The sequence below is a fragment of the Ailuropoda melanoleuca genome, chromosome 1 (genome assembly GCF_002007445.2).
Source record: "Ailuropoda melanoleuca isolate Jingjing chromosome 1, ASM200744v2, whole genome shotgun sequence".
In the NCBI taxonomy this organism is placed as follows: Eukaryota; Metazoa; Chordata; class Mammalia; order Carnivora; family Ursidae; genus Ailuropoda; species Ailuropoda melanoleuca.
The window spans coordinates 43,523,049-43,595,137 of NC_048218.1; the positions used below are offsets into that span (position 1 = coordinate 43,523,049).

At 39.5% G+C, this 72,089-nt stretch overlaps 1 protein-coding gene across 1 annotated transcript; it reads right to left on the reverse strand.

Annotated features, from left to right (window-relative positions):
* Window positions 1-8,935: 8,935 nt before the first annotated feature.
* Window positions 8,936-59,411, reverse strand: GABRR3 (gamma-aminobutyric acid type A receptor subunit rho3). Its single transcript, XM_002920035.3, is given in 9 exon segments — window positions 8,936-9,238; window positions 13,816-14,012; window positions 30,073-30,225; window positions 36,810-36,950; window positions 37,964-38,046; window positions 42,217-42,440; window positions 45,054-45,121; window positions 50,944-51,056; window positions 59,287-59,411. Coding segments are annotated over 9 exon segments (1,407 nt in total).
* Window positions 59,412-72,089: the final 12,678 nt, after the last annotated feature.

Consider the following 72,089-nt stretch of genomic DNA (forward strand, 5'->3'; position numbering starts at 1 on the left):
CTCGCTCGCCCTTGTGCTTTCCCTCACTCTCTCTCTCTAAAAATAAATTAATAAATCTTAAATAAATAGATAAACTCTTTGGAGCTAGGAAATTGCTTTCATTTGTTCTGAAAACTAGGACATATCTTTGCACAGTGTAGTTACTCAATGTTTACAGAATTGGATTGGGTTAGTGTTCCCATTTTCTTGTCTTGCTTACAATCTAATTTCTTTTACAGGCTGCACCTATAGGAAAGTCAGTGATAGGCTGTTTAACTTTTTAAATTAAATGATACTCCAGACCTCCGTTCTTCAATAGCCAAGCACTTGCAGATTAAAATACACCCTGGGTTTTGGCCAGTGACTCTTTTCCTCAGAGATGTTTTGTTGCTTAATATGTTACCCATAAACCCTGAAACAAACTTGTCCATGATTCTTATAAAAATAAGATATACTCCTGCACAGGTGTTTTGTGTTCATACTCCTTGGATTGCTTTGTTAAAAAAGAAACAGGCTCCTACTGAAAGTGTTTCCCAGGAGACTAGCACAACATGTATAGAAGGGTGAGAGGACCTCACATTGTGATGGCACATTCTTTTACTTATCTTCCTTTAAAATTTTTATCATAATGACCTAATAATGACCAATCGATTGATCTCTAAGGTGGCAGTAGTTGGGAACTGACAGATCTACTAATGAATCTTCTTCAACTTTCAAGGAAGAGGAAAATATACCTTACATAAACTGCTTCTGAATGTAGAAAAGGAAAATAACCCTTTTAAAAAACAGAAAATTAGAGACTCCTGTTATTTATAAAAATAGACGCGTAAACTTTGGCATGGATGGAAAAGGAGCATGAACTCACATGAGGCCATTCAGAGATCCCAGGGTTAACTTGAATGAACCACAGTGTGTAGACCTCCGAAGAACCTTCACCAGAATCCCTTGAAAGCTTCAATATGTGAACACCTGGCACTAGGGACGGCCACATAATTGGTGGGGCCGAGTGCAAAATGAACTCCTTGTTCCAAAATCAGGGGTAAGTGCCGTTAAAGATACTAAAATATAGAATGATTTATTTCCTTTGCAGTTTCCCTCTTCACTATAATGGTGGTGTTTTTTATTTGCAATTCCATGTCATGTTGTAGGAAACACAGGGATACTGGAAAGGTGAGTGCACACATTCACAGGCACGGTGCGGGGGGGCCCTGCAGCGCCACTCAGCATCCACAGACGCACAGAAACATATGGCTCACAGGCTACTGAGTACCCCTCCTGCTAACCACTGGACCAACACCGCTGTGCCCAGGCCAGGGGTGGGGAAATCAATCTTCCTAATGCACTGATCAGGGCCCCAACCCAAAGCAGACTGGCCAAACTCAGGAGACTGCAACCTTCCAGCCAGGGCTTCTACCTTCCCTTCAGAGGGGGTGGGTGAGAGGCTTGCACCAGTCTGGGCACTCTTCAAACACAGCATGGCAGGGCCTCCAGGCCAGGGCAGGGAAATGCTTGGGATGTGTGGATATGCAGGGGGCAGCGTGGGTCTCAGGTGGGGCTGGAAGAGGGAAGCAGGAAAGTGAGGTCCAGAGCGTATCCCACAGGACAGGAAGCAGAACTGCTCATGCCAGGCCCTGGTATGTGCACCATTGTTCCGACAGACTTCACTTACAAAACACATTCAAAGATTACATTACGAAGAATTTCAAAATGGCAACTGCAGAACATTAACCCCCACAGATGAGGCCTTGTGTGAGGATACTGATTTCATGCCCACGAAACCAGGCCTACCTGCCCACCCAGAGGACATCAACCAACCAAAAGAACTAACATAAGTATCATTTAAGTTAAAAGACGTTTGCCAGCTCTTTCCCTGATCCTCCCCACCCATTCGTTGCCCCTGAACCTGGTGGAATGGAGGGGGTAGGAGAGAGGCATGTACTAGAGCAGATTTTACCTTCTTCCTGGTACAATTTCCACAGTTCAGGGGTTAAGCCCTAAGGTGGAAAAAGTGAAAACACACTTAAATCAGGTTTATACCTGAAAATGAATCTCCATCATCAAAGTGAATGGTTTGTCTGTATGTATGTATGTGTATCTATATGTGGTTGTTGATTGATTGGCTGATTGATCAATAACTCAAAGTATCCAAAAAGCTGAGGGATCTACCTGAGATGCCAGCAAGGGGCAGAGAAGCAGTAGCCAATAAAGCATATTAAACGGGCGCCTGGGTGGCTCAGTCGTTAAGCGTCTGCCTTCGGCTCAGGGCGTAATCCCACGGTCCTGGGATTGAGCCCTGCACCAGGCTCCTCCACTGGGAGCCTGCTTCTTCCTCTCGCACTCCCCCTGCTTGTGTTCCCTCTCTCACTGGCTGTCTCTATCTCTGTCAAATGAATAAATAAAATCTTTTTTTAAAAAAGCGCATTAAACAGCCATTGATTAATAATGAATTCATAGTCTATCTGTACAAGTTCAGATTATTCCATATAAAATATGGTTCAGCTATATAATAAATGGTTAATCCACATGAATCAAGCAGAAATTCCGCCACTAAATTTACTGCATAAAAGAGGTAAGTGATAATGTCATGAGAGAATCAAATGATCCTAATAACTTAAATAACTTGATTATTTCGGTAAGGATAGCATATTACATTGATTATGTGGTGACCAACATGCAATTAATTACTTTGATTGCTCAAAGACACACCATCTTTTGTACAAATGAGCAATAATCATCTGATTGCATTAATCTAGACCAGGATATTATCCAAAATAATGAAATATAATTAATTCTACCTTCAAATCCAAATCTTCCCTCTAAGACACACTATGGAACTCCACATTTTATGAATCAACCGCATTTTTAGCTCCTACCATTCTCTTTCTTTTGCCTTATTTTTCTCTCCTGCTTCAAATTCCCATTATCTTTTTAAGTCACATTAAATTATTAGAGCTCATTTTCACAAAACCATCTCTCTCTTCACTGCATACCTGAACTGCATATTCATTTAAAAGCTCTTTAGCAGGTCCTGGGGCTTCTTTCCCATTGATTTGCCATTTAGTTTAAATATAACGTCATCTAAGATACAACCTAATTAACAAAATCTATTTTAAGTTATTCTGGGGTGGTGTGATTGCTCTAAAAATTTATTTGATGTGTAGGTTTGTGTTCATAACACTTCTTTAAAGTGTAAAACACTTGAAACACCTGCATTAATGTTCTCTCGAGAAGAGACGAATGTGTGTAAGCACTTTCTTCCTTAGGGTGCCTGGTTCAGGAGCGAGTCTTCTTGGAAATATTGAAAACTCTCTGTCACTTTTAAAGGACTTATTGCTTCCCAATAGGTTTCAGAATATTTGCTAATGATATTATAACTTCATCTCCTTTTGATGACCTAAGGCAAGGAGTGAGCAACCAGCCCCACAATTCTGTCTAAAGCCTTTGAAGCACCCTTGTAGAAAATAAATTTCTGTAATGAACTGTATCGATCCTGGGATCAAAGTAATAGCTCATCCATCAAGTGACCTAATTGATAATAAAATGTAGTTCAGTGTTTCCTACATCACATTAAGTATCAATATATTGAAAAGAAAACTATGGCAATTTTTCTCAGTGACTGAAATCTCTTTTCCGCACTTGGCCCCATTATTGATCAAAAAAATTATGACTCAGCAGTAGATTAGAATTGGAAAAACAGGTGACTACGTTGAACTTTATCTGAAGCCCCTGTGTTCCTGGAAAGCAGCAAGAGTCAAAAAATCTGCCCCCCGCAATCATTCCATCTTCTGAGAAATGATGAGCTTACTGTCATATATTCTTTTTTTTTTTTTTAAGATTTTTTATTTATTTATTTATTTATCTGACAGAGATAGAGACAGTCAGGGAGAGAGGGAACACAAGCAGGGGGAGTGGGAGAGGAAGAAGCAGGCTCATAGCAGAGGAGCCTGATGTGGGGCTCGATCCCATAACGCTGGGATCATGCCCTGAGCCGAAGGCAGACGCTTAACCGCTGTGCCACCCAGGCGCCCCTACTGTCATATATTCTGAGGTAAGAACTGCGTCTCCCACCTCCATCTCTGAACAAGACTCCCTCGTTTTTCTGTCTGTTTGGACTTCTGGGCCCCCTTCCTTGATTTTGAGATGTTCCTCATTAGTGAATATCCTCCCCCTTGAGATTACCTGATAAAACCGTCTCCATTAACCAGTGCATTTTATCTTTCACAGTTTCTTCACAAGAGAAAACAAAATGTTCACGTTCTTTGTTAAGTTCAGGGAAGTCAGACTGCAGTTGGAAAGTGATACGATATTAAAATGACCAGAACATTACAGTTTGACTGTTTTAAAGCAATGTTTAAAGGAAAGAATAGGTATAAGGTAGATGGGATGTAACACCGACTGTTGCCTAAGGCCCTGCCAGGAAATAACAGCCACACCAGGTCTGGAATTGCAGTTGAAATAACAATTTCCTTACCACTTTTTTCTCTTACTTCTTCGAGGGTGTTGTTAATCTCATTGGAATTTTGACCTCAGTAATGACTATAGAATTAGGTATAATTCCTTTCCTCATTAATTTCCAGGTTAAAAAATTGTATGGGTGTGAGTGATTTGAATAGGCTTATGAGTGGCACAATACAAAATGATAGACCTTATTCATGAAAACTAATCCACCTGCAAGGATTAAGAAAATGTAACCATAAATTATGGTTGTGTAGCAACTCATACTCAAATATTTGCAATCTCAGTTACTCTCCTACCTACAAAAAGGGCTGGTGATGGCAATCACAGTCATGAAAGAAAGCAGAATTTCAATAAATAGGACTGCTTTAATATAGGTATCTTATACAATGTCTAAACTTCTTTTATAAAGGGAATGCCAATGGATATATATCCATTTAAACAGACAGATAAGTGAGCCTGACATGACAGATTCTAGTGGCAAAAAGGAATTCTTATAAAGGAAATAAATGCTTAACTTTGGATTTGGCTAAAAATTGTATTTGTTTCTAAAATAATTTTACTTCTAAATATTCTTTTTTTTTAAAGATTTTATCTATTTATTCGAGACAGAGAGAGAGAGCACGAGGGGTGCGGAGGGGCAGAGGGAGAGGGAGAAGCAGACTCCCCGCTGAGCAAGGAGCTCAAGGTGCCTTCGCTGAATCCCAGGACAACGAGATCATGACCTGAGCCAAGGCAGATGCTTACTCGCTTAACCGACTAAGCCACCCAGGCACCCCTACTTCTAAATATTCTTTCTGTTGCTAATTGTAGCCCATTATAATCACACACAATAGGAAATAAAGCAAATGTTCCACAAGAGGAGATGGGTTAAATAAACTATGGTATACTCACTCAGTGGACTGCTCTGCAGCATATAAAAGTTATTTTGCAGGAAAAAATGGCATAGAGAGTTGTTTATGAAAAATAAATAAATTAAAAGAAATGTTGTTTAAGATCCAAAGAAGAAAATCTGCCTACAAATTGCATAAGTCAGACTCATTCCCGATTAGAATGTAAGTTCAATAAGTAAGGGAGTGTCCATATTTACTGTATCCCCAACACAGTGCTTGGTATGATGTGTTTAAATTAATAAATGCAAGTGTATACAAAATGATTCCATTAGAAAAATGTATGTTATGCATAGGAAAACTCTAAGAATATGCGTTAAAATGTTAACTATTTAATTCTGAGTGGATTTTTTTCCAATTTGTATTTTTAATTTTTATAATGCAATTGTATTTCTTTTGTAATCAGAAAACAATAAAAGTAAGTTAAAAATATTATCTTTTCATAGATTTTCCAGAGCAGTCCCTATAAAATATCCCGTTTCTATATTTAGGCAGTTTACAGAGCTGTCTGGCCTTTTCTTAAATCTTGGAAAGCAGCTTATTTTTGAAATCCTTACATTTTATCCAAGCTTATCCCTCAGGGAACAATCACACGCCGTCTGTTTTGGATTGTGATCAGTAAATGAAGTGAAAATCAAAATGAGGTAACTATTATATGCTGTCACTTATACATTTCTCAGGTAACTGTGATTTCATTCTTTTTGAAATAACGGAGACAGAATTGTCGGTGCTCCCCTGTAGAAATCTAGTTCACAGAAGAGTTCTGTCCTCATAATCTTCACAAGCCACCGATTTGAGGAGATGAAAACTGGCCAAAATCCCAGGGGCTCATTCTGAATGCTCTAGTAATTCTCTCGAGCAGCAAACATATTTTAGACATTACTGAAGAATGCAAAGACCATTTCTAGACATTAACAAAAGTTACGTTTGATTGGCCAACAACTGGGCATTAACACTCCTCAGGAGGAATGCCAAGCATATGAGTAGTGTGGTGGAGACCCATTCTTCTAGCCTAGACTGCCAAATGTACTTGGGGATACGTTTGACTTGAAATTGGGAAGTAAATATGCCCAGGGGAAGCTTTAGACATCCTGAATTGTATAGTTCAAAGCACAAGAAAAACAGTCCTATTTGAAAAACCAAAGAGTTAGAAGGGAATGGTGTAGATTTGTTCTGTTCATTTGTAGATTTGCCTGTTTGTTTGTTTTTTATTTTATTTTATTTTTTTAAATGATTTTTTATTATATTATGTTAGTCACCATACAGTACATCCCCGGATTCCGATGTAAAGTTCGATGCTCCATTAGTTGCGTATAACACCCAGTGCACCATGCAATACGTGCCCTCCTTACCACCCATCACCAGCCTATCCCATTCCCCCACCCCCCTCCCCTCTGAAGTCCTCAGTTTGTTTCTCATAGTCCATAGTCTCTTATGTTTCATTCCCCCTTCTGATTACCCCCCTTTCTTTATCCCTTTCTTCCCCTACTGTTCATCCTAGTTCTTATGTTCCATAGATGAGAGAAATCATATGATAATTGTCTTTCTCTGCTTGACTTATACAGAACAAGTTAATATCCTAGGTGGTTCTTTGAGAATTGGTAGCTATTATTTGAGCAGAGTACGACAGTTGGGTTAATATTTCTGGTTCTAACATATTCTGTATATAAGTGATGTTAAAAAACAAACATAGACATATGTTTGTATTTCGAAAATATATTCCTACAAAATTACTATTCCTCTTAAGTCAAGTAAAAACTATTAAGTAAATAGTTTAAAAATGTATGTATGGTCTATCTACAATTATATGGAGAAGGGTTTTAATAAATTATATTAGCTCAAATTTGAAGAGTTTCCTAGAAAAATATAATCCTTGAAAAGTTTTGAAAAAATTGCCAAAGTTGTATTAAGAAAATAGAATGAAGTATCCCAGATACTTTGCCTGCCTACGAGAGAAGTTATAATAGAGATGGAATTTACCTTTAAACCTTTTGCACCAAAAAGGAAAATAAGTTTCTAGAACCCTCTGTTATTCACAGCAGAGAACCAAAATCAATGTTGCTGGTAAATAAGCAGGAAGTTACTTATCTCTTCACCTGGCTTGAAATAATTCAAATGATTTTGGTTTACTTTATGGTGAAATAAATGGCAATACACTGAAAGTAACACACTGTTTAATTTATTTTCCTTAATTCAATGGCAGAAATCAAAATAGGAAGGGGATTTTTCGTACTTCCTACTGAGGGCTGATCGCTAAATGGAATCTTTTTGGCAAAATTCTTTTTTTTTTTTTAAAGATTTTATTTATTTATTTGACAGAGAGAGAGACAGCCAGCGAGAGAGGGAACACAAGCAGGGGGAGTGGGAGAGGAAGAAGCAGGCTCCCAGTGGAGGAGCCTGATGTGGGGCTCGATCCCACAACGCCGGGATCACGCCCTGAGCCGAAGGCAGATGCCTAACGACTGAGCCACCGAGGCACCCCTTATTCGCAAAATTCTTAACACAAAAGCATGCACGCTGCCAGTCTACGAAGTGAATGCTGATCATTGGAGGTTTTTCTACTTAACGTTTATTTAATACCCACTTGACCTGATGTACTTGGTTCAACCAAAGTTACTATGGGATTACTATGGAATTTCATTCAATTTTTCACTCAATGCCATGTCTGGAAGCATCTTTCGTTGCTCATAAATTGAGAGTCCACATCCTTTCATAGATGTTCTTTTCCTTCTTTTGGTATCCCCTTTTCAGAACTCAGACAGCACCACGTACAAACCTCTATTTTTATAGCTATTGCGTTTTGTGATTCACTGATCCTGATAGGCTTCGTACTCACTGACAGCAGGAATGTCATTTTGTATTCTTCCTTTTTTTTTTTTTTACATAACACCTAATAAAGTGCATGGCACACATAGGAGGTCAATAAACATTTGGTGAATATAGTAACTAATTAATTAAATGCCTCCCAAGAGCTATAAAAGCTATAACTTAACTACAAAATACGAGATACTGTCATTGAAGATTGATGTATTAATTTAACATTAGGATAGGAACAAAGTTTAGATTTTCTGCTTTTGGAGTCAATAATACACGAAACATAACAGTGAAATAAGAGAACAGACTTGGCTGGAGTTGGGCAGGAAGCACATCTCAGCTGCATGAGTATCCACGGTACCACCTTGATGCTGATGTTCTTCCTTACAAGGGTTCAACTCTATTAGGTAATCTGGTACTTGACTAGCACTAAGGAATAAATGTTTCTTGAATTACTGTCATAGCTTTATTCCTCAGGTAAATACAAAAACTTTACATTTAGAAAGCAAGGAGGGTCTAGGAGAGGTAGTTACAAAGCCGTCCCTATGGAAATTGTTTTTCTGTCATATGCATGCCTGTGACTCTTATGTATGGAGTCAAATTCTCCTGGGTCCTTAGACTCTCTCCCAGAGGTAAATCCATCAACTTTCAAATCTTCTGTAGTCCAGGAGAGGTGACTGGCTGACTCCCAGTTTAATCTATTTCCGTCCAACTGACAGTCAGGAGTTGTTTGTTGCTGTTGTTGTTTTTAACATAATCTGATTCCAAGACAAGTGTTATACGTTGGGAATTTCTCCTCACACATATATACCCCAGTAAAACAAATTAAATATAATATACACAATGGGAAAGAAAATCCTTGAATAGGTGTCAATGACATGGTTATTCTCCAGAATGATTCTACCAACATGCCCTCTTAAGTATTGCCTTCTCTTTATCTGAGATGAGTCTGTGCTGGGGCTGCCTGTGGATCTTTCTCGAACAGAGTCCTCTTCTGAGTGTAGAGAAAAGGAAGTCTGGTCCATTTCAGTCTTGCTGTCATGATAACAACCATCGAAGGCCATGGCTTGAACTCTATCAATATTATACATTCCAGAAAGCTGACAAAAAGACTTTTGTTAGTAGGTCATGAATACGGTTCTGTATGTAGGAATCACAGTAGAAGTCTAAACAATCAGATTTTTAAAATAGATAGTTTCAAGAAATGCTAAGAACGCTTTGCTTATTTTAAAGAATAGAATTCTTTTAGTAACAAATGGAAAACATCATCATAGAGATTTGTTTTTAATAGAGATTTAGCAAGGTTTATTATTGTCTCCATAGAGATATTTGAACATTATACAAATAAATGTCTCACAATTATAATGTCAATGTCTTCTAATTTAGTTCTGACCTGATAGATTGGAATGCTCAAATGCGTCTTTCCTCCAGAATGGAGCAGTTTCAGGTTTTGCCTTTGTTTCTGAGTAGTATGAATTGTTTGCCATAAGTTTGAGTTGAAATTGAATATGATTTATCAGAAGAGCAATATAAGCCAATTGGATCTGCTTTTCAACATATTTTCCTCTTTAGAGAAAACATAGCAATACACCCAGTCAGTGTGGGGTTTTTTGTCCAAAACCAGAAAAATATCATCTGGTGATCCATTTATGCTTAAATTTGGAGTAGGGGTAGGAAAAGATTTTAGCTGCTCTTTTTAAATGTGAATTGGCCAAGCCTTCCCATTTTTGCTGGAAAGTACCTATAAATGAAAACCAACATAGCCCAATTAAACAACCTGAAATTGGCTTATTTTTCAGAAGGAGAGAATTATCAATACTTTCTGGCTCCAGCACCTGATTGAATCTAAACTACCATTTTTCTTTAAGGTTTTACTTTGAGGAAGATAGTGGTTCTCACTGATACAGAACAGTGTCTATGAAGCAGCTGTTGCTAATTTCTTTCTGAGAAAACAAAATCACTTCTTGATCTATAGTGAAGTTAAAAAACAAATATGAACAGGCTACTACTGGATGAAATTATTCAGAATTCAAATTGGAGGCTACAGAGTAAATTCTGCCAAAACACATATTTGGTTCATAGCAATTAAAAAACCTAATATTCTACTGAATTCAAGAGACATAGAGAATATCTTATGTAGTCATACTCATAGTATGACTATACTCAAGTTATGTTGTCCTTTTTTGTTTTAGCCGTAGAAACTTTTCATAATAGAATGAAAACGGATCATATAAAGATGAAATGGATCAAGACTAAAAAACTAACCTCAGATAGCCAAAAATAACATTAATAATATATTCAACTCTGGATCTGAGGATAGAATAACTAATATAGTCTCTTCAGTGGTTTCATTATAGCCATCCAGAACACTACTGGTTAACCTACTGGACATCATGATAATTTAAAACCGTTTATATAATTGATTAAATCTTGCAGTATACATTTTACCAGTAGGGTACTAATCTCCACAAATGTGTAAGTTTGTTGTTCTAGGAGAAAGAGTTTTAGCACGGGTCTTTAATTTTTCATACTCATCTACAACTAAGCACATACCCAAGGCATATTATATCTAAAGTAGGGATTTGACTGTTTTATATTAAGTTCTAAGTCCTGGAAGTAGGAATACATTTGGATGAAGGTATAAGAAAGAAAATAACTTCCTTTCTTCTTTCTGGGCAAACGTTAACACTACGGATGATTTTTCCATGGCCCTTGATGTTCTCCCAGCTCTTGGCATCTGGGGGAGGTGGGGACAGGAGTGTGATGGTGACGGTGGTAGTTAATGAGCTTGCTTAACTTCATGATTTCATAGGGAGGAGCTCTAAACCCTCATGTTCCTGGTCTTTCTCACTATCCCTCCATCATCCTACCTTAGAGATTTGGGAGAAGGAACTAGCATGTGTGGTTCAGTTCTTTTTGAGTCCTCACTTTGGGATCTGCATTGGTATCCAAGTTTGTTCTCTGAGATGAGGTAAAAGGGGACCATCTTCACAGGGAGAGTCCTGAATTGTCTAGCTTTACTAGTGACCAAAAGGGTAAGTATGTTTAGTACAGTGATGAAACATTAGTGAGAACTCCTGCTCACATATCTAAGACACTTATTCCCAACTGCTTTATCAACAACAAAGTGACATCATCCTATCTCTCTGTCTGGTCCCCACATCTATCTCTCTCTAAAACTCAGGTATAGAGGAAAGACGTATCACTGGTTATCCCCCAAACCTTTGGACATGCCTTTCTGCCCTACACCTCACCATGGCATCCTACCCTTTTAACCATTTCTCATCTCAGACAGCCTGTCCCACTATCCTCATTGAAACTGCTATTCTTTCAGAGCCTCTGCTCTGGGCACTAATCGCAATAAGAACTTAACATTTGTGGAGCATTTTACAGCTTGCAGAAGTTTCAGACCCATTTACTACACCATTTACAACAGCCCTGTGAGATAAGTAGGAAGAAATGCCAACATTCTGAAAATGAAGAGTGACGTTTAGGAGACAACCCAAAAAGCAGAGCTAGGAAGTTGTGGACTTAGGTTTGGCATCACTTCTTTGGACTCCAAATCTTGTGCTTTTTCATTTTGCCCCACAAATCTAGGAATGGCAGGTAGGACATTTCTTTGAGATAATTGTGCCTTTGAAGGAGGTGGTTTCCAGAGACTGGGGAAAGGGGAAAATGGGGAGTTGTGTAATGGGCACAGTGTTTCAGTTTTGTAAGATGAAGCTCTGGAGGTTGCTTGCACAACCAGGTAAATATTCTTAACACTACTGAACTGCACACTTACAAATAGTTAAGATGGTAAGTTCTACGTTATATGGATTTTACCCCAATAAAAAAATTTTTTTAAATGTATGATGCTTATTAACTCAAAAGATTCTCTCCTTAGTGGTACATAAGAAGACTGTACAACCCCATCCAGTGAAAAAGAAAATTCAGTAGTGTGAACACATTTGTTGTGTGGCCGGTGGGGGTGGGGAGATGTAGACAAGTTTGGAATCAAAAGACTAGAGAGAGGTGGGCCTGGATTACGACAATGCCTCTTTCTTGGGTTAACTACTTTCCACATAAAAACAAAACAGAGAAACATCAAAATTCTTTTCCTCATCACACATTTTTTCCCTGTCATCTTTCACTTCACAGATTATCTAAATCATTACTATTCCCAGTGTGGGTAATGGACCAACAGCATCTGGGGTGTGTTAGAAATGCAGACTCACCGATCTCTCACCCCAGATTTACTGAAGGAAAACCTGAACAAATCCCAGGTGATGTGTGCACATCTATTACCGCATACTTGTCTAAAAGCTCCTGGTTTCCTCACACCTGCCTACGGTCACTGTGGGTATGTATGTGGTGAGGACACACACTCACACACTGTCAACAAAAGAAATGGAAGCATCAGCAAAAAAGCAAAATCAGCTCCTATTACAGCATTGACTCAAAGGCTCTATAATAGAGGCATGAAGGAGCATTTCAGGAGATCTGAATTGCAACTGCATCTCTGTTGGCCGTGAATCTTTTGGCAAATCACTTTCCTTCATAATCTGCTGCTTCATTTTAAAAATAGAGATAATAATCTCTGTAAGGCCGACCTCATGGAGCTGATATGAAGTTTCGATTTGAAAAGAGGATATAAAACACTCTGAAAAGTAAGGAATGCTCTCACTACAAGTGTAACAAATACTAAATAATGTTTTGGGCATGTATAAGAATTTCTTAAGAATTTCTTAAACCAATGTGAATATATTACATTAAAATTATGTGCATATCTGTGTATATATATTCACACACATATACACACACAGATAGTCTCAAGTGTAGGCTAGCAAACAAATCGATATGATGAATTAGGTTTCTGAAGTACAATGTCTTATGTCAGTTCTCATAATAACAGTGAACTGGCGCCCCAGTCCTTTGTGAAATGAAGCTGGTAGATATCAATCTATCCATTTTTATTAAATAATGGCACAAGAAACATGTGAGGACATTTAGAACCCAGAAGGCACCTTTTATTCCCAGTATACTGCAGAGAGAAGAATCTCTCTTTATGTTCTTCCACTCCCCCAAGTGACAAGAAGAGAAACATAAATCCTAGCTCTGGTGGAGAGAAATATATCATTTATGGATTGAGAGCACAGCCATTGGAGTCAGGGAGGGTCAGAATCAAATCCTGATTCCTCTTGGGCTGTGTGACCTTGGCCAAGTTACTCCCTATCTGCTCCTATGTCACCTCTGTAAAAGGAAGGCGATAAAGAACCGACCTCTTGGGGTCATTCAGCATGAAGTGACATACTGTATGGTAGTGGTAGTATAATACCAATACATAGCAAACACACGTTAAATGTTAGCTAATCTCACCATTCCCATCATCATCATCACCTGCTTGAAAGGATATAGTTTGTACATCAACCCTTCCTTTTCAAAGGATAGAATCAGTGGAGAGGGCACACTGAGTGAAGTGCCTCACACAAAAAAACTCCTGGCAAAGGTGAATAAGAATGCTGAGGAAACCAGCGGACACAGACAGAATACGGTTCAATAATAAATCCTGTAAACCTGCATCTGGCCAAGGTATAGAGACTTAACACAAGGGCTTACGACACCATCAGGAGAGGATTATAGGTAAGGATAGCCTTTTTCACATTCCAAAGGGATCCGCTAGTTAAACAAGCAGTACCTTCCCTATCTTGTTGAATTGCTCCCGGTCTTCCACGGTGGTGAGGGAGTTCACAGCTGCATACTCGATGACTCACAGGAACACAAACAGGGAGCTAACCCACAGGTACACGTCCACGGCCTTGATGTAGGACACCTGGGGCATGGAGGCGCTCATGCCAGAGAGGATGGTGGACATGGTCAGCACCGTGGTGATTCCTGCCATTGGAGAGTAGTGACAAGCTCAGCGACATAACCTTCCATTCTAGGATCTGGTGCTGGATTACACAGGGGATGTATTTGCTCACAATATCTGGTGAGCAAAGTTGGGAGTGGGGGAGGAATCCCTGCCCGTTACCTGCGTACACATCATGAGCCTAAGCAAGCAGCTCTCCTTGGATTTGTCTTTACATCTTCTTGCCCTTACCCCAACTGTCTACGGCGTTTCCTTCCCTCCATGGAAAGACTTCACAGGCTCATACATATCTCTACGGATGAATTCCTTTGTCCTCCATTGGGCCTCTTTAAACCATCCCAGAAAGGTAAAAATGTGTTTAATTCAAAAAATCCTCTGGGAAATAAATTCTAAAACCATTCCTACTACCTTTTCCCATCATCTTACACTTTTCCTGTTAAAGAAATTGTCTTTGAGTCAGTCTTTTATCTTTCATTCATCAGGGAGTGATCTTGTCATTTTCCATATTTTTCTTTCTTATCAAATACTTACGAGCCATCACTATTGCTATTACTTTGTCCCTTGTTACTGAAACTATAGTTCAAGTGAGATTTAGAATGGAAGTGTTGCTGATGGAGGCTCAGTTCAGTGTAAATACTTGCTATGCACCTGTGAAATGCCAGTTACTCTCCCCTTCCCTCTTCCCTCCTCTCCCCTCTCCCCTCCTTCTTTTGTTCCTTTCCTTTATTCTCTGGCATAAGCATCAGAGGTGATGAGATCAGGGTTCTAGGGGACAATGGAGAAAGACTGACTCTGAGATTTCCTTAATAAAATGCTGGCCTGGGGGAGGTCTAGTCTGTGTCTGCACTAATTTCTCAGAGGGATGCTGCGAGAGTGCTGCCTGGAGAGAAAGTACAGTATTGTAAATATTTGAAATGTACACTAGCTGGCATGGCTTTATTTCCTAACTTCCCACCAGGGAGGCACAAATGGAGTCCTTAATGATTTTTATAAGTTGTGAGGACATTTTAATGTCAACAGACAGAGTCCTGAACAGCAGGAAGAGCACCGTGATTTACTCCTAAATGTACAGACGCAGCATGTGGACACTTTCACCAACACATTTCTACCCTTTCTACAATAATTCTTCAAGGTTCTCATCGAGGGAGCCCATATCAAAGACAATGACAAATCTACAGAGCTATTCAATTTCAAATTAAGTTTTTCCATTTCTATGATCAAGACCAACAGGACTAGGCAATTTGGCAGACACCACAGGAGGCCCTGGGATCTCACCTTCACACTGAGCTGAACTCCAGGAGAAGTCACCTGAGTGCTATTCTAGCTCTTACCGGTGAATGCAGGCCATGGCCTCACTGAGTCCCGGGTTTCCCCAACAACGGTAATATTGACAGTCCGTGTATCAGAGGATGCTGTTTGCAGTCCTTGCTACATAAGCATGGAGATGTGAATTTTTTATTCCATTACAGGTGTACACGTAGCCGAAGCCAAGATTATTAAATAAAGCTTGCTTGCTTTCACTGAATGTTTACCCACCACAAACCTAGGTAAATATTATTAGCCATACATTGCTGAAAAGAAATATGAGCTGAGAGTGGCTAAGTAACTGGCCTGAGTTTTGTCAGGAACAGGATCAGAACCTTTCTGTTTGAGTGTAGAACCCATGCCTTTTAAATGCAAGCCTGCTGCCTCTCATTCTAGACCTATAAAGGGATTCTCGTTTTGTTCTCAAGATTATAAACCAATCTCGGGGCACCTGGGTGGCTCCACCGTTGGTTGAGCGTCCCGCTCTTGATTTCTGCTGAGGTTATGATCTCAGGGTTGTGGGATCAAGCCCCATCTCAGGCTCCACACTCAGCACACAGTCTGCTTGAGATTCTTTCCTTCTCCCTCTGCCCCTCCCCCTACTTGCTCTCATTCTCTCTTTCTCTAAAATAAATTAATAAAAACTTGAAAAAAAGATTATAAACCATTTTCTGTACATGAAGCATCTCTGAGAGAAGACACTACAAAACTGAGAGTATAGGGGCGCCTGGGTGGTTCAGTCAGTTAAGTGTCTGACTCTTGCTTTTGGCTTAAGTCCTGATCTCAGGGTCATGAGATTGAGCCCGTGTTGGGCGTTGCACTCAGTGGGGAATCTGCTTGAGATTCTCTCCCTCTCCCTCTCTCCCTCCCCCTGCTCATGCTCTCTCTCTCTCTCAAAATAAATAAATAAAATCTTTAAAAAAACTGAGGGTAGAATTATGTCAGGAAGCATGAAGGTACTTTGCGTTTTTCAAAAAGCTAAAAGTCTCATTCTTTTCAGGACTTCACTGGTAAAACTAAATGAATCCTACACTAACATTCGTATTTAATAGCTTTCCTTATTTAAAAAATTTTAAATGTCTTTTCTTACTGGTCTTCTAAGATAAAACTTGCTTTTTTTTCAATGGACAGTAACATGGGGCTTAATGGGCAAAATAAGGATTTAGAACAAACACATGAATATATATGCCAGGCAGGTCTGGTCATGCATTCTAAATTGACGACAATGGGACCAGTAAAGGAAACTGCATTATCTGTTTTTTACCAAAGAGCAAGAAACTATCAGTCATTTTCCTTCGAAGTGTACTTAGTGCAGGTAATTTACTATAGCTTTATTTTTTTTTTGAAACCAGCATTTTAGATTTTCCTTGTTTAAAATAAGCAATAAAAAAAAATAGAGAGTGGGGAGGAGGGATCGTTTAAGTTTGCAAGTAAAGGATGGGAAAGCTGATATATAAATTCTTAATGCAAAAGAACTTGAGTCAGGAGTATTACAGCCACTAATTAAACACACTTATGTCTTGAGCTACTCCTTAGATATACATTTATCTTGACAAATTGTATTCCTTCCAAATCCATTAAAGTTAACATCCCAATAAAGACATTTTAAATATATGAAGTGACCATTTAGTCAAAGAAAGGTTCTATGCTGGGATTAGAAAATTATTTTTTTACCTACCGATATTGCTGTGCATGGTCAGGAAAGTGTTAGGACACAATATTTAGTCTGTTGCTATGGGACTCAACTCCCTTGAGCCCATGACGTTACACTATATTAACTCTTAAGGACATGTCTAGGGCCTACAAAACCCTTTGGTCTGGAAAGAGTTACTCAGCTTTGTGTTTCATTGGCCGTTTTCACCATATATGAACGGGAGGTTCATGTGCTGGTGTGATGGCAGTAGGGCATGTGGGCATCACTTATAGAACTACTGAGTCAGTTCATCCCTTCCGTAGCTGTGGTGTGGGCAGCTCTTTTGAAGGGATAGGTATCTGCATTCACCTTTAAATGAGTAAAAACACTTTCCCTGTAAGCCTAAGCAGAAAGAAAATATTAAGTGATGGGAGGGAAAGGAAGGTAGGCTGGATATCCTAACACCACCACTCTACGGCCAGAAACCAACAACGGTTATCCCACAAAGATGGTGCCAGAGTCCAGTGCTTAGAACTTCTGGGAACCTCGATGATGGTTAAATGAATTGCTCCTAAGTACTTACTTTTCCAGTTATATGTCATATTCTCTGTTAGGAGACATTTTTCTTTGTCAGCGATGACATGCCTGAAAACTTTAGTTGTCTGTTTCCTGGTAAATGACCCCATGACTTAATATGTTATACATGAATGACATACCCCATGTAGAGGGGCCAAATGAGAAAGATGGAGGCGAGAAAAGCAAGGACATAGAAGGAAGAAATGAAAGTATAATAATACTCATCCTCCAGTGAGGTTTAGGACACTCTTGAATGGCTTTATCATAGTCTCACTCCCTCTCCACACCAAATCAAATGGAAAGATAGATTAGTACTTTTAAGGTATCCCACATTCCAAGTTACGGTAGCTATTATCTTTTATGAGAATTGCCTAGTCACAATTGATACTTCCGTGCTGTTCAGCCTCAATCGTTTTTCACTTGAAACATGACAAATGTGAAAAGATCTTTACCAGCAAATGATTCATCCTTAATTAGAAAATGAATCCAAATGTGGAAAGGTCTTCGTCAGCAATGAATCATCATTGTTTTCAATTAGTAACTAAAATACAGTTATTAAAAACATAGTGGGCTAAACATTGGCAATTTAACAGCTATGTATTGAGCACAAAATATGTGCAGGGTACTGTGCTAGTTACTACAGGAACAAAAAAGGTGGTCCAATGATCCTTGTCCTAAAGGAACTCACCTTTTAATAGAGAAGACAAGATAAGCTACCAAGGCGCCCCACAGCTACATACAAAATAGAGGAAGTAAGGTAGAAGAGATACCTTAGGAGAGATATGAAGGACCATGTGGCTCAAATATGGGAGACACCATGTCTGCCTGGGGCCATTAGTAAAAGCTTGTGGCCATTGAGAAATGGCAAGACTTTGACAGAGAAGGATAGGTAGAGAGGGCATCCTAGGTAGAGTAAGAACAAGAACAAAGGTACAGAAGTACTGTAGAGAAGATAAGCAGTTAGGCATGGGTGGCTGTTTGAGAACACTGAATATTCAAATTGGTTGAAGCTTAGGGCAACTGTAGTTGGGCAGGAATATGGTTGAAGATTTACCAAATAAAAATACAGGACACTCAGTTATATCTGAATTTCAAATAAACAACAAGTAATGTTTTAGGATAAGCATATCCCATGCAATATTTAGGATGTACTTATACCAAAACATTATTTGGTGCTTGTCTAAAACTCAAACTCAACCAAGTGTCCTCTATTTCATTTGGCAACCCTCAAGTGACACCTTAGATTCCAAGCTGAGAGTATTTATTCCAATGGCATTTGAGATGAGAGTATTGTGATCACAGCTGAGTTTTGTGATCACAGAGAGCATTGTGATCACAGTTGAGTTCAGAGTATTGTGATCACAGAGAATTGTGATCACAGGGTTGAATTGTGGTAAGAAGATTAGGGAGTGAAATAACCAATTATAAGGCCTGTACAAGCCCATACTACAGCTAAATTTCCTGGAGGATGTCACTCCTTTTTTCTGGAGGATGTCACCCCAAACCATGTCCCATGGAGCTTGGGCTGGATTTCTGCTCCCTACTCACAACTGGGTCAGATTTCACAGCCTTGCAAAATGACCCTGGGCAGGTAGGGGTCTGTTAGAGCAATCCAGGGAAAATTAACAAGGGTCCCAGTTCTGGTCAAGGCAACAAAAATGGAAGAGAAAGGATAAACATATTACAGAGAAGGCTGACTCTGAAGATTTAGATACCTTATAAGCCATAGTTCTCGAAGTCTGGTCAGTGGGTCCTTTGGGCTCTCCAAGACATTTTCAGAGGGTCTGTGTAGTGAAGATGTGTTTCACAATACTAAGACATTGTTTACCTTTTTCGTTATGTTGATATTTGCAGTGGTGGGAAAAGCTGCTGTTGCCTAAGCATGAATTAAGGCAGCAGCACCCAACTGATCTAACAGTCACTCGTTCTTCAGCTTTTAGCATCACAATAAAAAAAATCTGTAAAAGTTGTTAATTTTATTAAATTATAGCCCTTGTGTATATGCCTTCTTAATATTCTGGTTGGTGAAATGAGTGGTATATAGGATAGACTGGTGATGGGTAGTAAGGAGGGCACGTATTGCATGGTGCACTGGGTGTTACATGCAACTAATGAAGCATCGAACTTTGCATAGGAATCCGGGGATGTACTGTATGGTGACTAACATAATATAATAATAAAATTAAAAAAAAAAGCACTTCTGCATACCAAAGAACAATGGCTATCTGGAGGAAAAGCACTCAGGCAATTGAATTATAAGCTGAACACCAGACGTTTTGAAAAATGGAACACCATTTTCACTTCAAAGAACAACTCACGGGCAAACTATGGTTGTTCAGATTTGGTTATCTGGCAGACATTTCTCAAAACTGAGTAAAGTAAGCCTCTCACTTGAAGTAAGACAACTCATGGTATTTGTTGTCTAATGATAAAATTTGAGCTTTCAAGTCAAAACTAGAAGGATGTTAAATATGTATCCATCACTATGAGCTTGATAACTTCCCACTACTCAAACACTTTTTGATGAGATTAATGGTGACATTAATGGATGTGATTTTCAAAAAGACTTTTTATTTATTTATTTATTTATTTATTTATTTATTTATTTATTTATTTATTATTTACTTATTTTGAGTGAGAGCAGGGGTGGGGGGCAGAGGGAGAGGGAGAGAGAGAATCTCAAGCAGACTGCCCACTGAGCACAGAGCCCAATACGGGGCTCAATTCCACAACTGTGAGATCATGACCTAAGCCAAAATCAAGGGTCAGACACTTAACTGACTGACCCACCCAGATGCCCCGAATGGGATTTTTTTTGACATTGTATAGTGAATTAAATGAGCGTTGAGAAGATAGAGCTCAGTGTACCAACAGTTTTCAAATCACTGATGCCTGGATAAAAAGACCTAGTCAAAATGCAAAATGGATCAATGCATTTCAATCTAATAGAATAGAAAAAGTTCATTGATGTGGTTTCAGATTCCACATTGCAACTAACTGTTGAGAAACTGTCACTCGCTGAGTTTTGGTGCAATGTCAAGGAGGACTATGCACAATTATCTGAAAACACTATTGAAATACGACTCTTTTCTCCAACCACATATCTGAGCAAGGCCAGTTTTCTTTCTATATTTCAGCTAAAACTTATCACAACAGATTGAACGAAGAAGCAGAGATGAAAATCCAGCTGCCCTCCAGAAGGCCGGATAGTAAAGGTTTGCAAAAATATACAACAAGCCACTCTTCTCACTTGTTTTTTTGTTTTAGAAAAAAGGTTATTTTTCATAGAATGTGTTTTTTTTTTCTCAGATTGTCATTTTATTTTTTTTTAATTTTATTTTATTATATTGTGTTAATCACCATACAGTACATCCCCAGATTTCGATGTAAAGTTTGATGCTTCATTGGTTGCGTATAACACCCAGTGCACCATGCAATACGTGCCCTCCCTACTACCCATCACCAGGCTATCCCCTTCCCCCACCCCCTCCCCTCTGAAGTCCTCAGTTTGCCTCTCACAGTCCATAGTCTCTCATGTTTCATTCCCCCCTCTGATTACCCCCCTTTTCTTTATCCCTTTCTTCCCCTACCGATCCTCCTAGTTCTTATGTTCCATAGATGAGAGAAATCATATGATAATTGTCTTTCTCTGCTTGACTTATTTCACTTAGCATTATCTCCTCCAGTGCCGTCCATGTTGCAGCAAATGTTGAGAATTCGTTCTTTCTGATAGCTGAGTAATATTCCATTGTATATATGGACCACAGCTTCTTAATCCAGTCATCTGTTGAAGGGCATCTCGGCTCCTTCCATGATTTGGCTATTGTGGACAATGCAGCTATGAACATTGGGGTGCATATGGCCCTTCTCTTTACTACGTCTGTATCTTTGGGGTAAACACCCAGTAGTGCAATGGCTGGGTCATAGGGTAGTTCAATTTTTAACTTTTTAAGGGACCTCCACACTGTTTTCCAGAGTGGCTGTACCAACTTGCATTCCCACCAACAATGTAGGAGGGATCCCCTTTCTCCACATCCTCTCCAACAATTGTTGTTTCTTGCCTTGTCTATCTTTGCCATTCTAACTGGCGTAAGGTGGTATCTCAGTGTGGTTTTGATTTGAATTTCCCTGATGGCTAATGATTTTGAACATTTTTTCATGTGTCTGTTAGCCATTTGTATGTCTTCATTGGAAAAGTGTCTGTTCATATCTTCTGCCCATTTTATGATTTGTTTATTTGTTTCTCGTGTATTGAGTTTGAGAAGTTCTTTGTAGATCTTGGATACCAGTCCTTTATCTGTGGTGTCCTTTGCAAATATATTCTCCCATTCCGTGGGCTGTCTCTTAGTTTTTTTGACTGTTTCCTTGGCTGTGCAGAAGCTCTTTATCCTGATAAAGTCCCATAAGTTCATTTTATCTTTTATTTCTCTTGCCTTTGGAGATGTGTCGTGAAAAAGGTTGCTCTGGCCGATGTCATAGAAGTTGTTGCCTATGTTCTCCTCTAGAATTTTGATGGATTCCTGTCTCACATTGAGGTCTTTCATCCATTTGGAGTTTATTTTTGTGTATGGTGTGAGAGAGTGGTCAAGTTTCATTCTTTTGCATGTAGCTGTCCAATTTTCCCAGCACCATTTATTGAAGAGACTGTCTTTTTTCCACCGGATGTTTTTTCCTGCTTTATCAAAGATTAGTTGCCCAAAGAGCCGAGGGTCCATTTCTGGGTTCTCTATTCTGTTCCATTGGTCGATGTGTCTGTTTTTGTGCCAGTACCATGCTGTCTTTGTGATCACAGCTTTGTAGTACAGCTCGAAATCCGGCATTGTGATGCCCCCAGCTTTGTTTTTCCTTTTCAACAGTTCCTTGGAGATTCGGGGCCTTTTCTGGTTCCATACAAATTTAAGGACTATTTGTTCCAGTTCTTTGAAAAATGTCCTCGGTATTTTGATCGGGATAGCATTGAAAGTGTAGATTGCTCTGGGTAGTATGGACATTTTAACTATGTTAATTCTTCCAATCCATGAGCATGGAATATTTTTCCATCTTTTTATGTCTTCCTCAATATCTTTCAAAAGTGATCTATAGTTTCTAGCATATAGGTCCTTTACGTCTCTGGTTAAGTTAATTCCAAGGTAACGCATGGTTTTTGGTGTTATTGTAAATGGGATGGATTCCCTAATTTCTCTTTCTTCAGTCTCGTTATTCGTGTATAGAAATGCAACTGATTTCTGGGCATTGATTTTGTATCCTGCCACCTTACTGAATTGTTCTATAACTTCTAATAGTTTGGGAGTGGATTCCTTTGGGTTTTCCATATAGAGTATCATGTCATCTGCAAAGAGAGACAGTTTGACTTCTTCTTTGCCGATTTGGATACCTTTGATCCCTTTTTGTCTTCTGATTGCTGTTGCAAGGACTTCTAGTACTATGTTGAATAATAGTGGCGAGAGTGGGCATCCTTGTCGTGTTCCTGATCTTAAGGGAAAGGCTTCCAGCTTTTCCCCATTGAGAATAATGCTTGCAGTAGGCTTTTCATAGATGGCTTTTATGAGATTGAGAAATGTACCCTCTATTCCTACACTCTGAAGGGTTTTAATCAGGAAAGGATGCTGTATTTTGTCAAATGCTTTTTCTGCATCAATTGAGAGGATCATATGGTTCTTGAGTCTTTTCTTGTTGATATGATGTATCACATTGATTGATTTGCGAGTGTTGAACCATGCTTGCATCCCAGGTATGAATCCCACTTGGTCATGATGGATAATCCTTTTAATGTACTGTTGGATTCTATTAGCAAGGATCTTGTTGAGGATTTTGGCATCCATATTCATTAGAGAAATCGGTCTGTAATTCTCCTTTTTGAGGGGGTCTTTGCCTGGTTTGGGGATCAAGGTAATATTAGCCTCATAGAATGAGTTTGGTAGCTTTCCTTCTGTTTCTATTTTTTGAAATAGCTTTAGGAGAATAGGTATTATTTCTTCTTTGAATGTTTGGTAGAATTCCCCAGGAAAACCGTCTGGGCCTGGAGTTTTATTATTTGGAAGGTTGTTTATCACTGACTCAATTTCTTCATAGTTAATTGGCCTATTTAAGAAATCTATTTCTTCCTGTTTCAGTCTTGGTAGTTTATAGGTTTCCAGGAAGGCCTCCATCTCTTCCAGATTGTTTAGTTTTTTGGCATATAGCTGTTGATAAAAGTTTCTAATAATCCTTGCAATTTCAATGGTGCTGGTCGTGACCTCTCCCTTTTCAGTCATAATTTTAATAATCTCAGTCCTTTCTCTTTGTTTTTGGACAAGTTTTGCCAGTGGTCTATCAATTTTATGGATTCTCTCAAAGAACCAGCTTCTAGTCCTGTTGATCTGCTCTACTGTGGTTCTGGTCTCTAATTCATTGATTTCTGCTCTAATCTTGGTCAACTCCTTCCTTGTCAGTGGGTTAGGCCTGTCCCTCTGTTGCTGTTCCAGTTTCTTGAGGTGAGAATATAGAAACTGCATTTTAGATTTTTCTATTCTTTTGAGTGAGGCTTGGATGGCTATGTATTTCCCCCTTAGGACTGCCTTTGCAGTATCCCATAGGTTTTGGACCGTTGTGTATTCATTCTCGTTGGTCTCCATAAATTGTTTAATTTGTTTTTTGATTTCCTGGTTTATCGAGTCATTCTTGAGCAGGATGGTTCTTAGCCTCCAAGTGTTTGAGTTTCTTCCAGGTTTTTCCTTGTGGTTGAGTTCCAATTTCAGAGCGTTGTGGTCTGAGAATATGCAGGGGATAATTTCAATCTTTTGGTATTGGCTGAGACCTGTTTTGTGTCCCAGAGCATGATCTATTCTTGAGAATGTTCCATGGGCATTTGAATAGAATGAGTATTCTTTGGTTCTGGGGTGTAGTGTTCTATATATATCTATGAGGTCCAACTCGTCGAGTATGGCATTCAAAGCCTTTGATTCTTTGCTTAGTTTTTGCCAGGGTGTTCTGTCTATTTCTGATAGTGGGGTGTTGAGGTCCCCTACTATTACTGTGTTCTTATCTATATGTCTCTTTATTTTGGTTAAGAGTTGGCTTGTGTATCTTGCTGCTCCCCTGTTGGGGGCATATATATTAATAATTGTCATATCCACTTGTTGAATACTTCCTTTAAGAATAATATAGTGCCCTTCTGTATCTCTCTCTATGGCCTCTAGTTTAAAATCCAGTCTATCTGATATGAGAATTGCTACTCCAGCTTTCTTTTGAGGTCCATTTGCGTGGAAGATGGTACTCCATCCCCTTACTCTAAGTCTGAATGCATCTTTGGGTTCAAAATGAGTCTCTTGTAGACAGCAAATGGATGGGTCATGTCTTTTTATCCAATCTGCAACCCTGTGGCGTTTTATGGGAGAGTTTAAGCCATTTAGATTGATAGAGATTATTGACAGATATGATTTTAATGATGCCATTTCTCTTTAAAGTCTTTGTATCGGTTGTGACTTGCTGCTCTGTATCACTCTTGGGGCCTTTTTACCTTTATAGAGCCCCCCTTAATATCTCCTGTAGGGCTGGTTTCGTGGTTACGAAATTGGTTAATGATTGGCGATTTTGGAACGTCTTTATTTCTCCATCAATTCTGAATGACAGCTTTGCTGGATAAAGGATCCTTGGCTGCATGTTTTTCTCTGAAAGAGCTTTAAAAATGCCCCCCCAAGCCTTTCTCTCATTCCAGGTCTCTGTAGACAGGTCTGACGTAATCCTGATACCTTTGCCTTGGTACGTGAGAAATTTCTTTGCCCTGGCCGCTTTCAATACTGTATCCTTGGATCTAATATTTGCGAATTGCACTATGACATGCCGTGGCGTAGGTTTGTCCTGGTTGAGCTTGGATGGGGTCCTCTCTGCCTCTTGGACACGAATGCTTGTTTCCCTTGCTAGATTAGGGAAGTTTTCAGCTACAATTTGTTCAAATATCTCTTCTAGACCTCTGTTTTTCTCCACCCCTTCAGGGATGCCGATGATTCTGACATTGGATCGTTTCATAGAGTCAGTAATCTCCCGTAATCTACATTCGTGGGCGTGGATTTTTTTAAGACCAGCTTCTATTTTCGTTTTTTCTTCTACTAACCCATCCTCCAATTCGCTAACGCGTTCCTCTGCCTCGGTGACCCTGGCCGTCAGAGCCTCTAGTTTTGACTGTATTTGGCCCATAGAATTTTTAATTTCTGTCAGATTCGCTCTCATTTCTGCCCTTAGGGATTCTATATTCTCAGCAACGCTTTCTCTGATGCTTTTTTCAAGTTTACTCATCATCTTGACCATTGTTGCTCTGAATTCCATTTCTGATAATTGGGATACATCCATATGTATTAATTCTGTGGCCGAGGCCAATTCTGTGGCAGAGGCCACAGACTCATTATCTTTTCTTTGCTGGGGGGGACTTCTCCTTCTCGTCATTCTGATGAAGAGAGATTGCAGGGTTGTCCAGAGCCCAAGTGTTGACTGGGACCCAGGCCGTGCGCCCTTGTTTTATAGAGATCTTAGGGATGTGGGCTTCTTCCTTAAAGAGTTTATTTATTTATTTGAGAGAGAGAGAGACAGTCAGCAAGAAAGGGAACCCAAGCAGAGGAGTGGGAGAGGAAGAAGCAGGTTCCCGGTGGAGAAGCCCGATGAGGGACTCCTTTCCGGAACGTTGTAAACACACCCTAATCCGAAGACAGGTGCTTGGTGACTGCGCCACTCAGGCGCTCCGGGTTGTGGGCTTCTTGATTTTTCAGCCTGCCTTCTGGGGGAGGGGCCTGCCTGCCGGTACTCAGAAAACCCTGTTTGGGTAGAGTCTCTGTGTCCCTTGCGAGGGGGGATGGGGATGGGCACCCTGTGAGCCGGTATTTCCGGGCTTTTGTTCTCTGGCGGCTTTCCCTGGCGGTTTGCTATGCCTCTTCTGAGAGAGCAGCAGCGGCTGAAATTCAGCCTCTGTCTCAGAACAGAGGGATCGCGGATCGTTCTCCACTGATGTTCTGGCCACTTTAACTCTGTTTCTGTTGGTGCTGCTCAACCCTGCAGCATCCCGGGCTGTGCGCCCCACACCCGGCGTCCCAGCCCTCACTTCCAGGGCCGGCACGTCTCTGTCCTTTGTGTTTCCAACCCCGCCCGCCGCCAGCCGCCCCGCGCGGGCTCCCGGAGCTCCCCGTCTCAGTCCTGGTGTCTCACGGGTGCTGACCGCGAGTCCGGCTGCTCCCCCGTGCAGGTGGCCCTCTAGCCGCCAGCCGTCCCGCGGACGCTCCCGGAGCTCCCGGTCTCAGCCTCGATCCAGTGAGCACACCGGAGCTCCGGAGCTCCGTGAGATGCTTGGTGGTGCACGCTCCCGGCTCTCAGACTCAGTCTGCCGTTTCCAGAGTGTGGGTCCGCGGTCCGCCCGCTCCCCGGTGCAGGTGGCCCGCCAGCCGCCCTGCGCGCGCGCTCCTGGAGCTCGCGTTCTAAGTCTGTTGTCTCGCGGGTGCCGTCCGCGAGTCCGCCTGCTCCCCCGTGCAGGTGGCCCGCCAACCGCCAGCCGTCCTGCGTGCGCTCCCGGAGCTCCCTTCTCAGCCTGCTGTCTCAAGCGTGCGGGTCCGCGGTCTGTCCGCTCCCCCTTGCAGGTGGCTACCGCTTCCCAGCACCCTGACACGGCGGCTCCCTCCCCCTTCTGTTTAGCTTCCGATATCTGTGCGCGGTTTCATGGCTCCCCGCTTCGTACCTCGATACTCAGCGCTGGAGATGTTCATTTGTAGAGATCCAGATGTATCTTCCTGCGTCTCAGGCTGATTCCGTGGATATTCCTGCTGGTCTGGTACCTATCCAGCTCAACTCAGGGGACCGGCTGAAAAAGGGGTCCCCTACTCCTCCGCCATCTTAACCTCCCCCCCATAGAATGTGTTAACTTGTAATGAGTTTATTATTGCTAATTTTAAATGGACTAATACAAATTTTTAAAAATTCTGTTTTAATATCCAACATGGCTAATAGTGATAGTTATAACCCACAAAAAACAAAAGCTCTCTGGGGTTCCTGATAATTTTTAAGGTGTAATTGGGTCCTAAGAACCTAAGAATGACTGCAAAAGACTAAGAAGGAAGTTGAGGATCCAAATATGAAAGATTCAACACATTGGGGGCTCTTAAAAGAACAAGAAAAGTCAAGAGAAAAAGTAGAGTTTGGGCAGGGATTGTGGAGGGGGATAGTAGTCTGTGGGGTGTCAAACATGTGGAATGCCTGCAGTACGTGCAGATGAAGTCCAGCACGCAGCTGGGAATACCATCTGGAGCTTGAGAGAAGGATCTGACATAAGGACTTAGATTTGGGCTTTATTTTCATAAGGACAGTAGTCAGAAGTGAGAGGTTTGCTCTATTTGATGAGAGAATCAAAAGTGAGCAAAACCTTTGGAGGGAGTTACCCAGACTCAAGGAGTAAAAGGAAGACAAATGAAAGAAAAGTTTAAAAGAGGAGAGAGCCTAGACTAGTGCAGAGTACTGCAAACACATTTATTTTTTGTTTGTTTAGTTTTATCCAACACTATGGGCCAGGCATCAGCCCAGGCAATTGACGTGAATGCTCCCATTCATTTCATACAGTGACCTTAGAAGGCGGTATTAATCATTTCATTTTGCAGATGAGGAAGAGGAAGCTGGGCTTTTGACCACTACACTTGGTTCTGAATTTGGAGATGATGCTTAATAGTGTCAAATATTTCAGAGTGTGATGAAGGGGAAACAACTGAGAAAAGGCAAATGGGATAAACAGACAGGATCTTCTGGAGAATCAGGTAGCCCAGGATTTGGAAACAGCCAGTAAAGCAGAGTGCAAAATATCTTTATTTTATTTTATTATTTTTTTTTAAGAGACAGAGAGAGAGCGTGCTGGGAGGAGGGGAAGGGAGAGAGAGAACCTTAAGCGGGCTCCAGGCCCAGCATGGAGTTCGATGCAGGGCTCGATCTCAGGACCCTGAGATCATGACATGAGCTGAAATCAAGAGTCAGATGCTTAACTGCCTAAACCACACAGGGGCCCCCAGAGCACAGAGTATCTTTGAAAAAAGTTGAGGGTGTTAGGAAGCAAAAGCCTGAGAGGATAGCAGTGGTATAGGACTACTACAGCTCCCTTTATTAAGATAAGAGGGAGAGGGACACTTCTGATTTACATATTATTTTTCATAAATCTGCATAGCAATTTCCCAATCCCCTAGGGAATCAGATGTAGATACAAGAAGCATAGAATTTCAGGGGTGACTTAAAGTCATTCCAGTGTTCTCTATTCTCCCCAACCCGCCCTGGAACCAGCTTTTATTACTTGTCATTTTCTAAGTGTAGGAGCTGAACAGTTGGCTTCAGGAATCTGATTGAAAATCATGTTAATAAACCTTTAGAGACTGAACGTCTTTCTCATTCTGTCTTGAGGGTGGGGAATGTGCCTCTCGTCTCCTGTTCAGCTCTACCCTGCCCCACTGCCGTACTGAGGTGTCAGGGCGCAACTGCTCTGATGTGAAGTCATGGCCTCAATCATTCAATTACTCATTCAGATGGTATTTTTTCCCATGAGATAGTCAAGCCTCAAATGCTTATAGATTGAAGCTTTTAATAGGGGAAAGAGGTGAACAAATTATTAATATTAATGACAATTTATGTCTTTCAAATGATCTTTTGAAGTGTGCATATAACTCGTGAACATTAGCTTAGAAATCATCCTTTCTGGAATGAATTGTGTGATAATTACAGTGATTGTGAAGCACTCATAACAATCTTCTCTCTAGGTAGAGCATTGCAGGTCAAAGAACAAAATCAGCTGAAATGAGGGAGTTCTGCCCTGAAACACCCAGGAAGGCAAGTGGGATTGACTCTTAGGTTTTCATGAAGTAACAGGTTATCCAAGTGCTTAGCTGGGCACCTTCCACTTTGCAAGAACTCAGTCACTGCTAAGCGGGTCTGAAATCGTTCGCATAAATCAGTGTGTGTGACAGTGGCATGTGGCATGCTAGACGGAGTAGGTAATCATACCTGTGTGAGGACTTGAAGCTGGTGATGCCTCCCCCGTGAAATCTCTTGCCTAACTAAAGAGCCACAGTAACTGAAATTTCACTGTGCTTGGTTCTGATTGTGGTGTTCAGGTTAAGCCCCAATTTCTAATTAGCATTGCCCCCATCCCAAGAAGTAATGTATTAAGATACCAGTAGTACAGTGTGAATTATTTTGAAGGTTCTTTTATCTATAATGCAAAGGTTTGTCACACAAATTGAAGTGGGTTGGCGCAAGGGATTGGGGAGGTTTCCCCGAAAGTGAGGAGATAAGTTTGTAAAGTGAGGCTGTTTATGCTTCATAGTTTCATAATTTCTCCTTATTATTCTGCCTTTGGTCAGCTGGAGCAGGCTTCCTACTTAATGCCTCAGCTCCCAAGGAAAGAGTCCAAGTACAGTTTGCCCCTGAGGCTGTCAAGATAAATGTTGTAACCTGAGTGCATAACTCTAACTACCCCTACTAAACCATGACTCTTTTCCTCTCCACTTATCACCCCTTTTTATTTACCTTCTTGAACTTTCGCTGATATTAACATTTCACAAAGGTACAGAAAGACTTACCCAGGGAAACTCTTGTAGGAACAGCTCTCCGGTCAATCCAAAATGAAACCCACGAAAGCATTACCATCAGCATAGCTGGGAAATAGGTTTGCAGCACGAAGAAGAAGATATGCTTCCTTAGCACAAAGTTGATGAAAAGCCTATTGTACCAACCTGTGAGAAAAAGCCAAAGTTTTCCTTAGAACAGCCTTCCTCAGGAAATCATCACACTTATTGAAATCACCAGCTTCTTTAAACTCTAAGCTCTAAGGGAACATGGAACGGAACACACTCACCCTTATTTAGCCAGCAGGAGGACAGGGCCTTTGCCTGGCACTCCATCAATATTTGTTGAACTAACTGACTTTAGTCTGTTTAGTTATGTGATTCAAAGATTCTCCTTAAATTTCATAGCTGCTGTTCAGGAAGGACTGGTAATTATATTTTGTGGAATGGCCTTTAAAGACCTTGCTCCAAAATATATTGTGTTTGCATTGTTTCTGCAAGTGGGCAGGTCTTCAATACATGACTAATGACTGGGTGCAATAGCCAATAAACCATTTATTAGCTTTAACAAATGAAAGGGAACATTTTATCTGAAGGAAAAGATTCACAACAGCTACGGAGTCATTGGATTCCAAGTTGGAATCCAGACAGTGAGGGATTCATAAAGGGAGTGGGTGAAAGGAATATCTGTAAACTGTTTGTATTATTTTAAAGTCTGGTGGGTACCATTAATTTACCTATAATAAATCTGAAAAAAGTAATCAAATGATGATGTGTCTTTGCTTCGGTTGGAATTATATGAACTCATGTTGGTAATATTGATTGATGCATGCTGATCAGAAGCAACAATTGCGGTCACATCCACACAATTTTGTTCAGGTTTCCCTTTTCACATTGGCTGAAAGGAAGTTTAAAGCCAAAAAATAAGGAACTATAGATTAAAAATTATAAAACAAAATCATAAACATTGCAAAAGGGCTTAGAGAACATTTCTACTATACTCAGTTGTAATTTCTTAGGTAACTCAAGATGGCACACTTATTAGATGGATCAGGTTAATATTTAGGCATTTGGCCTAAAACATAAACCTAGTAAACCCACCCTGAATTGGCAGACTCTCCTCTTAGTATTCTATTCTCAATTACGTGCTGATGACCCTTCTCGTCCCTATCTGTCCTGAGGTTCTCTCTCACCATCAGTTGATATGTGTTTCAGGAATATCAAACAATTTCATTCCCAAGGGAAATAAAAGACACATTACATAGTGCACTGTAAAGTCAGAATACACATTAGTTTTTGAGCTACTCATTGTCTCGTATTACCCATGTTACAGCCCCACTTCATTATTGTATGCAGTTGAGAATTTTGATTATAGCTGTAGAGTGGAATAACAGCCTCTCTGAAGTTATAGTTCATATAATTATTGTGAGATTAATAGAGATAAGGAAAAGTCGTGGAAGAATTTTTTAAAGACACTGTTAGTATATATGGTTTTAACTATGAACTAAATTTTGGTAACAGGGTCCTTTCTTTACTCAGAATTTTCTGAATAATTTTCTGAACACTTTGTTTTTGGCAATCGAGCAGGAGAAATGCTGCTCTGTTGTGTGGTTCTTCAGGGCAGGGATGTCTAGGGATAGTACTGTGGTTGAAGCTATAGGCCAGGAAAAGCTCTCTCCACTACCAGGAAAGGAGGTGCTGCCTTGGAAAGATGTGGAACCCTCATTTTGGAAAGTATGATAAAGAGTCTGACTCCACTTTTGACATTTGACATCTCGTAGCTCCCAAGCCCCACTTTCCCTCCCTTTCTCTCCCACATCTGGGAAAGCTAAAAAGAAAGCTGGGTGCTCCCTCTTTTGGCACCCATGGGAAGTTCAAATCATGCCAGGGAGCCCTCACCCTAGCCCCACTCTCTAACCACCATAAAACCCCAAGCCAGTCACTCCTCCCTGTTTTCTCAAGCTATTTCAGACCTACTTGGGAGCCTACCCCACTCTCTAGAAAACCTCATTATGTGTGTAATAAATCTCTTTATACCCTGGTGCTATGTGTGAGGCCTCATCAATGTTGAACCACATTCTGGGTGGAAGGGCCCATCAGCCTCCATCAGGTTGCTGCATGATAGAAAGAAGGGGGAATTTATGAAAGGGAGAATGTGGCTAGAGAGTGGGCAGCCAGGAAAATGCAAGAGAGGGGAAATGATTGAGGAGTCAGTCCCAAGACAAGGTTCAAGAAGGTTTTTATACCTGGAGACTGTCACCTTCAATGGCCTGTGACACTAAAGGCCTCATTCTGTGTTGAAAGGATCCAGGTGATGTTGTTGATGAAAATAGTGACGATGATAGCTACTAGCTAATATTTCCTGAGCACTTACCATATGGCAGACAGTACTTGAGTTATTTATGGAAGACAGTATTCTAAATTATTTAAATGTATTCAATCATGTATCCTCACAACCCTATGAGGTAGAGAGTGTTATACAATCAACTTAAAGATGAAGATATTGAGGCTTAGAGAGATTAAGCAACTTGCCTACATCTCTAATAGATGGCAGGGCCAGGATTTGAACTCATGGAATCTGTTTCCAAAACTTGTACTTTTAGCCACTACATCATGCTGCAATAAATAATAATTATCAATGCATTCTTGAGGGGCAGGAGTCATTTTTTTTTTCCTTTGTAAATTTACAGTGCATGATTGTGAGGGACATTGAAAGGCATGAGAGGGCAGAAGCCCTCACCTGCTTCTTAATATTGCCGGGGAGTAGTGAAGAAGTTGCCAAGGAAAAGTGGGAACCTGATGGTTCAGCTATCATATGGAAACTAAAGTTGTATAGTTATAATTTTATTTCTGGCTCTTCTACCCAGAGCCAGAAGTACAGTTTTTTTCTGTATAGCTGATTTGTCTATACAGAGGTTATAATTGTTATAATATACAATTGTTATATATGATATTGTTATAATATACAATTGTTATAATGCTAGGAAAGAAGACAAAACATAAATTATTTTTGATGAAGCTCATATGTTTAAACAGGATACTAATCTGAGAAAACCACTTGAGTTTAGGTCTCAGGAGACCATATTTAATAATTCATAGATAATGTGAGGCAGAACTATCATATACTGGTGAGATGAAATAAATTTCTGAATGCTGATATTTCTGAAACCTAAGAATCGTTGAATAAACCCAGATATGATTAATAACTTGATATTTGGGGGTGCCTGGGTGGTGCGTCAGTTAAGCACCCCACTCTTGGTTTCAGCTCAGGTCAGCTCAGGTCAGGATCTCAGGGTGATCAGGTTCCACACTCAGTTAGGAGTCTGCTTAAGACTCTCTCCCTCTCCCTCTGCCCTCCCCCATCTCAAAAAAATAAATAAAATCTTAAAAAAACTTGATATTTGACTACAAATTCAAAAATGCTTTACTCATATTTTTATAGTCTTAAAGCCCATTTTAATCTTTCTTATTAAAAATGTATACATTGTAACAATTTAAAAATACAGAAGTGTCGAAATAAAATTGAAAATATCCTCAGTTTATACTCAACTCTCAGAAGTATCAATTGTTAGTCTTTCTAGAGATTAAAAAACCATATATATAAATCCTCTTTAAAAAGATTTTATTTATTTATTTGACAGAGAAAGAGTGAGAGAGCAGAAGTGGGGGGAGTGGCAGAGGCAGAGGGAGAAATAGGTTCCCCACTAAGCAGGCAGCACGATGCAGGGCTCGATCCCAGGACCCCAGGATCATGACCTGAGCTGACGGCAGACGTTTCACTGAGCCACCCAGGTGCCCCTATATAAGTCCTTTTTAAAATAACAAATATGGGATTATATATATTCTTCAATATCATGATTTAAAATTTTTTAAATTTATCATTGATAATTTTCTATCATGCTGTACAAACCATGTATATTTAAACTTAATTATTTTTTAAAATTTTTCTTAGAAATAAAAATGTTTTTTCTTAAAATTGTAACCACATTGGCCTGTTAAGAATTTTTAGTGGATTTTTTTTTTTAAGATTTTATTTATTTACTTGACAGAGATAGAGACAGCCAGTGAGAGAGGGAACACAAGCAGGGGGAGTGGGAGAGGAAGAAGCAGGCTCACAGCACAGGAGCCTGATGTGGGGCTCGATCCCATAACGCTGGGATCACGCCCTGGGCCAAAGGCAGACGCTTAACCGCGGTGCCACCCAGGCACCCCATGAATTTTTAGTGGATTTTAAAACACTTAAAAGCATCTTTCTGAGCAAGAAGTTTTTCAATGTAAGTATTTTATATGGCTATAGGCAGACTCTAAAACATGACCAGAAGAAGAAAAAAATCAGCTAGTGTTGGACCTGCCTGGTAGGGCTTAAAAAGTCGGACAAGGACAAATAAAAAGATAGCAAAGCCAGTGGGATGGCATATTGGTGAAGTAAGAATTTGGAAATGAAATTTAACCTTTTCTTTTTAAGAGGATGGTTGGGTATGTATTAATGGATACTTGTGTTTCAAAATCTGAACAGATGTCATTGTCATTATTATATATGCAGTATATATTCTGTTCAGGAAACAATACTCTTAGATTTCTATGCTTCGTATATATGGCATTGTAATAGCTTCAAACACTGAGAAGACTTATTCACAATCTACAATGTGCCAAAGTTATTTCATCATAACAACAGCAAAATGAAATTAGCTATAAATTATACTTTGACATGTATCATTGTTCATTGCATGCATTCTTTTGCTTAAATATTAATTAAATGTAGGACTCACAGCATTACAAATCCTGATAAAAACATACTTACACAGTTGACCCTTGAACAATGTAAGGGTTAGGAGTGCTGGCCCTGGTGCAGTTGAAAATCTGTATAGAAATTTCTAGTCCTTCCAAACCTAATTACTAACAGCCTACTGCTGTCTGGAAGCCTCAATAAACATAACAGTTGAGTAAGACATATTTTCTACATTATAGGTACTGTATTTTTACAATAAAGTAAGCTAGAGGAAAAAAAAGTTAAAAAAACCGTAAGGAAGAGAAAATACATGTGTAGTACCATACTGTATTTATCGAAAAAATTTGCATATCAGTGGGCAGCGCAGTTCAAACTTGTGTTGTTCAAGGGTCAACTGTATTTACTTATATAGAGAAAGACAAAGAGAGAATAGAAAAAGGAGAAGGAAATATATAAAAATAATAACAGTTTATTTCTAGGATGTGGGACTACTAAGGCTTTTCTTTAAACTTGTCTGAATATTTTTTTCAAATTATCTGCCTTTTATTCATTCATTCAGAGATTACGTACTGAGCATCTACTATGTGCCAGGGGTATACCAATGACCAAAACAAACAATATCTGTGTTACTTATAGAATCAGAAAAGGCCATAAGCATTATTACTGTTAATAGCATTATCTGCTGAATCCCAAGCATTATAGACAAATAAGTGAAACAGAGCATTTGTTCTGGATCTAAATAGCTAAATAGCTGTTGGTTCTAGAAAGTCCTTTAGCTTCCTTGTGATGTAAATTTTGATTTCTCTTAATGATTCAGGCTTTTAGATAACAACCTGATAATGCCTCTCCAGAGTCTCAGGGCAGAACAGAGCACCTCCAGGGAGACAAGTCAGTAGGTGAAAAGATTGTAGGCAGGGCGGCTCTGAAACTTCCGGACAGCATACATTTTCCAGCCTAAGCCTGGCTTCAAAAATCCAAAATGGCATTTTATATGGATTCTTCCTGAAATGACCCAGAATGCTAATAACCAGAGAAGAGGAAGCTACTTCTAACTTGAATCAACAGGGATCAAGTATAATTTAAACAGTGTTGTGGATCAAATGAAAAATAAAACTGTCATAGTAAAGAGTATACAGTATCTGCCTGAAATTAACGGACTTCCTGTTTTACTGCCTGATTCAGCCAGCCATACTTATTGAGTGCATGTGCTGCCCAAGCAAGCCCAGTGATGTTTATTGAGTATCTGTGATGTGCCGTGCCCATTCCAGGCGCTGGGGAAGAAACGGTGAACAAGGCAGACAGATTTCTTGCACTCTTTCTAGTCAGGCCCTCAGATAAGAAAGCAGTCAACTAGAGATATATTTCAGGTAGCGTTAAGTGCTGTGAAGACAAACACAGATGGAATGGTGAGGAAGGAGGTCTAGTTGAGACACGATGATGAAGAAAGTACTATTTGAAATGATATTCGAACAACACCCTGAATGGAAGGAGACAGCCAGTTATGAGAAAGCTGGGGAAAACTCATTCCAGGCAGAGGGAGGAAAAGGCCAAAGCAGAAGCTGTGTGGGTAGAATGAGAGAGGTGTGCTTGAGGACGGGCAAGAAGGCCAGCGTGGAGAGCGTGGAGGGGGTGGGTGTGGTGGGTAAGCTCAGAGGTAGATCATGTGCACCTTGTAGGCCATTTGAGAAACCTGAGTTTTGTTCTAAGTGTGGTGGAAACGCACTAGAGGGTTTTAAGCAGGGAAGGACTGTGGTCTTTATGTTTTCAAAGATCGCTCCGTCTGCTGTATTAAGAGTAGACTGCAGAGGCCAGGAGTGGAAGCAAGGTGTATATTTAGAGGTGATTGCATGAGGAAGAGAAGTCATGTACTGGAAAGGTGGAGGAGGTTGCCTGAAAAGAAGGAAATAGGGTATTGGCCAAATGGGACACTTGTTTGGATTCAGGTCTCTTCACATGTTGTGGTGCTTTGCAAACAGTAGGTGCTCAGTAAGTGCTGATGAACTGTCCACATAGAAAAATGCACCTGTGCTGCTGTAGAAAGTGAATCCACTGGAGGCACTGAACTCCTCAATGAAGAACTGAGAAAGGGATATATGCTCATCAGTATTTAGGGACTTGTTTCCCTGTTTCCAGTACAGCATTAGATCCTCTTCATTGTAGGCATCTAAAACAAGAGAATGATATTCTTGTCACTAGAAGCAGTTCTTGTGAGCTCCATGAGGTCTATGACCATGTTTTATACAGTTCTGTATCCCTGGTGCCTGGTCCAATGACATGTAGATATCAGATCCTGAAAAATGTTTGCCGATAGACTTATGATACCCATAACTACGAAAAGGAAAAACAGTCTCCAAAACTTGGACCCTAGTCACTGGCACAGTGTGGCGGTCTTTCTTGTGCCCACACATTGAGTTAAAACTCTCCAAAGAGCTGCTCCCGCCCCTGTGTGCACGGCGTCCTGTCACAACACTGCCTGTCCCAAGTCACAGGCCTGACCAGAGGTCGTCAGGCCCCTCTGGTTTTGTAGTCTCTGGGAAAAGTCCAAAGTGAACTGAGCTCATAAAGAATTTTCTTCTGAAATCACATAACGTTATAGAAAGCTTCAAATGCATTTGGGGAGGAACATCCACTGACATTCCCAGCGTTTTGGCCACATTATGAAAACAAGCAGTCAGCTTTTAAGATGTCGTATCAAAAACAACTGATGGGTTAGCAACAGTGATTGACAAGGAGCTGGCTCAGACGCCCTCCCACAGGACTTTGATTAGAGGGTCTATGTCTACAGCTGCCTTTTTCTGGGGCACCCAAGTACATTTAATGGAAGATTGTGACTTATATGGGAACATGAATTCCAGAGCTTTCCAAATTTGGGAAGTATGTCAGTCTATGTTAATAATATTAGCAAGAACATACCCTTTTAGGGAACTTGTTCCTTTATAACCCAGTGGAAACTACAGAATATGTACTTATGAAAGCATCCTTTCCCTGGATGTTCTCTTTTGAGAGACAGTCTGTCATCATCCTTGGTTTAAAAAAAAAAAAGTAATTATTTTGAACCAATATATTTATCTTATATCAAGATTTTAAAATGCTTGTTAAGAACTGCTTATTTACATGCAGATATGTGATGGTATGTTCAGATCATGAGTGCTGACTCTTTCAGGAAGTAAGACTTACAGCTTTCCAGTTCAAGGGAACAGTTTTGAGTGTCAAGAGGAAACCTGCTGAAATCCATAAAGCATATGGCTGAAACAGTTATCCTGTAAAAGAAGAGAGAAAGCAAAAACTGCAGCTCATTTCACCATATGGCCAAATAAACATGCAATATTGAGGTTCCCTTTCCGTAGTGCTTGTTTTGTGTGCCTTTGAAGAATAATGTGAAACAGGCATTACCATCTGCTATTGAAATAAAGTCTAAGGACGCAAACCCACGAAAGTGGGTGGTTTGCTGAAGACACAGGGTTAATGGAGGAAGTCTGCTCTAAAGATTGTTCCTGATCTTACTGTTTCCTAGTCTTCACCCTCTGTATTTTTTGGCTCTGATGTCTTCAGAGAAACATACTTCAAAGGGAGAAGACTTTTAAATAGATTTAAATATTTTCTGCTTTTTGGAAGGTCCAAACTTCATTTCTAGTCCTAAAGGGCTTGGATGGTGGTAATAAAAACCTATGGGTAAAGGTTTCTCTCTCAAAGCAAGCTTACCTGAGAAAATTCTCTTTCCAAGAGTGAGGAGAAAGCCTGGAGCATTTTCAGTTACAGATTTATGTGCACAATGCATAATTCAGGTGCCATTAAGGCTTGCATACTGATGAGGATTGTTTTTTTGAATTTTATATCCTCCTAGATTTTTCTGGCTTTAGGCAGAGGCTGCTGTACTATGATCCTGCCTCAAAGTACAAACTCTGGTATCCACAACAGCAGATCAGAGGTTTATAAAAGGCCCCTGAGCAAGTCTGCACAAAACAAAGGCAACAGCTGCTCCTACCCATGGTGCCCTCAAGTTAATCAGAGAAGTAGAACCATTTTATCTTCCATGAGTTGAACTACTGTCAATAGTCATGTAGCAAAATGCCAAGCCAAGGAAGTATCTGGATGACTTTGTGTCACAAAACATACTCATTTTGGTATATTCCTGATATGGTTGACCTTTGAACAATGCAGGGGTTAGGGGCTCCAACCTCTGCACAGTTGAAAATCATGTATAACTTTTGACTCCCCCAAAATTAAACTACTAAAAGCCTACTGTTGACCAGATGCCTTACTAACAACATAAACAGTCAATCAACACATATTTTGTATATGTATTTTATACTGTGTTCTTACAGTAAAGCTAGAAAGAAGAAAATGTTATTAAGAAAATCATAGGAGGAAATACATTCACAGTATTGTACTGTATTTATAAAAAAAAAGTCCACGTATAAGTAGATGTGTGCAGAAGGGACCTCTGAAGTCTCTGAGACTCCTTCATGGTGGACATGAATAAATGAACAACCAAAGTGGTTAAGTAAGTGGTGATAAAGAAAAAACTATTCATGACACTTGTTAAAGAACAGTAAGGAAGATTTTATTTAGGGGGACTACTATAATTTGGTTTATTAACAAGGGAGAGAGGAGTGAGCTCAACTCCAAATACAACAAGGAAAAGTGGGAATTTATAGCCAAGGAACAGGGTTGGGGGGCAGTGGATGCAAACATTACTCAGAGGAAGCATCATGGGTAAGGGGGAAGGGAGAGGTTCTGACTAAAAGGACCTAATGGGATTCTTGCTGAAGGCAGGCCAGGGTGATCAGACATCACCTGGGTGTAGTGGAAGATGAGGAATCTGATCAGATTTGGAGGGTGATAGGCTATTGAGGAGCGAGGATTCTGGCTGAATGCACTTAACAGAGACAAACACAGATGCTCAAAAGTCAGGGACTAGGTGAGAGGAAAGTTCAGAGGAGCCTAGAAGACTTCGGTCAAAGAGAGAATCTTTGTCAATAGACAGCGTCGGAACCAAGCCTGGAACCAGGTAACCTGGCTGTGGGCTTGGACTGGCTCTGCTGCTAGCTAGAATAGCTGTGTGCACAACAATTTTGAGTCCTTCTGTGTTTGGAGATTCCCCAAGACCAACTTCAGGTTCCATGATTTGCTAGGAGGACTCACAGAACTCATCAAAGCTGTTACGCTAACAGTTATGATTTACTATGATGAAAGGACACAGATGATAATCAGCAATGGAATAGGCAGAGGACAGGGTCCAGTAGAGACCAGGAGCAAGTTTCCAGCTGTCCGGTTCTAGTAGAGTTATGTGGGCAGTGCTACCATCCCAACAGTGACGTGTGACCATGGGGTACTTCCAACCAGGGAAGCTACCTGAGCCCTGAGGTCCAAGGTATTAACGGAGAGTTGGTCCCATAGGTCTGGCTAACCTTGGTCTCTAGCCCGTCCAGAGGTCCAGCTGATACCAGGTAACTCAAAGCCTCCTGCATAAATCCCATTGTTAGCATAGACTATCTGCGTGGCCCAAGGCCTCAGGGTCAAAAAAGATCCTCTTATCAGGCAGGATATTTCAAGGGCTGGAGATTATCTCCAAGGAGCCAGAAATCATTCTTTGGAATGTGCAGGGTAAGGACAATCTACTGAATTAAATCTTTCATCAAAATAATTAATTTTAAAAAGTTAAAAGTTTTAACCAGTTGATTCCTTGGCCAGATGCTGCCATTCAGCTTCTGATTCCTAGTGAGGCCTGTCTCCAGTATGTATTCGAGTCCCATGTTACTCCTGACTTAAAAGTTCTATTGAAAGTAATACTTTCCTTTCCCTGCATTTTTAAAAACATTGACAGCAATATGGCAATAGCACCTTTGTACTTAAGTGAGCAAGTGTTTTTAGTGAACCAAAAATATCTGTATTAATTTTCCATTGCCACTGTAACAAATTACCACGAACTGGTGGCTTAAAACAAGAGAGATCTATTCTTTCACAGTGCTGGAGGACAGAAGTCTGCGATTAGTACCACTACGTCAAAATTAAGGTGTCAGAAAGGCCCTGCTTCCTCCAGAAGCTGGGGGGAAATTCATTCCTTGCCTCTTAGAGCTCTGGCTACTGCTGGCATACCAGTTCTAGTGGCTCTATCACTCCAATCTCTGTCCTAATGGTCACCTTGTCTTTCTCTAACAAGGACACTTATGGTTGATTGCATTTGGGTCCCAACCAATTGATCCAGGATAATTTTCCTATCTCAAGATCCTTAACTTGATCACATCTGCAAAGATCTTTTTTTTTTCTTTTTAAAGCCAAATAAAGTAACTTTCACATGTTCCAAGGACTAGGACATGGATATCCTTTGGGGAGCCATTTTTTTTTCAGAGTCTTACTACAGAGTCTTTTTGGGATTTGTAAGGCATGAAAAACATTGAATTACTTGGATTTACTAAACATTTTTAGAATTACCAATGGTAAGCCATTCAGTATGTACAAGATTCATTAGGCTAAAAGAACATATTGTGAATTAAAGATTGGAGGGCTGTTACAGCATAGTGTCAGAAAAAATGTTTTGAATTAAAAAAATGAAAAGGGAGGGGCACCTGGGTGGCTCAGTCTTTAAGTGTCTGCCTTCGGCCCAGGTCATGATTCCGGGGTCCTGGGATCGAGCCCCGCATCGGGCTTCCTGCTCAGTGGGAAGACTGAGTCTCCCTCTCCCACTCTCTCTGCTTGTGTTCCCTCCCTCGCTGTCTCTCTCTCTGTCAAATAAATAAAATCTTTAAAAAAAAATGAAAAGGGAGTAAACAAATTAGTGATAATCTGAACGATGACTATACCTTCTCGTAAAAAATGAAGGAGATAATTAAGAAAACTATTTAGTTAATCCAAGACTCCAAGACTGCTTGGTAACGTGCAGTTGGTAAAGAAGAAAAGCAATTCTGTGCACCTATAAAATTGTGGGCCAGACTTTTCGGGATTTCCACGGTTCTGCTCCACTCTGTCCAACCTTCTTTTCTTTTCTTTTTTCTTTTTTTTTTTTAAGATTTTATTTATTTATTTGACAGAGATAGAGACAGCCAGTGAGAGAAGGAACACAAGCAGGGGGAGCAGGAGAGGAAGAAGCAGGCTCATAGCGGAGGAGCCTGATGTGGGGCTCGATCCCACAACGCCGGGATCACGCCCTGAGCCGAAGGCAGATGCTTAACCGTTGTGCCACCCAGGCGCCCCCCAACCTTATTTTCTATCATTCTCCAACGAAATGCTGAGTAGATAAGAGTAGAAAACTATTCTTTAAAATCTGGAAGGTAGAACAAGGAAAAATTATACTTTCAGCTTGTGTCCCAATCTTCAGCATGACTAAACAGACAGTAATATTGTGAGTTTAGCCAGAAGTGAGATCCACTAGCTTTGTTGTAGACAGCCCTGGTATAGGGAAGCCAAAGAAGGTACACAGCCCTCCTTACCTGAGACTGAAGAGGACGTTTCCATCAGGGTATATGCACAGCACGATGTTCTCCACGGTTGTAGCATGAATGAAGGATCTTTTAGAATGGACAAAAAAGATGTCAGGCACCCAAATCTTTTTGATCAATCTATGATCAAAGGTCATGCTTTTGTTTGTTGTGCTTGGAAAGGAGAGCCTCTCATCTTTCCAGTAATGTCTGAGATAAAAAGTCATTGTAAAGTCCTAGGTAGAGAGAAAAAGAGACAAGTCAAAGCCAGTAGGAATATGGGTCAGGATGACCAATTAATACCATGAGTCCTAGACTGATTGGTATGGGTGTTAATGACCCATAAAGTGAATGGCTTATATTGTATTTTCAGGTAGATTTAGGATGAAGCCAGTGAGCTTGAGTTGCAGAACCTCTCCTTCACCTGAAATCTGGTGAATGTTGCATTTCTAGCAACCAGAGAGAACTCAAGTTGGGGAAGGGAAGCCAGGTTATAACTAGGAAATATTTCTACATATGTACTGGTAAATCACCTAAAGAGATCTCAGAAGAAAAGGATTTGGAACTACAGGGCCCAGTATTTTATTCTTATTGTTTCATTGTAAATAAACATTCACTTTTATAATGGTTTCTGTATCCATAAATTTGAATTATTTTTTGTTAAAGAAGACCCCACCCCAAGTTGAATACACTACAGTCCCACAAAAATGGATACAGCATTTATTAGAGCTGTTAATAGAATGCATGCTGTCAGAGATCCTGACATGGAGATAACAATTTTCCTTGGCTCGAGAGAGAGAAAGAATACCAAGAACTGGTGGGTCTCAAGTTCTAGTGTGTAAAAGACTTACCTGTGAATTGGTTAAAACAGCACATTCCCCAGAAGCTAGTACCCTGAGATTCTGACCCAGTATGGCTCAGGGAACTGAATTGTTAGTGTGTAACCCAATTGTAAAGAGATAAAGATGGGGGGCGGGCAGAGCTACAGTAACATTATTTTAGCAGAAAAAAAACTGGTTAGTCAATACTTTGAGCTTTGTTTGCTCTCATATGCTACATTTAACATCTTGTTTGTCTGAACAAAAACCCCTCTAGCTATATCCAAGTCACTGGGTGTGGACAATGATGACGTGTTTCATCTTTAACAATTGTTTACTTCTTACTATCATTTATTTCCCGACAATACTCAAATTATTCTTGAACTAACACATGTGACAGAACTTTGACATTTATTATATAAGCAAAAAACAAATCCCAGTAAACTACAGATAAGTCACCAATTAATGATGAGCTAGTTTTTTTTTTTTTAAGTTTCAGAATAAAGGTACATTGTATAATTGCTCTAGGTTAATCTGGGAGCATCAGCCATGTGTAATTTTGAATTAGGGTGAGGGCAAATAAATAGAATGATTCATTCATTCCCATAACACTACTCTGCAGGGAGTTGTGTGGGTTACTGCGTGAATTGCTTTAGTAAGCATATATTTAGAATTAGGTGCTCAGTCTGATCTGAGCTTATGAAGTCGAATAGCAGACATTGGTACATTTGAGTGACACACCAACGTCACCACTAGTGGGCACCACCATGAGAAAGCAGGCTGAACACCATGTTGAGAGGAGAGTGGGATAAAACTTCAAGGAATTGAAAGTGAATTCAGGGTGGGAAGGTGATAATTGAGAAACAAAAGAAGTCAACACTGGGGGTCACTGATAATTAGAAAGCATTTTCACCTTGGGCATGGAGAACCCAGTGCAGTTTTAGCTGATACTGAGTCCAAGAGTCACCTTATTCAGGAGAGAAGGATGAGGTCTGGTTTTTAGGGGCAGTGGGGTGGAGACAGTGAAAATTTTAGATGCAGACTAGGTCATTCAGGGATAATTTAGAGATTAGGGCAAGGAAGAGGAAAAGAGTACTTGTTCCTGGAATATAACAGACTTAAGAAAATGTCAGTACAAGCTGGTTTTCGTCAGGGAAGAGACGCAACTTTCTAAACAAGGCATTTTTGAGCAGTGAGTACTCTTGGTGCTATTCCCTTTTGGGACTAGGGTGCTTAAAATGAAGGAAGTTTCATAGTGAAACTTGAAATAAATATCGAATTTGATAATGATAAGGACTAGAAGAACATTAACTGAAGATTGAAACAAATATAACAAGTCATAAAAAAATTTTGTTTAGAATTTGCTGGAATTTTTATATTTCCTATAATTTTTCATTCAGTTAACATTTGGATGGCAATGACTAGTTGGAGGAATCACTATAAACAAACATATTAATTAAGTATATATATAAAAAGATTATTTGATCTTCCAATTTATTTGATTTATGTTTTCTAGGTCTGGTTTCCTTAAGAGATTCGCTGTTTGTTTTCTCTCTCTTTCTCTCTCTCTCTTTTTTACATCTTTATCTTTTTTTATGTTTTATCTTTAATCGTGGTATTTGCATATGATAAAAGTATCATATAAAATCTAAATTTCAAGCAGAAAGAAGTGAATAGAGAGCAAAGTAATTTTGACTCTATGAAAAAATACATTAATAGTAATATACATAATTAAATTGGTTTATTAAAACACCAGTGATTTTTTTTTTAAAGATTTTATTTATTTATTTGACAGAGAGAGAGACAGCCAGCGAGAGAGGGAACACAAGCAGGGGGAGTGGGAGAGGAAGAAGCAGGCTCACAGCAGAGGAGCCTGATGCTGGGCTCGATCCCATATCGCCGGGATCACGCCCTGAGCCGAAGGCAGACGCCCAACCGCTGTGCCACCCAGGCGCCCCAAAACACCAGTGATTTTGACACTATTCTCTATCCTGCCAGGAAAAGACCACTATCTCATATAGAGAAACTTACCATGTTAACCTCTGAAATGCTGTCAATGCTTTCAACCTGGACATCTATACCTACTGGCACTGGAGAGCCTTCTGAAAGAAGAATGAATGATATGCTTAGAAATCATTAAAATTATTTTGGTAACATTCAAAACAGAGAGAGATCAATGTTGCAAGTGAATTACTTTAAAATTTTTTTAACAACAAATTTCTCCATTATCTATTGATATGTTATTACATAGTCAACTATGATAAAAAGGCATGTGTGTAAATAAATGTTATTTCAATAATTATTACACATGTGCTTAGAAACTACTCAATATTTTCCTTCTTACAGCATATTCATGGTATAGAAATAGTGTGTTCAATTTCCGTTTTGTTTTTTGTTTTAGCTAGTAGTGCTTTAAAAAGGAACAATGTTTCGAAAACGTGTCTAAGAGGAGGTAGAGCTATGTACATATTCTCTATGGTAAGGATCATCTTTTATAGTCAGGGAGTGGAGTCGTTGTGGGGGTCATGACTCTAAAACATGTGGGAGCCTTTTCTCTCTTGCCCAAAAACCAGCCTCTTTCACTCGGGCAGGGCCTGACGGGCTGGAAGAACACAGACAAGAGGACAGTGTCCCACAGGGACGCCACACAGTCACAAAGGTCTCTGTGCAGGACATCAGTAACCACAACCTGCAGTTGGGATGAAGCAAACTTCCTTAGAAATGTGTTTGATGAGAAGGAAGCGAAAGTCAGGACTGGAGAAAACTCAGACAAGTGCTAAGATTGTTTGTAGCACTCATCTGTGATTCAGAGTAACATTTCTTTTTCTTTTTTTTTTTTTGTAAAGATTTTATTTGTTTGACAAAGAGAGAGACAGCTAGCAAGAGAGGGAACACAAGCAGGGGGAGTGGGAGAGGAAGAAGCAGGCTCCCAGCGGAGGAGCCTGATGTGGGGCTCGATCCCAGAACACTGGGATCACGCCCTGAGCCGAAGGCAGACGCTTAACGACTGAGCCACCCAGGTGCCCCAAGAGTGAGTAACATTTCTAAGCTTAGTTTCCTCACCTATACGATCCTGGTAGCAGTATTCACCTTGGAGACTTATTTGAAGACTAGAAATAATACACAGTTAGTAAACTTAATTGGTGCTCAAGAAATGGCAAGAAATAAATGTTATTGCTACTGCAACTCAGCAAAAATGCAAACCTGCTCATAGGAATGCAAGCTACTATTCCCAATGCTGCACTCAAACATTTAGATAATCAGTCCACTCCTGACTAGAAAATGAAAAGTGCTTCTCACAGAGCACTTATTTTATGACAAAACCTGAGAACAATTTGTGTGTAGAACCTTGTGACTTGTAAGCAGATCCCAGTTGCTAATGACTATTTGTGCAAGGCTGGGGCCGTCGTATAAAGCCACTGCACAGGGAGATATTCATGCCACCGCTGGAAAGCACTAGACCCTCAGGCTTGTTTGAAGACTGGTCTGGGGTAAAGAGTGGGGTAAAGGGGCGCCTGGGGGGCACGGCAGTTAAGCGTCTGCCTTCGGCTCAGGGCGTGATCCCAGTGTTATGGGATCAAGCCCCACATCAGGCTCCTCCGCTTTGAGCCTGCTTCTTCCTCTCCCACTCCCCCTGCTTGTTCCCTCTCTCGCTGGCTGTCTCTATCTCTGTCAAATAAATAAATAAAATCTTAAAAAAAAAAAAAGAAAAAAGAGTGGGGTAAAAACATGGCTTGTCCATTAGGAAGGACTCCTGGAAACATTCTCGATTTCTTTTTTCTTCCTTTCTATATTTATTCTATTCTTGGGGGAACGAGCTCTTCCAGTCTGAAGAAAAGTGTTTGCCCTCAGATGCCATCTGACCTCATTTTTGGCTCCTTTGAATTCCATGCCCAAGTGTACCTTACTCCAGGGTCTAGAAATCTATGCATCTTGAGGACAGTGTGGAGGGCGAGGGCCATGTAAAGGCAAGATGCAAAATTACAGAACGTTGGAGCTGGATATAGTTCTAAATATCATTCTTTTTATGGATAAGGAGCTCAGTCTCAGAGAGAAGTTTGTACTAAAGCAGATGGATTAAAAATCATGAAATTTCTAGCTCCTAAACCTGAATTAAAGCCAAATTTCCATAAATTCCTTAATTCCTCTAAGTCTCAGTTTGCTTATCTGTAAAATAGGGGAAATAAATTTATGGTACTTACCTAATAGCCTTGCTGTGAGACTAAATGAAAGAATGTGTGTCAAGTCCTTAACCTAACCCCCTTCACACATCTTACTGACCAGTAACGTATACAACACAAATAATAACAATTTCACAAATACTTGCATTAATTCCATATATAGAGCATTTGGCATATAGTAAAAATAAATAAACATTAACCATTATCATTACGTGTTGATTTCCCAGGATCAATACCCAGGTAGCAGCACACACATCTGTAGTCTTTCTTGTATACGTAAAGATGGACCATCAGTCTATTTTTATGTATGCTGGGATAAGGGTTGTTAAATAACAGTCATATATCTTACATGTATAGTGCACTTAAAATACATTATACAATACACTATCTCATCATTAAAGCCGTTTGTTAGGTAGGTAGGTAAAACCGATGTTAGCTCCATTTGACATATGACATAACTCACTCGGAGATGTTAGCAAGCTTGCCTGAAACCCAAGGCTAGTTAATGCAGGAATATAGCCATGTCCCTCTGGCTCCCAGGCTAGTCCTCTTGTTTGACAAACACAGATTATACAGGCGGCTTACACAACGTTAGCTTTTGTCTTGACTCAGGAGCCGGTATCTAGATGCTCAATTGATTTCACTTTAAAGAAACAAAGAAATCATCATCTCTAAGACTGAAACAAAAAAGCCCTCAGTGATGAGAGATGTAAAGGGTAGGAAAAACATAAAGAAAATGAGCTGCAATTTATAACCCGAGTTAAACAAAAAGCTCCCCTAAATTTATATCCTCCTGTTTCCACATAATGAGTCAATTAATCTTCTAATGCTTTATAAAAGTAAAAAACACTGCAGTAGCAGCTGGTTTTAATGTTAAAGCTAATTAGGAAAACACATTAAGGCAGGAGAAGTGCTGAAGTTACATTTAGCTCAAGAGGAAAGAAGTATGCGCGTGTGTTTATGTTATGGACAAGTATAAAGAAGGAGAAGATAAATTAAAGCCTGTCTTGTATATCCTGCTGCCTGATTTCCCCAGGAAGGCAGCCTTGAGAGAACAGAGAAATGGGTCACTGGTAGAAGAAACTGTTCTGACCAAGACAAGAGAAGGTTAAGGACTGTTTTTCACGGAGCTACCAGGCTGACACTTCTGCCTGAATTGATGGATTTTTCTGCCTGAGCTGACTGAATGCATAAGACATTTGGACACCATTTAGCCCCAGTCCATGATTGTCAGAAAAAATTTCATCATCGTGGAATGATTTGCCACCTGCCACTAAGTAGCACGTTTCAATTGCATTTTTAATAACCCCACAGTGCAGCCTCAGGAAAAATAATTGCTTTTAAAAAAAGCATTCCCACTCAAAATAAAATCTTAACATGTATCTCCAACAGATCAAAAGAAGTGGAAATTTAAGGTCAGTTTTGTTTTTCTGGGGGACCAGGGATGATATCGGGGGAGGGAGAATGAAGATTTAAGTGTTTAAAGGTAAAGAACAGAGGGTCCTCACTGAATCATCTCCAACAGTGTTTCTCAAATTGTGAAGTGTATTCACATCACCTGGGATCTTATTAAAATGCAGATTTTGATTCAGAAAGTCTGAGTGTGGGGCCTGAGCTTCTGCATTTTTAACTAGCTCCCAGGTGATTCTACTGCCTGTCCTTGAACCACTTTGAGTGATAAAGCCTTTCTAGAGTGCTTGTTTCAAGGTCCAAATTCAAGGACAGCCATTTTTCTCTCAATCTTTCTGGCTTTCAATGGTCTAAAATAGAACCGTAGAAACCCTTTCCTCTAAGATAGAAATTCATTTAATTGAAGAACCTAAACTGACAGGAATTAGGGCAGCTTTTGTATCGGTGTTGAAGAGCATACATCATTTTGAGCTTCTAATTGCTGTTCAGGAGAGGGCAGGTCCAAGCCATTCCTGTGCGACTGGCGCCCTCTAGTGCCTAAAAAGGCCCACGGCAGGGCGAGTTTATCTTCGTAAAATTTTCTCCAACTAAATGTTGGGAGGGGAGACTTCAGAAACTTTTTATAGAATCATGGAGACCAAGGTACAGAATAATTGCGTGATAGCTGTACAGTATATTATCCAAACTTTGGACAAACTTTGGTTGGCGGAAAGAAACTGTTGGGAATGGTAGTTGAGGGCTCAGGCATCTTTGGGAGAATTCCAGTAAGGATGGCACATCTGAGGAGCAGTGATGCGAAGAAAGCAAGATAAAGAAGTCCCGGAAGTAAAACACGAACACATCTTTAAACCTGATTAATTCCGAGGCTTCTAAAATCCTAAGTTAAGTTCAATAAATGTGAGAAAGGCTCTGGAAAAACAAAAAATGCAACGCCCCAAGATTTAATCTGATGCCGATAATCTAATTCAGCGAATATCAAATGTGATTCTCAGTCCAGCTGTATCAGCATCGCCCAGGGGTTGGTTAGAAACGCAAACTGTTGGCCCCACCCAGATCTAGAGAAACCTGGGTGTGTGGGGGTGGGGCGCAGCCCTCTCTTGTTAAGAATCCCCCAGGTGACTTTGATGCTTGCTAATGGTTTAGTCACGAGTCTAATAAAATCAAAGCCAGACCCTTAGAACTGCAACCCAATGGATTCCATGAAATTAAAAAACAACAAACATCCCTCGACATCACAACTAACTGACGTGCTGTTTTAATTTACCTGCTAACAAGTGAGTTCTCTGAGGTACCTGCAAGCCTGCTGTGCTTCCCTTGGTCGCAACCACAACAGAGCGAGTGTCACGTTTCCCCCACCCCACGCAGAAAATTTAAAGTATGAGTTGTTTATGAAAAAGCTGCCCCTGGTCTACACCTGAGGGTTCCTGCTTCCTCAGCCTCACACTCAATTCTGCTATAGCCACACCTCTCGTATTCTGAAAAGTTGTTAGCTCAGGAATGGTGGGAGTGGAGACTTAGGTCAGTGACAGAGGTCCCAGGATGGACTTAGCGGTAAAGTGGAGAGTTCAGACGAACTGCTTGATTCCACCACATCCTGTGCGTCTCTGGAAAACTTGGTACCTCAGGGATGCAACTGGGACGCACGTTAAACAGTCTGAGGGCAGGAAAGGCTTTGTTCCAAGTGTGTCCTTATATGGCCTCCCTCTGTCCTGCTTACCTGCCCTTGCATCTGGGTTCCACCACTATTGCTTTTTTCCTGGCTTTGAGGAAATCTTCTCACTACTCCCCAGTCTCCACACTGGAATATTAGGAAGCATGATAGTGCCTACTTACGAGGCACTGGGAGGGTGGAATAGTGCCTGGCACTCCAACATTCTGGAAGATGCCGGAAGTGATAAAACGAGAAACCTGAGCAGGGTTGTTTCATAGGGAGCCATGGCATTTGGTGTGTTATTCCTTTCACCAAAGCCAGGCATTTCAGCTTATAAAGTTATTCAATAAGATTTTATGACTATCATCACAGAATCCAATTTACAGGTTTTAGTTGAAAGAATAAGTTGCTGTATAGGCATTTTATACCCATTCACTATTTATTGAACACACACTATTTATAATTAGTAAATAGTATAGGTATTTAGTAAAGATATTTATCTTTTTTGATCAATTTAAAATGTATCAGTTCTCATTCAAGAGAAGATCATTGCAAAAGGTTTTGTTTTTTTTTTAATTGGTCTTTACTTGTGTTTTGATCTTAATTGCTTCAAATTTTCAACTTCATTTTGACAGTACAAGGGATTGTGACATAAGAGGTTTGTAAAGATAATACTCACCTCCAAATCCAGGTCTCATTGCAAAGTCATGGTCCTCGATATGGAGAAGTTGCTCAGATTGCAGGAGCCATGCCTTGGTGCTGTCGTCTTTCCTCATTCTGGGTTCTTGTTTGCTATCCCTCCAAAGGGGGGAAAAATACTTTTGAGATATACAAGCTTCTGGGTATTTTGATTTAGGTTAGCCTTCTGCATTCAACCTGGTATCCTCTGAAATACACACATAAAAGCTCATTTTCTCGGCTTATGCTACACAGAGCTAAAGATCTGCCAACGTTTACTCTTTATTATGTAAGGGTGGGCAGGTAAGGTAACCCAAAATTTGGAGCAACTTAGACGATAAACCAAGTCTGGACGTAATGCTTTGGCAGGTAATGTTTCTCAGAATATGGTTTTTAGACCAGGAAAAAAAAAAACCTTGTCGCTCCCACCTTAGATCCACACACCCCACCCCAGATCACCTAAACCAGAACCCAAGGAAACAGGGCCTAGGAATCTGCATTAAACATGTTACTTAAGTCATTCTTGGGGTCACTGAAGTCAAACTACTTCTGCACTAACACAGTAAAACAAAAACAAAAATAAAAACAAAAAACACTGCAAAACTGTGATGAAAATAGTGCTTTACAAAGACAAAATGATCAGAAAGCATGGGAGCAAGTTGAGATTAGAGCAGATGTCTGTAGTAGGTTCTAGAACCTGAGGGATGGCAATGGGAATAGAGAGGAATCCAAAGGGAAAATGTATGGATTTGACAATTGATTGGACTTGATCTCTGGTCGAATTGTGAAGGAGGTGAAGTTAATTTTCATCTGCAGTTCTCTGGGGTAAAGGCAAAGTGGGGAGTGGTCTCTTGGGTGTTTCCAGAGTCTGATCTGGGAGTCACTCTGTTACTCCCTGGGTCTGTAGACTCGGGAAAGTTGCTGGATCGCCTGGACTTGTTTTTTGTCCTGGGATACATACTTCCTAGTGGTTTGCTACGTGTGGAGGCAGGATCTGTGGAAGCACAGCTCCCCTGGAATGGAGCGATCCTCAAGTCCCGGGTGCTAGCTAGCGGCTTTGCTCAGCGCCTTCCAGAGAAAGATGCCGGGCGTCCTCACTGTCATCATCATCATCAGCGGTGGCAACAATAACACCACCAGACCCTGAGGGTCTACTAAGTGAATTCTAGCTACTCTGAGTTCCTGATATGCTTTTGCCTTGATAAATGTCTTCTCCAGAAAAGCAGGGTGAACTTTAACATATGACTTGTGAATGCAATTTCTTAGCTCAATAAAATGACTTTGACGGTGAGAATTTCACATCCTGAAGCAGCTGGATGAAAAACTATGCCCAGGTGTATGGGAACCCAGCACCATCCAGAACGGTTTTTCAAGAGGGACGTATCTGGTCGAGGCCTTCAGGGATTTATTTTTGCCATTGAGAGAAAAAGGAAAATTGGAGGATGAAATCTGTCTTGGGTAGAAGACGGTGAGTTGGATTCTAAACATGTGAAGTGAATATATCCTACGAATAATAGAATACATAGGACTATTTCTTCCAAGGATCTCAAATTAATAAGAACACTTCTTTTAAGGAGCTGGGATGAACTATTTATTGAAAAAGTAATAACAGCTAATATGTTTATTAAATGCCTACTATGTTCAAGGCCTCACGCCAGGATGTTTGATAAATATTAAATATTATCTTCTTTGGCATGCATCTGAATCACCTGGTTTGCTGGGACCCATGTGCAGAGTTTGCATTTATGACCATTTCTTAGGAGAACCACAGGTCTGGAAAATAGTAGACATTGAATATGAGCTAGCCAATTATTATTATCTTAGGAAAAATCAAATGTAACTTTGAGTGAAAACTATGAAAATTTGTGAACTCCTTTGGTAATATAATACAACTAAATGGCCATCACTCATGTGTCTTTTCAGAAGCATATATTTTCAGAAGCATCATGAGATTGGAGGAAAGGATAAATCTTAATTGACAATCCCAAGAACACTGAACACAGAACGTCTTAAGGGGCACTCTTGGCGGTACCAAAAGTACACACACCTGTTCTTACCTGGACGGCTCTTCTGATGCACAGTGAGCTGTCCCATACTTATTTATTTTTGACTTTATTTATACCTTATCTATTTTGCACAAAGGATTATGTGGCTTACATACCCTCTAAAAGAATTTTGAAAATCTATGTACTCACACATTTAAATAGATGTCTATAATTTTCTCATTATAAAAATTTAAATTACTTAAATATTGATAATTTAAAAGAAAACTCATATTCCTCCTCTTAATGTATTCAGTGAATCTAAATACTCACATTATGCATTTTAAAATACACAAAATAGGGGCACCTGGGTGGTTGCAGTCGATTAAGCATCTGCCTTTGGCTCGGGTCATGATGCCAGCCCACACTGGGCTCCTTGCTCATCAGAGAGTCTGCTTCTCTCTTTTTCTCCTTGCAACCTCACCTCCCACTTGTGCTCATTCTGTCTTTCAAATAAATAAAATCTTAAAAAAAAAATACATGAAACAAATTCCCCTTTAAAAATACGAAATTTTATATCAGTCCTTGTTTTCTTTGAACTTGTATTTCCATTTTATTTTCTTCATAGAATTTTATCACCTCATCGTATTTCTTTGCAAGAATATATGTATACACTTTGAAATGAACTTTTTTAGCATCTATGACTATTACAAATGGAGCAAAACATAACTCATATAAATGTTGATACTTATTAAAGTTATGAATAAAATTTATTGGAAATGTATTTCTTGATGAAACGATTGTACATTTTCCCCAATTACGTCATGTATATGGATATCATCCTGCTAGAATGAAACCAGATCTAGCATAAATTCTATCCCTCTTCTTTACTTTTATAGATGAAAATATTAAAAACACTTTTACATACATGAAATTTGAAGAAATTTTGTTTCAGCATTGTTTTAGCAATGTAACTTAATTATTTAAATTCTTTCTTACTTACTTTCCAAAACTCACATTGTGATCTATCATCAATAATTATTTCTAGTGACTTGTAACCTGACAAATTAATTAGGTTCTTCCTTCGATTTTATTGAAAACAAAGAAAAAAAATCACCTAGTTTGGAAGACGATGTGAGATTTACACTAGAGTCACCCACTACCCCAACAACAATATTTATAATGATCTCTTTGTACCTAGGAGGATTTTATACACTGGGGTCATACATAAGGTCATATTCAGGAAGAGGGAGAGGTATGCCTTTATTTTGCCAAATGAGACAGAGCCGTCATGAAGACTGCAGACAAGTTTCCAGGCAGATTAATTCTAAGAACGAGGTCAGAGGAAGTCATAGATCCAGAAATTGATTGTTTTAAAACCATCCGTGCCCTCATGCCTCTCTGATAGCTTGCACGTACCCGTAGGAGTATAGGTACCCTCAGAAGTATAGGTGCCCTAGCTTGAAGACCCTGGCTTATAAAATAAAAAGATATATATAAAGGTTAACAAAGCGAAGACCAAAATAGAACAAAGGCACGAGAAGCAAACATGCTTAATAAGGGGGTTGATAGATGATGGAGCATCAGGTTTAGCTCAGAGCTTTCTGGTCTAATTCAATATATATTATCATTTTAAACCACTTTGTGTCTTCTTCCCTCTCCCCTCTTCTAGAAAAAGCAACTTCATTTTCAGTAGCTACTGAAAGAAAGCTTTTGGATAACTTCTGTCTGAGGAGAGGGTCTTCTAAGAGGCTGAGTCCTGATGGGGTAGAGCCAAGAAATCTCAGTTCATGGAAGAGACTTAGGTGAGCATTCTCAGTCTTTGCCTTTGCCCACAAAGCGTAACAAACATTGTTTGAGAAATAGTAGGTGTAAGTCTTGGTAATAGCAGCCACTTTTCCCTTTGAGTTAGAATATTTTCCTTCCTGGATGAAACAAAAGAAACCTATTTCCATGCTCCACCTCTTCTTGGTGTCAGAAACTGTACTATAATTTTGTGACTAAGAAAGTGGGGGAAGAAAGACTGGGTTTTGAGTGGTTTTAAGGACATTAAGGGAGTCTTTGAGGAGAACATATTAGGCAAAGAATTAAAAAGTACTAGAACCAGATGAGGAAAAGTAAATACATCTAAGTCATTCTGAAGCATTGGGATTAAATATATGGAATGACACAAACTCATTTTAATTGAGCCACTAACACTCGGCAGGTTACTTTCCAAAACTGCTTTCCCAAGGGTCTATATATTTGATTAGTTTACAAGAAACTAGTTGAAAACAAGTAGGCTGACGTGAATAGATTATTTACCCAAGGAAGGATATAATTAACAAGCATATTTTAAAAAATGTTTAATCTAGGGGTGCCTGGGTGACTTATTCAGTTAAGTATCTGACTTTTGATTTCAGCTCAGGTCATGACCTCGGGGTGCTGGGATCCAGCCCCATGTCAGGCTCTGGTCTCAGGGGGGATTCTGCTTGGATTCTCTCTTCTTCTTCTCCTGGCCCTCCTCCTGCACGTGTGAGCATGTCCACTCCCTCCCTCTCTCTCTCAAATAAATAAATCTTTAAAAAATAAAAATAAAAAACATTTAATCTAGAGAGTTAACAGTGAGATACCAAGTAAGACCAGTACCATTTTATACCTGTTAAGTGAGCCGCAAACACAAAATCTCAGTAGCCAACCATGTTAAAAGGGTATGACAAAATGGAGACATTTATACTTTGTGGGTGACAGCACAAATATTGGCAAAACCCTTTTAGAAATCAATTTCAAGAGCTAATTCATATGCTTTGACTCATAATTCATTTCCAGTAATATTATAATTTTTATTGGTACAGGGAAAATTACATGCATAAAAATATTTACTGCTGTGATTCACAACTGCAAATTTGAAAATAAATGTTCAATAATTGGTCCTTTAATTCAAAGTAATAATATGGAGTGATTAAAATCACCAACTATTATAATGTCTGTGAAACAACGTAGAAAATGATTAAGTTAAGAAAATACAAAATAGTTTCTATACTATAATTTTAAACATGAAAAATCATGGAGCTATATGAATAAGGATTAGAACTTGGAAAAGGGAGAGCATAGTTGAGATTCTTTGTATTATTTCCATGTAACATTCCATTATTGACTTTGTATAATAAATGCTTCATAAATTATCTCAAACGAGATGGACTTGCCATCTTGGATCTTTTCCAAAGAAGGATCCAGGCATCGCCCTCTACCTTATCATTCCATTCTCCTTGTCATTCTAGACGCATGTCCTGCTGCTTAACATGGACTTTTTTTCTCACTGGATCTCTATTATGAACCAGGACACACAGAAACCCAACAGTCTCAAATAACGTGTAGGCAACATTTTAAAAATTTTGTATAGATTTATTATTTTCCTTTAGAAAAATACTAAATGAAGCAAAAGTTTTCTATTGGGCTACATAGATACAAATCGAAGAACGCAATAAAGTAGGAAAGTTAGGTGACCCAGTTTCTGATCCCTAAGACAACCTCATACTTCTGGATCCAATGTTTATATCTAGGTCCCTGATGCTTTTGCTCTTTCTTAGGGAGGATATGGTGCATAGAACAATTCTTGTGGCTTTAACCTAACTGCTCCTGAACTCCCCAATTCTGGGAAGATGTAGCTGACTTCAGTCGACAGTCCGTCTCTTATAAAGAAAAAAACCCCATACAGATGAACATTTCTGTGGACCAGCCACCCAGAGAGAAGGTGCCACTCGAGACCCGACAGTTCCTGTGTCTTACTTGGGTCTCTATCTGATCACGAGCTCAGTGATGAGGCCTCAGGTTCCTCAACTGTGAAATAAGGAAACTAGACCAGATTAGGGGCTGGGATGCAGATACTTTTTTTTTTGATAGCCCATATGTTATATTAAATTGGAAAATTTCACATGAAAATCTTACTTTCCTGCGTCTTCTATAAAATCAAAGAATCTAGCAACACCGGGCTCAAGTTTTCTTACAACAAGGAAAGACTGGACCTGACAGCTATGGCCCCCAGAGGAGCACCAAGTCTGTAGCTGACACAACCCGTGTCACTGCCTTCTGTCTTACTTGCAGGAGCACGTGGACTTGCCACCCCTAGGACCCTCCTGCTTTTACGTTAGGCTCACAGATGTGCTGGTAAATGTTTAGCAAATTGTTCTCCAGGAAAAAAACAAAACAAAACAAAACAAAAAAAACAGCGCTATTTGTAGTGTTTGCTTATTTCCATGATGTAAATACTCCTGTGTGACTGATTTCAAGGTACTGACATGACAGAGATGTGCACAGCCCATAGTATAGTGCTGTAAAATATAACATAACATAATTTAACATGATTTAATGTAATAGATAGGATTTCTACCTTACAGACAGGACAGATATAAATAACCTAAAGAATGAGATAATAGTAAAATACTAAAGGAATAAGGAAGTGGTGAGTTTTAAGTATTCATTACCTTTTTTTAAAGATTTTATTTATTTATTTGACAGAGACAGTCAGCAAGACAGGGAACACAAGCAGGGGGAGTGGGAGAGGAAGAAGCAGGCTCCTGGCAGAGGAGCCTGAGGTGGGCCTCGATCCCAGAACGCCGGGATCATGCCCTGAGCTGAAGGCAGACGCTTAACAACTGTGCCACCCAAGCGCCCCTCATTACCTTTTTTTAAAAAGAAAAGATTTTTTTGGGACCCTGGGATCAACCAGGGGGAGCAGCAGGCAGAGGGAGAGGGAGAAACAGGCTCCATGTAGCAGACACCCTGAGGTTTCCTCTTCGTTTAAATGGGGTCTAAAAGGGGTGCCTGGGTGGCTCAGTCATCTAAGTGTCTGCCTTCGGCTCAGGGCTTGATCCCAGGGTCCTGGGATCGAGCCCCACCTCGGTCTCCCTGCTCTGCTGGGAGCCTGTTTCTTCCTCTCCCACTCCCCTTGCTTTTGTTCCCTCTCCTGCTGGCTGTCTCTCTCTCTGTCAAACAAATAAATAAAATCTTTAAAAAAAATAAATAAATAGGGTCTAACATTGAGATCTCCAACATAAGAAAAAAAAATTCGCACCTCACCACAAAGAGCTGATGTTCTCCTCTTGCCCCTTAAATAACACCTAAAAAAATTCACATAGTAGATTTTTCTACAGCAATTCTACCACTGGTCGTGGGCCAGTGTGATGGGTTAGCTCCTATGACAATCTCCCTTTTTCTCAGTCTGGTGGTGTAACCTCATGTTTCCCAAATATTGCTTGTCTAATTGCCTTGAAGAAAATTCAGAAAGTGGCTGAACTGGACAAAACATATTACCTCAGAACTGGGTGTGGGAACAGAAACATGGAAAAAGTATGGGAGGTGGCTCTTGATTTTAAGAGCAGAGCAGAAATCAGGAGTCTAGTAAATTTTCCCTCCCCCCTCCCACCTCTTTTGTTTCTGGTCATTAAACCTGAGGCTTCACAAGGATTTATTAAAATTTTATGTTCACTTTCCCGATCTTATAGGGAGTGCCTCATAAATATTCGGGATGTGAGGGCAATCTGGCTGAAACAACTGTCACCTCCTTGATTGCCAGGGTTGGCTGGGTGATATAACTCACCTTCATTCCTCAATTTCCCCTCCTGGGTCTTTTTCAAAATCTTGTGCGTGGTGAAAAGGAGAGACTTTCCCCAAGACCAGAGGTCCCTTTTTGGTTATTGCAGGCATTTGCGTGGTACAGTGACTAACCATCCCTGTTTGCTTGGGACACTTGGTGCTAAAACGCACGGAGTTCCCGGTAAAGCAGGATGAACACTCCACTAGCACGTGCACACATGCTCTCAATTATTGATGATAAGATAATAACGATGATGTACTGACATTTGGGATAATATTTCAAAGGTATGGAAACTCACCTTGAAAGGCAACACATGCCTTTAATGCTTTTCATGACTATAGTATTGCTATATGGACTATCTCCTCTTGAAGTCTCAACATTAGAAGTTGATGCTTAGACCAATTTCTACTCAAAAAAATTTGGGGAAATTTTCAACATATGTCATTATTAGTAATAAATGTATTATTCTTTGAAGAAATACATTCCCTGAAAGAAGATCCCTACACGAGCCCTTGTTTTCTCCTAAAATAAGCATACAATTGCCAGCCGAGATCCAGGATTCTCTGCTCTTCCTGAAGCTACCCAGAGGCGATTAATTTTGTTGGGTGAATGCTATCTCGGGAGACAATCATCCACAAATATGTGATACCATCAGAGATCTGTTTCTTGCGGGAGACAATCACCCACAGATATGTGATACCATCAGAGATCTGTTTCTAGGTTCCCCATAGGTCTGAGGCAGCTGGTGAGGGAGGGCAATGACTGTGGAGACTATACTCTATGTTACCGGGTTCTCTTCATTGAAGAGGAGCACCGCTGGTGGGACTTCTCAATCTCAGAAGCAGCAAAAGCATCTGGCCTCAGTGTGATCCAGATGCAGGTGAAGAAGACCAGCTGGGAAGCCAGGATCATCTCTTCCAAAAGAAAGGAATGTAGATGGATGCAACCAATACTGGGATCAGTAGTGCTTCTTCATGCGTCTCTTTAAAAGGAAATAGGGCGCCAAGTAAAGGTATCAGGCAAAGGGAGAGGCATTGCCTTCAATGCGGTGTCTTTTGTTTTAGTAGATTAAATAGGTTCACGTCACTTGCAGGCAAACATCTGTCTGGCTCATCAGCAGTTTAGGGAAAAACAGAGCAGATCTTTTCATTTTCAGTTTCCATCCTTTTGTCCCTTTTTCCAGGGAAGGTTCTTAGTGGCATATTTGATCCCCTACTCAATAAACTCTCAGCTCCAGTCCTCGGCAGACAAAGAAGAGACATTAGGCAATAAATCCCTTTAATCCAACATGATGTCATTTGAATATATTTAATGATCTGGCAAAATAATATGCTTAAAAAGAATAAAGATGATTAATTTAATTTTAATTATACATTTGAAGACATTTTCCTTTGTCTCATGGCTCCTTTTTAGCCAGAAATTAATCTTTATCTCCCTAAATGCATACAGATTGCCATAGTGCATACAAAAAAATAAATTATTATTTTTGTTAAGCAAATAAGTATATTTTAAGATGATGGTGTATTCCTTTGAAAGCAGAAGTGGTTCAGTTTAAGATTTAATATGGTAAGCGGCCTGATAAATAAAAAAAGAAATTAGCCTTGAGCAGTGGGTAAGGAATACACTGTCACTGTTAAATTATGACCACACACATTCCTGAAAGTTCTCTGCACCTGTACAGTAGAAATAGTCCCTGGAAACATTTCCTCTATGTATGCAAAGTTCTAATGAATGAGCACGTCAGTGAAATTAAATTTCTCCAACTGGAATATCACAAGGTGAGCCATAGAGCAACAGCTGACCTGTTTACCAGGATTTAAGACCATTTTCTTCTCAGAAATAGAGTTGAAGGAAATTCTTAAATTTCCTGGAATTGATTTGTCTCCTTGACACCTTGTATCCTCTGTTATTGCTTTAGCACATTAGTTTTTACTTAGGTTATGTTTTCTTTTAGCCAATGTATTAAAACCTTCTTGTATGCTTCTTAGCCATGTCTTTCCTCTTTAAAATATAAGCTCAATATAAAATACTACACGTATATAGAATGATGTAATAAATTCTTACTTCTCCCCTTATCCTCTAGTGTTTATCATCATATACAGTTAAACTATTACATGTACATATTCATAAATAGCATACAAACTTTTTGCATGTTTCAGAAACTTTACAAAACTGGTGTCCAATTATACTTTTACTTCTGCAACCTACTTTTTCTCTTAACATTATGCTTAGAGATTTATTATGTTGATAGATGTAGCTCTAGTTAATTCATTTTTAATTGCTATATGGTATTTCAACGTGTGGCTAACTAACATTTAATTTATTTATTCTTTTATTGGTGGACATTATTTCTTATTTTTCTATCATAAACTGTCTATTGTAAACAATTCTGCAGAGAACGTTTGTAAATATTTCCTTGTGCACATATGTACAAGTTTCTTTAGGGTACATACCTAGAAGTAAAACTGCAAGGCTGAACAATTTTCATACCTTCAAATTTACTGGAAAGTACTATGTTGCTCATAAAAGTGAGTATACCGATTTACAACCCCACTCTTAAAGAATGAGAGTCCTCATTTTTAAACATCTTTTTTAAGCTTGGTATTATCAGGTTTTTAAATATTACCTAATCCAATGACTGTTGTAGTTTTAATTTTAATTTCTCTACTGGCTAGAAAAGTGTCAACCTTAGAAATAAAACTGCCGGTTATTTGACCAACAGAAGCAGATTTATTCAAGAATAGTACAGGATTGTGATCCAGGACAAGCAAGTTATGGCAAGCCATCTGCAAGTCCACAGAGCATAGAAAGGAGCTCTTCTTTATGAAGGAAAGGGAAAAGTTGAGAGGAGCTGTTATAAACAGTCCATTGGAATAACCTGGGAGTTCAAAGTGTAGTGGCTTCTCATTGTCTGACTTGTGATAGTCTCTCATTTGCTGGGCGGCAAGTAAGTCTTTCTTCCTCTGGCTGGGGTAGTATCCTCTGGGAGGGTTTACGTCTTCCTGCTGGGTCTGCACTTGACAAGCAGTGGTGGGACGTGAGAGCTCCCCCTGCTGGCCTCGGGATTGCGTTCTAAAGGAGGTTTCCTTTCACTCACTTTCACAGAAGTCTGAGTGAGCACTTTCCTCATGTATTTCTGGGCCAGTGAGCTTTCCTCTTCTGGAAAGAGCCAGTCAACAGAAGACATGTACGAAGAGTTGTTGGTCTTAAACTACTGTCACTGTGGCTGCTGGAGGACTTCTTGTGGTCACAGTTTGGTTTGCACCTCAGTGCTCTCATGAGATCCGGGGCCTGACCCCTTGAGCCTACCACTCTATGCTACCTAGGTCTATTATCTTCACTTAGTACCATTATCTACACCAACATTTCCCAAAGCAGTGCACAGCTACGCTGGGGATATTTTGTGAAAAAGTGTTGTGTGCTAAGTGAGTTTGGAAATTCCATCTCATACAGCTATGGTCTCAGTGTTTGTGTCCCCAAAATTCATATGTTAAAATCCTAACCCCCAAAGGTGATAGTTTTAGTAGGTGGGTACTTTGGGAGGTAATTAGGTCATGAAAATGAAGCCCTCACAAAAAATGGGATTAGTGTCCTTATAAAAGGGACCCCAGAGAGATCCCTCACCCACCACGTGAGTGAGGATACAATGAAAAATCTGCAACCCAGAAGACGGCCTTCATTTGACCAAGCTGGCAGCCTGATCTTGGACTTTCAGCTTCGAGAATGGTGAGAAACAAATTTCTGTCGTTTATAAGCCACCCCGTCGATGTTGTGTTACAGCATCTCAGATGGACAAAGACACACATCCAACTGCCTGCTTAATATTTCTACCTGGATGTCTGATAAGTATCTTACGTTCAACATGTCCAAAAGTAAGCTTGTTAATATTTCTCTCCGGATTCACCTACAACTTTCTCTATCTCAACTGAGAACAGTACTGTCCTTTCTTGACTCCTCTCTCTCACACTCCATGTCCAATCCACCTTGAAAATGCATCCAGAATCTGAGTGCTTCTCACCAGTGCCCCAGCTCCTTCCCTGGTCTTCAGTCACCATCTTGCTTGAATTATTGCAGTACTGCCATAACTAGTCTTCTTGCTTCTTCCCTTGCCCTGTTTCATTCAATTCACAGCAACCAGTGATTCTTTAAAAATAAAGATCAGGTCAAGTCACTCCTCTCTTCCAAACCCTGCAATGGCTTCTCCTTTTTCTCAATTTACAGAGTCTTTCCAATGGCTAGGAAAGCCCTACGTAATCTGCAAATCCCTCCTCCTCTTTGCCTTTCTGATGTCTCCTACTGTTCCTTCCACTGCCACCAGCTGTTCTGGAAACACTGGCCTCTTTGTTGTTCCTTGAACATTACCAAGCATGTTTCCACCCCGGGAAACTAAGATGGAAACGGGTTCTTACCCTTAACTGACACACTCTCTTCCAGGTATCTATATGAGTAACTCCTTGAACCAGCTTAAATCTTTGCTCAAATGTCATTTACTCAATGGAACATACCCTTACCACTCTTAAAAAAAATGCAGTGTGCTCCCTTTCCTCCAACAGTCTGTGCTGTAATCTACCTTATATGGCCCTTAGCATGTTTTCTACAGTATACTTATTATGTTTACTGTTCATTTTCTGTCTAACTCTGCGAGAATGTAAGCCATAAAAGAGAGCAATCTTTGTTTCTCTTGTTCCTTGGAGTATTCCAAACACATAACCATTTTTGGCAAATAGTCCACATTTGATAAATATTTGTTGAATGATTATTAACATATCAAAAGCCTTAGTAAAAAACACTTGTTTAGTTCTGCTGAATTCTGTGTTTCCTAAACATGATTGACCTCAGGTCTTCTTTTTAAAAAAATCTGCAGTACTTACTAATATTCCTCAAAAAAGTGCTCCTCTAGGGCACCCATCGGGAAGTTCTGATTTGTAGGTAAATCTGGCCTTTACACATCCTCCCTCTCAAATGCTATGTCCGGTCATCTTGAGACTACTTTTGATGACTGCTGAACTTTTAAATTCACAGCATAATAGTGGTAGCTGATAAAAAAACAAACAAGACATTAAAAGGGGATTTTTTTAAAAAAAGGTTTTATTTATTTACTTGACAGAGAGACAGCCAGCTAGAGAGGGAACACAAGCAGTGGGAGAGGAAGAAGCAGGCTCCCAGCGAAGCCCAATATGGGGCTCGATCCCAGATCTCTGGGATCACGCCCTGAGCCGAAGGCAGATGTTTAACGACTGCATTACCCAGGCGCCCCTAAAAGGGGATTTTGAAGCAGTATTTTGACCTGAAGGATTGAGGCGCTAAAGCAGAAGTGGTCCACTTTTCAGGCAGCGGTGGAGCTATTTTGGAGCACAAGTTCTTTAGACACACTTGGCAGATTGCATGCCTTCCACTACCACTGAAATCATAGTCAGGGTGCCCCTCTGCACACACTGAAGGGGTGAATCAATGGTGCGAATCCTTCTGACCACTTTACTGGATAGTCTTTGCTAGACTAACTACCCATGCCAATAGTAACGTTGAGGGAGGAATAAAAGTAGTTTATATTTTGTCAGCTATGAATTTAAAGTGGGAAATTGTTTGCATAAAAATAAGGCAATGGCCTAGGCTGCAAAGAGTTGGCCTGTGGAAGGTCTTAGGGTTTCAGTTCAATTACAATAAGGCATCTGTCTCTGTTGATGCTGAATCGGCTCCTTAACCTTATCCCTGTAGTACTCTCCGTGCAAGCCCAGTAAGCTTCTTAAGAGAAAAGTGGAAAACCACATCTGTCAAAATTAGAAAGTGGCAACTGCAAGGAAACAAAATGAATCACAGGGTCACTGGAGAATTGTGTAACGGTTTAAGTCCCCCTTGAATAAATTGCCTCTTGTTCATTTTTCTTTCACCCTGATGATGTCAGCCAGTTTCTATCCCTTTGACAGGGAGCCAAAAAAGAAAACTCAGGCTGGTTGTGTCCTCAATATATTCATCACGGGTCACGGATTACTTTGCCTACAAAGAGGGAAAAGGAAAGTGAAGTGAAAGTCTTATTTGGACTGGATCAAGAACATCTGACAAAACAACAGTAAAGTCCACGCCTCCAGAAATTTCCTGATGTATCTGCGTCATGTCGTGTAGGCAAACTATCCTGAGGTGAAAATCAGAGAGTTGTAGAATGCTGATATGGAAAAAACTTTGGAGATCATTTAGACTACCCCCTCTTCTTTTTAATATACGGAGAAACTAAGATTGGAGAGATTATACACAACTCATTTGAATTTGTTTTCTTTTTTATTTTTCTTCGATTCCTTGGAAATATACTAAAACCTGGCCATGCCAAGAGCAGCCAGTAGGGGGCACTTGCTCCCCCCAATTCTTTGCTCTCATTCAGAAATGGTGTTTTCTCTTCCGTTTCCAAGAATTACCAGGCCCCAGTAAAGCTTCTTTCCTTTTCACCACTCTTTTATTCTCTTCCTACTTCATTTCCTAGATACAGAATGAGCTGAGATCGGAGTGGGAACTGAAGAATCATGCTCAGCTTTAGAGGAAAGTGGGTGGTGCTAAAGTTGAGCCATCTTCGCCAACGTGCAATAGTACCATATGACCACGAGATGGCAGCATAGACTACACATACCCAGCCAGACCACAGTATTTTAAGTGTCCTTGTCCTCAGGAAAGGAAAATCTCAATGATTTGCTTTTACCAGCACAGGCAAAATTAAAGGAAAGGATTAATGACATAATGCCAAATGACTCAGGCAAAAAAAAAAAAAAATCCCTGTTATCAGAGGAAAATGCAGTTATTTACCTCGAATGTAGATTGACTGATGTGGTTTCTCTGAATACTGAGCATATTTTGAAGGTTTCACCTCTTACCTACATGTAAGAAGAGCATTTTGTTTTATCTCTGGAAACGCTAGGAGGTAGAAATGAACACTATGGAAAAAGAAACTTTCTATCAAAATAAAGTGCGTTCAGCACAATGCCTGGTCCATTGAAAATGTAAAAATCACCACAATTCATGTTAGCTGCAGGTCTGATTGCTCTGTACTAATACAGTCTTTGTATTTCCAACATCATGATTTCGATCGTGATATCACCGTTCTCCCAGGCGCCCAGTCTCAAACATTTGAAATCATCTTTGATACTTCCCTTTTCAAGATTTGATTTTTTTAAAAATTAATTTTTTGCTTCAAAACTTCTTTTGCAGTTCCTTTGTATTCCCTTTGGCACTAGATCTTTTTGCCTCTAATATAAGTATATATTTAAATCAGCCTCCTTTCCCCAAGTCTTTCTAGTTTACTCTATTCTATATGCAGTTTGCCAGTATATATTAATGATACTTCTTTCTCTAATATCTTTTCTCTGGCAAAAATGTTTTCCTTTTGCCTGTAGGAGAAATTCTATTGTGTTATGTTGGTCTTGCGTTATCACTTTGCTAATACCACACTGTCTTGATCATTGTAGCTTCACAGTAAACAAATCTTAAAATCCTCCAACTTTATTCTTCTTTTTCAAAGTTGTTTTAGTTATTCTAGTTCTTTTGTCCTTATGTACAAGTTTTAGAGTCAGCTTTTCTACCTCTACAAAAAAATTCTGCTAGGATTTTGATTGGCGTTGCATTAAACCCGGATCAATGAGGTGAGAATGAACATCTTACTATGTTGAATCATCCAATCAATGTGCATGGTGTCCTCTACTTCGGTCTTTTATGATTTCTTTCATCAGTGTTTTATAGTTCTCAGCATATAGATCTAGTAATATTATGTTATATTAAGCCTATGTATTTTATGTTTTTGGAATTATTATAAATGGGATTGATTTAAAAGTTTTGGCTTCCAGTCGTACATTGCTAGCACATAGAAATGATCGATTTTTTCTACAATTTTTAAAGTTGTTGTAAAATACACATAACATAAAATTTACCATCTTAACTATGTTTTGGTGTACAGTTCTGAATTATTAAGTACATTGGCATTATTGTGCAACTATCACCACTATTCACGTCCAGATCATTTTTTTTTAAAAATTAAGACAATTTTTTTTAAGGAAGTTTAAGGTTCACAGCAAAACTGAGAGGGAGGCGCAGAGAATTCCTACATAGCCACTTCCCCTACACATGTATAACCTCCCTATTATCAACATCTTCAACCAGAAGATGGACATTTGTTACAACTGAGTAGTTGATATGCCTAAGTAGATATGGCATATCCCGAAGCCAGAAGTTTACATCATGTTTCACTCTTGATGTTGTGCATTCTCTGGGTTCGGACTCATGAATAATGACATGTATCCATCATTATAGTATCATGTGCAGTATTTTCACTGACCTAAAAATCCTCTGTGCTCTACCTATTTATCGCTTTCCCCTCAAACCCCAGCAACCTGATGTTTTTACTGTCTCGATAGTTCTGTTTTTTCCACAATATTATATATTAGGACCATACAGTATGTAGAATTTTCAGTTGGCTTCTTTCACTTCGTAATATGCATTTACGTTTCTTCCATGTCAATTCATGCTCATGAATTGGAAGAACAAATATTGTTAAAATATCCATACTACTCAAAGCAATCAAAAGCATTTTTCACAGAACTAGAACAAATAATCCTAAAATTTCTATGGAAACACAAAAGACCCCAAATAGCCAAAACATTCTTGAAAAAGGAAAAAACTGGAGGTACCACAATCCCAGATTTCAAGATATCCTACAAAGTTGTAGTAATCAAAACAATAATAGACACAGATCTATAGAACAGAATAGACAGCTCAGAAATGAACCCACGAATATATGTCAATTAATCTTCAACAAAGGAGGAAAGAATATGAAATGGGAAAAAGGCAGTCTCTTCAATGAAACTGGACCACTTTCTTACACCATACACAAAAATAAACTTCAAAATGGATTAAAGACTTAAATATGAGACCTAAAACTATAAAAATCCCAGAAGAGGGCCCGGCAATAATTTCTCTGACATCAGCTGTAGCAACATTTTTCTAGATATCTCCTTTGGCAAGGGAAACAAAAGCAAAAATAAACTATTGGAAACCCCTTCAAAATAAAAAGCTTCTGCTGAACAAGGGAAAAAATCAACAACTAAAAGATAATCTACTGAGTGGGAGAAGATATTTGCAAATGACATGTCCAATAAAGTGTTAGTATCCAAAATATATAAAGAACTTATACAACTTAACACCAAAAAACTCCCAAATAATCCAGTTAAAAATAGGCAGAAGACATGAACAGTTATTTCTCCAAAGAAGACATACAGATGGCCAACAGACACATGGAAAGATGCTCAACATCACTCATCATCAGGGAAATGCAAACCAAAACCAAAATGAGATATGTCATACCTGTCAGAATGAATAAAATCAAAAACACAAGAAACAACACATGCTGGTGAGGATGTGGAGAAAAAGGTACACTTGTGCACTGTTGGTAGGAATGCAAACTGGTCCAGCTACTGTGGAAAACATTTTTGAGGTTCTTCAAAAAATGAAAAACAGCATTACCATAAGATCCAGTAATTCCACTACTGGGAATTTACCCAAAGAATATGAAACACTAATTTGAAAGGATATATGCACATTTATGTTTACTGCAACATTATTTACAGTAGCCAAATTCTGAAAGCAACCCAAGTGTCCATTGATAGATGAATGGATAAAGAAGATGTTGTATGTATGCATGTATCTATAGCTAGCTAGCTAGATATATCTCTAGATATATTTATAGAGAGAGTGGACTATTACTCAGCCATAAAAAGAATGAAATCTCGCCATTTGCAGCAACATAGATGGGTCTAGAGGGTATAATGCTAAGTGAAATAAGTAAATCAGAGAAAGACAAATACCACATTGTTTCACTCATATGTAGAATTTAGGAAACAAAGCAAATGAACAAAGAAAAAAGAAACAACCCAAAAAACGGACTCTTAACTATAGAGAGCAAGATGGTTACCGGGGGTAGATGGGTGGGGGAATAGGTCAAATAGGGAAAGGGGATTATGAGCATATGTATCATGAAGAGCACTGAGAAATGTACAGAACTGTTGAATCACTATATTGTACACCAGAAGGTAATAGAACACTGTATGTTAACTATTCTGGAATTAAAATAAAAAAAAATCTACCATGTCATTAACTGTTTTCTATTTGTTGCCATTCTTCCCACTTTTGTCATCCATTCTTTTTCTGCCTTTTGTGGTTTTAGTTGAGCATTTTATATGATTCCATCCATTCTTCTTAGCCTATTGGTTATACTTCGTTATCCTTCCTTTTTTAAAAAAACTTTTTAGTGGTTGCCCTAGGATTTGCAATATACATTTACAACTAATCCAAGTCCACTTTCAAATAACATTATACCACGTCATGGGTGGTGTGAGTACCTTACAATAACACAATAATCCTTATTCCTGCCTCTCATCTCTATATAATTATTGTCATCCACTTCATATATATATGAAATACATATAGGATATATACATAAGCATACATAATCAAATACATTGTTGATGATATTATTTTGAATACACTATTATCTGTTAGATCAATTATATATAAGAAAAATAGAAGTTTTTATCTTACCTTCACCTATTCCTTCTTTGATCCTTTTCCTTGCTTTATGTAGATACAAGTTTCTGACCTGTATCATTTTCCTTCTCTCTAAAGAACTTCTTTAACATTTCTTATAGGGCAGATCTACTGGGAACAAATTCCTTCCATTTTTGTTTGTCTAAGAATGTCTTTATTTCTCTTTCACATTTGAAGGATATTTTGGAAGGTACAGATTGGTGGTTTTTTCTCTCAACACTTAAAATGTTTCACTCCATACTCATTCCTTGCATGGTTTCTGAGGATAAGTTGGATTGTTGTAATTTTGTTAAATTAACATTTGTTAAGTAGAGCCTTATGTGGAGTGTTGGATGGTGAGCCACCGGTCAGCAAAGACCACAGGGGAAAGCGAGATAGAAAAGTTTATTACTCGCAGGTCCTGAAGGAAGTACACGGCTTGCCTTGAGGGGCCACACAAGGGAATCAAGGTGGGGAACAGGCAGAGTGCAAGCAAGGGGACCTGGGGCATATGCCTTTATTGAGGTCTGTAGGTAAAGTGTTTCTAAGGTCCCCAACCTAAGGCTGGATTGGTCAATTCAAACCAAAAAGATTGGAGTTTTGGTAAGCTCGGGGGGGGGGGTTTATCTGAGGAGTGCACAAGAAGTAGCTGGGAATAGGGCGCCTGGGTGGCACAGCAGTTAAGCGTCTGCCTTCAGCTCAGGGCGTGATCCTGGCATCATGGGATCGAGCCCCACATCAGGCTCCTCTGCTATGAGCCTGCTTCTTCCTCTCCCACTCCCCCTGCATGTGTTCCCTCTCTCTCTGGCTGTTTTTATCTCTGTCGAATAAATAAATAAATAAATAATCTTAAAAAAAAAAAAAGAAGTAGCTGGGAAGCAGGAAAGACTGTTTATCACCAGGGGTTTGGGGGAAGTCCAACAGGGACGTACATTCATGACTGTGCAGGCTATTATCTAGGGCATGTTCTTGCAGAAGGGGCTAGAATCACTTCAAAGCTCCTGCAACCACTTAGCCACACAAAATAAATGCCAAAACGTTGACATTATGGAATAGTTTACCTGAACCATACAGATCTAATTCTTCTCTTTGTTCCTCTGTAGGTGAAGCGTTTTTTCCCTCTGGCTTCTCTTGGAACTTTATCTTAGATTTTATATAGCTTGAAAATGATATGTGTAGGTATAGTTTTATGGCATTTATTCTGTTTGGTGTTTTCTAAGCCTCATGGATCTGTGGGTTGGTGTCTGACATTAATTGAGGGAAAATTCTCAGTCTTTATAATTTCAATTCCTGAATTTCTTTACGACCATGTAGCAAACCTATTACTATTTTTAGTAACCACCGGTGATTGTGAGTTGAATATGTATGAAGCCACAGAGCATTGGCTCTGATATATGGGAAGTGATGAAATACATAAATGTCTGATAAAGGAAAGATATGACCTTAGTTGTTTTAAATACAATGATGTAAGATTTATTTATTTATTTAATAATTAAAAAATTTTTTTTATTATGTTATGCTAGTCACCATACAGTACCTCACTAGTTTTTGATGCAGTGTTCCATGATTCATTGTTTGCACATAACACCCAGTGCTCCATGCAATATGTGGCCTCCTTAATACCCATTAATGGCCTATCCCAATCCCCTGCCTCTCTCCCCTGCCTCCCTCCCCTCTGAAACCCTCAGTTTGTTTCCCAGAGTCCATAGTCTCTCGTGGTTAATGATGTAAGATTTATACATAGCATTACTATTTTACCCCATGTGAATATTCTTTTACTGTTTTTGGAGATCCAGCACAACTGTCTCTATGGTAGTGAATTAGACCTGGAGTTTGCTGTCTAAAAACAAAGCATTCATGAAAAATTACAGATGACACTAATTTCTTTCAATATGTCGTCAGATAATCAGTTTGGGGTGAGAGGCTATGCATATACAGACAGTTCACAAAAACCTAACTGGAATTCTTTCCTAAGAAATACTTCTCTTGCCTTCTAAGAGTCTCATATTTCAGCAGGTAGTTTATTTATGAGGGACAGTTCTCCTTTTTGGTCTTCAGTATAATGTAGTATAATACATAAATCCCTTGAATATCAGTTGAGCTATTAAAAGCATACACTGGTTACCTAATTTATACAGTTGGAGTGAATAGCCTCTATTTCACATTAACAACTAGCCAGCTAAGCAGAAGAGAAGCCAATGGTACAAAGATTTTCATTCGAGATTTTCTTTCTTAAACTTCAGTGTGCATGAGCCCATAGGTATTAGATTCAGTAGAACATTGGTGGGTTTGAGGTTCTGCATTATTCAGAAGCACACCAGGTGGTTCCGATGCAGCTGGGGTTTTGGTCACATTTTGAAAGACAAAGCACTAAAATTTCTCAAACATTCATGACCATCACTTTAGATTTTGAATTCTTTTTCTTAATAGGAAAGTCTACTTTATAAATCAAACAAGAAAAAGAAATAAAAAGCACCCAAATTGGGAAAGAAGAAGCAAAACTGTTACTATTTGTAAATGAAAGGATATTACATACAGAAAATCCTGAAGATTCCACCAAAAATATTTAGAACTAATAAATGAATTAAAGTTGCAGGATACAAAATTAATATACAGAAATCTGTTGTATTTCACACTAATAATGAACTATCAGAAAAAGAAATTAAGAAACAATTCCATTTACAATTGAGTCAAAAAGAATAAATACCTAGGAATAAATTTAACCAAGGAGTTGAAAAACCTGTACTCTGAAAACTGGAAGACATTGATAAAAGAAATTAAAGATGATACAAATAAATAGAAAGATAAACCATGCTCATAGATTGAAAGAATTAATATTATTAAAATGTCCATACTACGAAAACAATCTGTAGACTCAATGCAATCCCTATCAAAATACTAATGGCATTTTTCACTAGAACAAATAATTCTAATATTTGTATGGAATCAAAAAAGACCCCAAATAGAGCAATCTTGAGAAAGAACAAAGTTGGAGATATTACACTCCCAGATTTCAAAATATATTTTTTATTTTAT